The following is a 59,507-nucleotide window of genomic DNA, read 5'->3' on the forward strand; positions in this document are numbered from 1 at the left end:
TGGTGGTGGTGATGATGGTGATGATGGTGGTGGTGGTGGTGGTGGTGGTGGTGGTGGTGATGGTGGTGGTGGTGGTGGGGGTGGTGGTGGTGGTGGGGGTGGGGGTGGTGGTGGTGGTGGTGGTGGTGGTGGTGGTGGTGGTGGTGGTGGTGGTGGTGGTGGTGGTGGTGGTGGTGGTGGTGGTGGTGGTGATGGTGGTGGTGGTGGTGGTGATGGTGATGGTGGTGGTGGTGATGGTGGTGGTGGTGATGGTGGTGATGGTGATGGTGGTGGTGGTGGTGGTGGTGGTGGTGGTGGTGATGGTGGTGGTGGTGGTGGTGGTGGTGATGGTGGTGGTGGTGGTGGGGGTGGTGGTGGTGGTGGTGGTGGTGGTGGTGGTGGTGGTGGTGGTGGTGATGGTGGTGGTGGTGGTGGTGATGATGGTGATGATGGTGGTGGTGGTGGTGGTGGTGATGATGGTGATGATGGTGGTGGTGGTGGTGATGATGGTGATGATGGTGATGGTGGTGGTGGTGGTGGTGGTGGTGGTGATGGTGGTGGTGATGGTGGTGGTGATGGTGATGGATTAGTAGCAGTAGCCGTTGCTGTTTTCTTCCACAGACCTCTGAAACGTCATGGATTCTGGCACAATGGCCTGCCCACACTTGAAAGGTCAAAGGAACTGGTGGAAAAAAACGTCCCAAATATGAGAGGAGGGAAGAGGGTCAAAAGGAGACAGCTCCATTATAGGCAGTTGTGGAAGAAGCAAGCTCACTAAGATAGCTTGCAGAGGCTCCCTGCTGCCAAGACTTCCACCTTGTCCTTTTGGGTGGCCTGGGAGGCCCCAGCATAAATTTCCATCCTCACCCTTCGAGGCTACTTGGCCTTGGTTTTCCTATCTGCCAAATGGGGATAGCACCCCCTTCCCTTCCTCTTCCTGACAGGTGGCGATGGAGACAGAGCGGCCGTGTGGAAGGTCCTCCACAGCCTAAGGATCCTGAGACATCGAGGATTCTGGGTTGTCATAGCAGTGTTGTTATGTGTGTCCAGCCTGCTTCCCTGAGCAAGATGAACACTGAGAGCCCCTGCCCACCGCCCTGGCATCCAACATAAGAGTAGCATTCAGAAAGGGGGTCTTCTGTCTTCGACGAGGGCACCCCAAAGAAAATTTTTACCCATCTTGTCCTCACATTGTCCCTGCTTCCTCAGGACTGTACTTCCTGCCAGCCCAAGTCCTCCAGGTGTGGGAACGCTGGGTGGCTGGTCTTTATGGCACAAAATACGATGGGACAGGGCTTCAGAAGCCGGTGTGGCCCTTATCTTCTGCTCAGCTCCGTGAGCCCGTAGTCCTCTCTGCCAACACCTCCCATTCATGCCCAGGGCACTGTAGGCACCACAGCTTGCAGTTGCCATACAAGACCTCCAGGAGGCCAGAGACTCCAGACTTTGTGGCTCAGTGGCCAGGAGCTGCCAACTGGAGAAGGAGGGCAGGGCTTACCAGTGCAAGGGAGGGGGAGGGGATATTGCATGTGTGTTGTCTGTCTTGCCACCTCTCTTTTCCCACGGATGGCCAAGATTCGGCCATACAGGCCTTTGGGGTCCTGCAGGCCTTCACCTTACTTCCCAGTGCCTGATAGTCCAAAGCCCTCCAGCTTCTTTCTTCCCTTTTCTGTCGCCTTCCCACTCCCCTTCCCATCCTCCCCTTGAGAGTCTCAGCAGCTTTGTTCTGGAGCCAGCGTGGCTGTGGTTATTCATCGAGGGGCCCCTGCCCTGCTCCCAGGACATTCTCCTTACATCACGGGCCCTGCTTCCGCTTCTCTCCCCAGACTCAAACAGTTCCACGGTGAGGTTGAATGAGGCCATCCAGTGTCTTCCTGTTAACACTCTCTACCTCATTCCTTTGAGGCAGGGTCTCCCCCTGACACTGCTGCTTGTGTTTCTCTAGGCTGGAAGCCAACAAGTCTCATTGCTCTTCTTCTACCCTGCCGGGGTTACTGGCACACACTCAAACTATGCGCGGCTCTTCCGAGGGTGCTGGGACCCAGTCCTAGGTCCTCCTGGTTGTACGGTAAGCATTCTAAACTAGCCATCTCGTCGACCCCGGGAGCACGTTGTTACATTGTCCTTTTCACTAATACTCTGGGGCATTTCTGCAGGTCCGTAGACACTGTCCCTCCTGTCTCCTCCAGCCTTCGCCATGCTCTCAGGGGATCTTCCTTGAGCACAGACTTCACCCAGTCATCACCTTTCACATGTGCACGCACACGCACGCACGCACGCACGCACCTGCTAAGGTCACCTGTGCCCCATTCACTCTCACAGTCTGGTCCCAGCTAGCTGGCTTCCAGGTAGCTGGATCTGGGTAAGATTTCCCATCGTGTTATGAGAAGACCAGCTTTCTGTGCCCGAGCTCTCTGTTCAAACACTGTGCTTTGCAGACAGACTGCCCTCCCATCGGTTGGGAGCTTTGGTGTGTGAGGCAGAGGGTGCCCGCGTGACCAGGCCTCGGTTCAAACCCAAGGCTCTCAGTCAGCAGCTGGGCTGTCACCGCTGGTTTCTGGAGGAGCCGTGTGTGGGCTGGGTGACTGCCCTAGAGAAGATGCCTGGATGCTGTGCCTGGGTCTCACAGGCCTGTGCTAACTGTGCTCTCACTATACAGCATCACTTCTGTCAGCGTTACTTTACCATGAGTCCTGACAATACCTGCGGTTATCTTGTTAGAAAGGTCCTGTTTTCTAGTTACTGGGGGGGGGGGGTCATTGTTCTAATCATCTAGAAACAGGCTAAGTGACCAGGAAGTTATGTTAATGGAACTCACCTGTCTCTGTCCCACTCCTCCCACCCCCAACAGAGGACCAACAAGGACTTTTCCTGGGTGCAGTGGTTTTCTCAGCCCTGCTAGCCAGGCTTCATAAGCAAGGTTCAGGGTGTGAGGTCATACATGGAGAATCCCCCAAATTTGTGTGTTAATCATAAGGGCCTTGTCAAGCCTCCTCCTATCTCAGAGGATGAGAGACTTTGAAGAGTTAATATGAAGGTTAGATGCACTGACCTTTATTTAAAAAAAAAAAATATATATATATATACACACATATATATGCATGTATATGTATGTATACATATATATAAGCAGAGTCTTTGTATAGCCCTGACTTGTCTAAAATATTTGTTATGTCGATCAGGCTGGCTTCAAACTCACAGAGATATACCTGCCTCTGCCTTCCAAGTGCTGAGATTAAAGGTGTGTGCCATCACAACCTGCCTTTCAAATACTTTTAAAAACCACTAAAATAAAGTGAACAGACTTGCAAACCCCTGCTACACATCTTCAATGGCTTTGGGCTGCGTTTTCCTGGGGATGTTCAGGAGACCATGGCCTGAGGGTATTCAGGTGTGAGGAGGCAACAGCCTTAATTCCTCACTGCCCCACAAAACACCTCAGGGCGAGCCTAGATGCCAGCTAGGCTGCTGAGATGTCCAGGCAGGTCTGAGCACCCCTTGCTCGGGACTCGGAGGCCCAGGGAGCAGACTGCCCACACTTCCTCTGAGAGCTAAGCAAGGATGTTCATCCATCCTCCCCACTTCAGCTGTTCTTCAGGCTCCCTGGACAAAACAAGGCCTTACTGGGAGTGTGGTGGTGCCCGCCTTTAATCCCAGCACTTGGGAGGCAGAGGCAGGTGGATCTTTGAGAGTTCAAGGCCAGCCTGGTCTACACAGTGAGTTCTAGGACAGTCAGGGCTACACAGAGAAACCTCGTCTCAAAACAATAATAAAGAACCACCCCAAAACCAAAAAAAAAACCAAACCACCCAAACAAACAAGCAAAAACTAACTGATACGGTCACTTCCTAGGCAAATTGTAGATTTGGGGGGCCTGCTCTGAAGGTGACACCCCAGCCACAAAATGGAGAAAAACCCAAGGCGTCTCTCTGGCCTTTTAGGAGGACTAGGAGTCAGGAGATGGTCCTCCCTGATTCCCCTAGCCAAGGTACACCCATGTGGCCTGTGGGGTTGGCGGAAGCAGCATTTACTCTGACAGCCCAGGACAGCCCCATTCCAGGAAAAGGCACGCAAAGAACACAGTGACCCTGAGAGTGGGCCCTTGTATCTAAAATAGAGGCTGTGGGGCATGGCTGTCCTACAGTTCCCAGGAGGCTGGGGGCCAACCTGGGTGGCCTGAGCCTTGGTAGCTATGCGGGCAGAGCACGGAGGAAGCGCTCGATAAATGTTTATGAATGAAGAGCGGAAGCCTGTTTCTGGCTGACTCAAAACCTCTCTCTCTGCTCTCTTCTCTCTTTTGGCCTGATGAGCCTGAAGAGGTGGCCAGTGGCTGTCACCCCATCCCTCCCAGGTGGCTCCAAGCAGGCACTGATAGCCATGTTGTGCCCACAAACGGCCACAAGAGGTCACCCTGCACCACCAGGAGCAGAGAGCTGAGTGGCGGTGGCTGGTGCAGGGCTGAAGATTTTACCTAAGGAGGTCAGGGCCCCTGAGGGAGGCAGGGTAGGTCTGCTCTTCCGTGACATCGTGAGCTTTTCTTCTGTCACGGCGGGCCCAGATGGATCATGTGAAGGTGGAACGAGGTGGTACCGATGTCCCAGAGCAGAGGCTTGATACGGCTCATGCCCTGCAAATCCTGGGGTGCCAGGCCTTAGAGCTAGGGTTAGTGCCAGGAACCTTGGTCCTGGAGAGAGGTGGTGTGTGCCAAGCTATGCTGGGTCTTGCAAGCCAGGGTGGGGAGCTGCTGTTATCCAGGGCAATGGAGGGACTTTGGGTCTGGGGGCTATACCGAGGTCAGCAGTCTCAGGGTAAAGTGAGAACTTGAACTGTTCTCCTGTGCCTGTGGCATGGCTTGCAGCCCAGCTCTATTTTTGGCTAGCAGGGCTGGTTCTTAATGGGCTGGCTCTCTTGCTTTTCCTCCCTGACCCTCAAAGTTGGGAGAAGAAACCCGAGTTCTCAATCCCTAATTGGTGGCCCTGCTGCCTTGCAAGACTCATTGCCCACCTCTCCAGGCTCCCTCCTCCTGCTCCTGTGAGTTTCACACAGCACATCATGGTCTGCCCGCTCCATACTCGTAGAATCTCTGACTGGAAAGCTGGGACCCAGGCGCACACCTGTAATCCCAGCACTCAGGGAGGCGGATCTCTGTAGTTCGAGGCCAGCCTGGTCTACAAAGAGAGCCCGGGACAGCCAGGGCTCCACGAAGAAACCCTGTCTCGAAAAGCCAAAAGAAAAAAAAAAAAAAAGAAAGAAAAAGAAAGAAAGAAAATAAAATCTGGGGCTCTCTTCACCTCCCCAGGGCCTTCTAAACCTCCCCTCCCCAATTAAATGATCCATGTATATGGCCACTGAGGCCAGTGGTTCCTTGGTGGACACTCTCTTCCATGCTCCCGGCACCCCAGACATGCAGCTTACTGTTCATGTCAGCTGGGTCTGTAGTTAGGGCTCTGGCTACTTCATGATAGGAAGGCCCTTTGCCAGCCATTCCAGCACCCAGCAGCACGTGTGGCTTTTAGCAGCGTGTGACGGAGGAAGAAGAAAGAGGGCATGTGGCATAGAGGGACCACAGGAGCTCCAGAGAGCCTGGGGTAGCAGCTGTGGTCCTAGTCTGAGCCCTGGATTCACTCAGGCAGGAGGCAGAGGTCCTGGTCTCCGGCCAGGCACACAGGATCACCGCAGCCTGCATGCTGGGCTGTGTCTGCATGGCAGCTGGACTCCGCCGCCAGGAATCCTGGTCAACCTCACAGATGCTGAGCCATCAGACCTGTGGCAGGCACGACAGGCTGGGCATCCTTTCCTGTGAAGGGACAACCCTGGGTGTTTAACATTCCAGGTTCCTCCAGTGTCCATCTGTGTGTTCAAGGACTTCTGTGCCTACAACCAGCAGTGCGCTGAACAACAGCTGTGGCACAACCTTAAGCTTGGTAAGGGATCTGGGCACAACAGAAGGCTCCTCTGCCTCTACCAGTATTCCGGAACCGAAGTCCTCAAAGCCAGAAGACTCTGGTCAGGGAAGACTCCTGAAGTTTCACACAGGGCTCCTGCTGGGAATGTGAGCCCACACTTCCGCCCAGCGCCCCTAGCTCTGCCAGCCCTCCTACAGGAGTACCCTTCAGGAGTCCATGTACCAGACCACCCACCCACCTATACCTCCATCTCGTCATCCCTTTATCCCCATCCCTCCATCCACTCATATCTGGCAGAAGAAGACAAGGAACAGGGGACACAGACTTACTGGGCAGGCATCAACGCTGCAGGGGGGAGGTAGGATGGGGGCCCCGTAGCACCCTTGCTGTATTCCTGAGCTTCTAGCACACAGTGAGAACCTCACCCCAAGCCTGCTTCACTCTGGTGAGACCCAAGATGTCTGTGAGTTATTTCCTCCATGAGGCTAAGGTTCTCATGCCTCCTCATCTCTCTGGCCTCCTTCGCTAGGTCGTCTCGAGGCTGGATGGACACAGAGCAGGGGTGTTACCTGGTCAGTAGCGAAGCCCCCTGCCCTTCCTGCCCCATGGATGCTGTGGGAATCTGTCTTAGCTTGAGATGAAAGGTCAGGGTCTGGTCCCAGCTGCATTCGGTCTCTGTCACTGGTCAGGGGTGTGCATTGGTCACCCTGCCTTTCCTGATCTAGCTTTGTAGAGCTTAAGTAGTAAAAGAGGAATGGCGATAGCGGCCATCTTGCCTCACTCAGCCCAGCTCTCCAGATCCCTCCAAGCTTTGTGTCAGAAATGGAACCTGAGGCTCCACACCAGCCCTGACCCGAATCCATGAGCCCCAGCAATGCAGATGTCCCTGAACATTCACCACCGCCTCTTCCTGGACCCCACAGTCCGCCTGGAGCAGGAGGGTGATCCTTATTCTGCAGATGAGGACACGGAGGTGGGCGGAGCTTGTTCCAGCTGGCAGCAGCCTTCTGAGCTGGGCTCTAGGGTCACGGGCTGCCTGCTTGAATCCTGCTCTGCCTTGCAACCACTGGGCCTAACTCTTCCCCTGTGAGAGGGATGCAGGAAGCAGCATCCCAGAATGGGAAGAAGAGCCAAACCAGACCCAGCATACAGAGTGCTCAGCACGGAGCCCAGCACATCAGTGCACCCAAGAGTCTAGAAGCCTTATTAATAATGATACAAACCGTCTGCCTCCGTGGCTTGCTCTCTCCCCACCCCCACCGTCTTTCTAAGGATTGGAGAGGCAGCTGGCAGTGGGAGGTGGTTGCCTTAAATATAAGATGAGGAGAACAAAGGGAAAATAGAACAGGGGAGGGGGTGGTGTGTGGCTACACCCACCCTCCCCCTCCAAACTTGGGGGGGAAAGATCTAGGGTCCCAAGCCACCAACCAACCAGCACCAGTCTCTTGAAGGGTATGAAGCATATGTCCCCAAGGCTCTTGAGGAAGTGAGCCTTGCTGTGCAGTCAGGCTTGCCTGCTGGGATAGGACAATGCCGGTTTGGATCAGGACTCCACCACCAGGGTAGGTACTTCCTGCCTGGCTGTAAGGTTGGCCTCAGAGAAGCAGGAAGTAGGTTGAGGTCCTAGGGTTTCTCTGCCCACTTCCAAGACAACATGAAATATTTACTAGAGAGTCTCTGTAGGCTCCATGAACTTCAAAAGGCTGTGCCCCTCCAGCTGCTCACCCTCCTTGGTTGCCATGGAGCCCGTGACCAAGTCCGTGCCCTCCACCTCATTGATCCAGCACTGTCCTTCGTGTCCTCCACTCTCCTCAGAGCCTGTGGTTCTTAGTCTTTGCCATTCTCTAAGCTGGCTAACACCACTCACTTCTCTTCCAGGGAAAGTACTGGCACTGGGCTTCCAACTGTGTGTGACAAGGCTAGCCACTTCCCCCTTGAAGTTTCAGACTCATGCTGGAGGGCAGGAGGAGGGGACCAAGGTGTCCTCCGTACCAGCAGAGAGCCACAACACAGGTGCGCCTCATGCCGTCTCTGAGGGCGGAAGCAGCTCAGCAATAGGTGAGCCAAGGCCAGGCCCAGAATGTGGAGCGCCCTCTTTCCCCCCAGCAGGGCAGAGGTGAATAGAAGGGCTGAAAATTCAGCAGGTACCAGGAGGACCATGGGCCTGGCGGCATGGGCCTGGCTGGAGTGTTGTTTCCTGGCTAGATCTTGGGTTAACTAGTCATTCTTTGAACCTAACTTCTCAACTTGTAAATGAGACCTTCCCTGCCTCAAAGGTCTGCTAAGGCTTCGTGAAGTGACGTGTCACCAGGGAGGAAGCCCAGGGGCTATCAAGCGGGGTGGGGGACTTTCACAGAGGAAGAACCTTCCCCCAGAAAACGCCATTGTGCTTCCCTCAGCCATGACTTGCTCAGTGTGCCGCCCTCAGCTGCCATGTCTATGCCCCACTTGCCTGGCCACTGGCTCTTTGTGGTTGTGCCCCTCTCTTCTTCAGCTGTGGGACACCCAAAGGGGAAGTCCTGGGTGACCATGGCTGGGCTGAACCTCGGTACGCAGAGCTTCTGGGGTCAAGAAAAGAAACCCCTGGAGATCCATGACACAGGCCTTTAGTAGAGGTGGTCTCGGCCAGCTGGCCAAAACAGGCCTTTAAGGAATAGACCTGGGCAGCGGCAGCACATGCCTTTAATCCCAGCACTTAGGAGGCAGAGACTGTGTGAATTCAGTCTGGTCTATAGAGGCCAGTCTGGTCTATAGAGTGAACTCCAGGAGAGCCAGAACTACACAGAAAAACCCTGTCTCAAAAACAAAACAAACAAACAAACAAAACAAAACAAAAAGGGAGATGTCTCAGTAATTAAAAGCATTTGCTGCTCTTGCAGAGGACCTGAGTTTGCTTTCCGGCATCCACATCCGGCAGCTCAGAACTGTCTGCAATTCCAACTGCAGGAGCCGCTGCCCTCTTCTGGACCTTGCTGGCACCTGCACTCACAGGTGGGGATGGCCACACCCACACACACGTGGACATTTGCACAGCTATCTAGCATCTGTCTTTGTGAGCCAGAACGTGTGTGCGCGCACACGCCACGTTAGCTGCTAGGTGAACCGTCCGTAAGAAGGCCCAACAAGACACCTGGCGGTGCAGGCACCCGTGAGCGGATGCAGCGTCCTTACCCACACCATGCTCCTTCTGGAAAAGCTAGTGGCAGACACAGCTGGGCCATCTTACACAGATATGAACATAGAGGTTTGACACTCAACAGTCTTCAGATTTGGGCCTCTGACTTCTCATGCAATGGTTCCTTTCCCAAATGCATTTAACGTGACACAGTCCTAGGAGCCTGGAGGGCTTTGTTGGCTGTTGACGTCGTACAGAAGTGCTCAGAGGAAAGTAAACACCCCAGTCGCAATGACCACGTACAGCTGTCAAGAAACGGATCTCTTGAGTGGTTCATCTCCACTCCGTCCCTACTGGTCATTGCTCTTGTGTTGAGGTGGACGGAGGTATCTGACTGAGGCATGGACATGACCGTGGTGTCCTCCACAGGCGTTTCTCTTTTTAGAAAGAAGAATTTATTTATACCATGAAGGTGGCGGGCTGTGCAGTAACTAGAGGACCATCATGCAGTGTGTGTGTGTGTGTGTGTGTGTGTGTGTGTGTGTGTGTGTGTGTGAATGAGCCTGAGGTTGACATTGGGTGTCTTCCTCAACTGCTCTCCACCTTATTACAGTTTTGCTTATGTATTCTGAGTGCATGCTGCCGCACCTGGCCCTTTGCACAGGTTCTGGGGCTCAGTGTTTGGAGTCATGTGTTACATGTTAGCAGAGACATGGGAGTAATTATGATAAATATTTCTTAGGTGTGCAGAAGTAAATATTTTTCATGCTTGCCTTGTACTGAAGAAAAGCTGAAGTTGGAGGTGTCCTAGTTTCCTTTCTGTTGCCATAATAAAATATCCTGAAAATTTTCGGAGGGAGAAAGGGTTTTCTTTAGATCTGAATCCCAGGTTGCAGTCACTGTGGGGAGGTCACAGTGGGCTTGAATCAGACAGTCACATCACATCTGCAGTCAAGAGCAGACATGCTCACTTGCTTGCGCTTTGCTGTTTCTCCGCTCTCACAGGTTCAGGACCCCCTGCTTAGGAATGGTGCCGCCCACAGTGGGCTAAGGCTTCCCACATCACTGAAGACAACCTCACACAGACTGGCCACAGGCCACTCCACTATAGACAGTCCCTCACTGAGACTCTCTTCCCAGGTGACTCCAGGTGTGTCCACAACTCAAGCCAACTGCCAGCGGTGTCATTAGGCAGTTAACTATGGCTTTATGTGGGGCCAACAGGGAGAGGGGCACTTGATGTCTAGCTGTAACAGTGTCCTTTTCTACCTTTTATCCTTAAACTATAATTATGTTTTCACATACTGTTGAGGAGGAGGAGGGGAATGGGATGGGAGAGAAAGGTGGAAGGGAGAAGGTGGGGAGGAGTGGGGGAGGAAGAGGAGGAGCCTGCCCAGGGCTGCTGTGGTGCCCTATCACCTATCTGCCTGACAGTGGCCACACAGCCGCGCTCCCTGGGAGCAGGCGGGGTCCACAGTGCCCGTGCTGACACAGGCTGGGGCTGCCTGTGGGCCTGTGGCACTGTATGGCCTGAACCCTATACCAGCCCCAGCCTGCTGAGTTTCCCAGCCCAGGTGGGCCAGTGCACACCACTTGGGTGTCAGCTGAGCAAACCCTCCAGCAACCTCTGGAGGCCAGTGTCACACCCACTCTACAGGCAAAGCTGCTGAGACCTAGAACACAACAAAGGGATCAGATCTGGGGACCTTGGGGCCCATAATCCCAGCCACCACTCCACCTTGGCTGCTGGCTAAAGCAGCCTCACTTGCCAGCACCCACGTGTGGCAGATTAAGGCAAGAACAGATGCAAGGCAGGCGCTGATCAGCCGCAACTATTCCAGGCTGGTGCCCCTCACCGCCTCCTGCACCACCCCACCTGGGCACCACCTCCAGTCTCAGGCACAGGGCTGCCCACCTCTCTAGCAGCAATGGAGCCAAGGAGCTGCCTCCCTCCTGGTCCAGAAGGGCCGATTCCTACCCCTCACATCTGCCCAGATGGCTATGCTGACACTTCTGACCTGTGCAGAGGCTTGCACGCAGGCACATACGTGCACTCGAGCGCACACAGGCACAGACACTCACTCGCCCCTCCCCAGGGGCACTGCACTGGTCTTTTTGCATCGTTGTCCAGAGGATCTGATGGAAATCTGCTACAACTGGGCGCACACACAGGCGGATTCGGGCTGAACAGAGCCCTTGTTCTGGGGAACCTCAATACACCATAGACTAAGTTTAGTTTTTGGTCATTTAATTGTAAAAACCAAGACATTTATATAAATAAGACCACTGTGTAAAATATGATTCACCCTTCTACTAAAACCCTTCTTCCCACACTCAAAAAGAATCTAGAAAAGCCAGCAAGGTAAGAAGTACAAATAGCATGCGGTCCCTGATGAAGTCCCTGGCAGGCCAGGTTTCCCTGCTAACGGGGCCTCACGGTGAGAGCACTCCTGGCCCAGGCATCTCACCGGAGCTCAGCAACCCCTGGAGAACTCATTCTGCACCAGGCCCTGGCTCTCAGCCATGCCGCCGGTCTGGTGGAGGTGCTGTGAAAGGTTCCTGTGGCCTGGGCTGGGAGAAGGGGACAGGAAGACTGTGATGCCAAAGCCAGGACTGTGAACTGCTGCTGGTCCGGTAGGATGCGGTGGTCTGGTCGGCCCTGGGTCAGGCTGGGGGAGGGGAGAGGGAGCCCCTTCCCCAATGACAAGGACAGAAGGGCCCTGTGTCTCCTCAGAGGAGACAGGAGAGGAGTCTCTTCTTAGGCTGCTTCCACATAGCCACTAATGACAAGGGAGGGAGATACTTCCCAACAGTCCCTGGGGGCAGAAGGGTTTTGGGGCTCCTAGGATGAAAAAGTGGGACCAGTCCATTCTAAGGAGGAAATCCCATGACCTCACCCCTTCACCTGTCATATAATCCCACCCCTCATACACACAGAGATGTCTGTCCACAGCTCAGGACTCAGGGGAAGACAACGGAGAACCTGGGAGTGGAGATGTCACTCTAGGTGTGGCTCAGGAAACCGGGCACAAAGACAAAAGAAAAAGACTGTCAACTCTCCTTGCAAGAGCCTAGGCGGCTCCCCAGCCCAGCGAGGCAGGATTGCTGCAGGGATGATGTCAGGAGCACTTCCACACACACACGGCCAGGGTCCCCCCGAAGTACAGGTAGAGCAGATTCTTCACCTCATGGGTGATCTCGAACCCAAAGCCCTCGCCGATCACCACATGCCAGGAGGAGCCGAACTTCTTGTCCATTGTCTCTTTGATCATCTTTGCAGCACTCTGGAAGGGAGAGGGTCCCAATCAGGGGCAGTGACAGGCACAAGCCAGTTCCTGCACCAGGAAGGAGAAGCGTGGTGCTGAGCTCTGGACAGAAACAGGCTGCTGCCTCGGCCTGACATCAGTCTGCCCTTGAGACCACCGCAGCCGTTTCTACACAGCAGCCCCCCGCAGGGCTATGACAGGGGAACAGCACCGGGACACCTCGTCAGTCAGTCAGGAACTGGTAGAGGTGGGGAGGCACAGAGGCTTGAGGAAGCCTGAGCGGAGGGCTGGCTGTTACTCTGGGCTCCGGAGCAGCACCAACACCCCCAGCTGTGCACCAGAAAACAGGGACACGAACATAGGCTGTTGCAGAGACGAGAGGAAATAACACCGAGCACTGTGTGCCCATCGCCTCTGTCTGAGGAAAGAGGTGCCATCACCCCTAGCCTACAGATCGGGCTCTGGGGTGAGAGCTGAGAACTAGTTTGTACTGAGAACAGTCACAGAGGGCTGTGGATGGGATGTGGCCACATCCACCCTTCCTCACCACAGCCTCATGAATGGCACCGCTGGCTGGTACCTGTGGCCACATTTCTAGGACCGAGCCCAATACCTGTAGCGGAGCTGGGACTCTACTCTTTCTGAATGGATGGATGAATTCATGGATGAATGCCTGGCAGGCCTCTGTTCATGGCTGGGATGAGCCCAGGAAGATGCCCTAGCCAAACAGCCCTCTTGAGGGCAGAGGTGCTGTGGAGACCCTGTTGGCTTCCCTCCCTCTGGGGCTCAGTGTGGCCCTTGGTTCCCTGGCTAGAACCAACCTCTCCTCTCACTGGCCTTCCAGAACAGTGACCACCTCCAAGCAAGGCTCTGGCCTTGTCCCGGCAGGTCTGTAGAGCTGGCTACGTGGCTCTGGAGCCACCCTACCACACAGGGTCACAGAGGCACAGGGGCCGCCTGCACTGATGGCAATACCTCGTTGTTGTTGGAGAATTTCTCACAGGCTGTGACACAAAGCTCCATGGTCTCCACTCGCATCTCCTCTGGCATGTCCGAGTGCTAGAGACAGGGCAGGGTGACAAACAGAGAGAGGCTTAGCCGTGACCTGGCCTTCCTGGCCAGCCTCTCAGTCTTAAGCTTAAGGAATGAACACTAGGTGGCTTCCCTGGCTCATCCCTGGGCAAGTGATTTATCCATGGCTGGGGCCTACAGCTAGGGCAGAACAGGTAGATGGAGCTGAACTACAGACTCTGGGGCCCATGGCCCTCTGCGAGGAACATGTGTAGGAGGGAGCCCCACCTTCACTTTCTTCCCCGGGCACCCAGACCCCACCCATAGTGAGCACCTTGGCCAGGGCCAACCTCACATCTCCACTACAGGCCTGACTACTACATCTCATGTCAGCCTTAACATGGTCCTCTGAATCCACTCTCCTAAGTACAACGAGAGCGACTAACGAAAACAACATGAGTCAATGCCACCCTACGTCTGTCCCCTCACTGCTCCTGGGACCTCAGGACAGACTCCATATTCCTCACCATGTTCCTCGAGTGGCTACCATCCAGGCCTGCACAGGCCGACACCACCATCACTCTGCCCCTCAGACCTGCCACTCTTCAGGGGCTCAAGCCAGACATGACTATCCCAAACTTGTCCCACTCAGTCTCCGAGGGGAGGATCCTTCCTCACGTCCCTGTAGGGCCTGCCGCCTAACTTGATGACACTCACTGATCTGACTTCTTCCAGGCATTGGCCCCTATACCATTCAGTTTTTCTTTCTAGTACTTACTGCCTGCCACTGTGTGCTTTCATGGCGGTGAGACCATCACCTGCCTTGTTGGCCACCATCTCCGCCTGTGACATACAGCAGGTGGCCTGGGCACAATTTGGTGAATGAATGAATGAATGAAAGAATGAGTTGCTGTGACTGTAGATGTTTGGGCTGGAGCCAGCAGAGCCCTGGTCTCCTCACTGCAAGCTCCACCCACCTGCAGGCCATGGGCGTGGTGGCAACTTTCCTCCCTCCTGAAGCTTACCCTGACCAGGGGGAAGGTCTGCAGCCGCTTATAGTCAGCATCCTCTTTCTTGCCTTCTGCCTCTCCCATGATCTTCCCAGTGTGCCCTCAGGAGAGTGGGGCTTTCAGGAGGCACCGGGCCCAGCAGTCACAGCGCCCGCCGGGCTCGGCAAGCAGGCCTTGCCAACTTGGCGGGAGCAGAAAATGTCTTTCCCCAAGGGGTGCTGCAGAAAACAGGAAAAGCAGGAGGGAAGAGTTGGCTTCAAAACCACACATCACAAATTAGAAATGTCTCGGTGACAATCTGACACCTCCCCATCTCAACGCCTCTGCCTCCTTTCCCAAATGGCCAGCAAGTCTGCAGACGGAGGGTGAGTCAACCCGAGATGCTGCAAGAACACACTGTCATTGTCAAGACAGATACTGACTGTGGGCCAGACCCAGGGTGGAGAGGAGAGCTACCAGTTAGCAAGGACAGTTTCTGAGGGCTGATGACAGCCTGTCTGGTAGGAAGGAGGCCAAATGCACAGGTGACCACTGGCAATCTGGGCTGTCCCCAAGGGAGGGGCCCTTCTGCAGGACCCTGCTCTGCAGAGTGCTGCGCTACTGTGCTGTGTGGTGGCTTTCTTGGCTTACTAAGTGCCTTGATGGTCCCTGCTTACTCTACCCAGGGCCGCTAGGTCCCAGGAGCTGGAAGGCCCAGGCACTGGTATCAGTTCAGCCAATGACCAGCAGCACAGCCTGGGGCAAATGAGTTCTCATCAGTGACTGGGGCCACACCCTGGGAAGTCAATGAGAGAAGGCCTGTAAAGCAGGCAACTGGGTGTCACTTGGTCAGTGTCTGTTCCCTTCCTCTGGCTCCCAGGGGACTTAATAGCAGTTTTAGACTCTTTTTCTCCCCTCTATCCCCAAGACAGGGTTTCTACAGTTTTTTCTAGTCACAAGCCCCTCCCCATCATATCTGGGCATCTAACGACAGGTGGGGCTTTTTATAAACAGATGCACTGCTGCTTAAATGACTGCCAGCTCTGCAGAAGTCAGGACGCTTCTTCATCATCCTGGAATAAAATCAAAGCGCTTCCTCTCAAGGAGGTACTGAAATGTATGAATGCAAACCACTGTGACGGTGAACCTTCCTTAGCAATCTACAGTAGACACCTCAGGTCATCATGGCGGCATTTGTGTTTTGTTTTGTTGAGACAGGGTTTCTTTGTGTAGTACTGGCTGACCGGGAACTCACTCTGTAGACCAGGCTGGCCTCGAACTCAGAGATCCACCTGCCTCTGCCTCCCAACTGCTAAGATTAAAGGCGTGTGCTACCATCACCTGACACAGAGACATTTCTTAAATCTATGTCTAAATTAAATTTCTCTGCATAGCCACTGAACGCCAAGATGCCCAGCATATTAACCAAGTGGTACGTATACAGATACATATTTTGAGACAGTGGTTGTTCAGGCTGGCTTGAAACTTCTGGACTCAAGTGATCCTTCTGCCTCAGTCTGAAGCAGCTGGGAATGCAGGCATAGGCCACTGTGCCTGGCCAGCAGGTGGTAAGAGCAGGTAATGTGGATTACTGTTACTCACTAGCCCCCATTCCCAGCACTCCATGAGGATGGCCGCAGAAGCTAGAGCCTGGGAGTGGAGGCCGGAGAGCTGCCACGTCTGGCCTGAGGTCACTCAGCTCAGGAAAGTGGCAAGCTATTGGCTACAGCACTGCCCTGGAGCAGATACCTCACTTCATGCTGACACGTGGGCCCTTGCTGCACCCCTGAGCACAAGTGCGGCTCAGATGGCCTGGCAGTAATGTGAGTGCTCCCCCTCCCCTCCCAGTGTGTGCAGTCCTGGGGTGACTGTGGTCTGGCCTGGCTGAGCACGGAGACTTCTGGGTACTCTTTCCCCCTGCACTACATTGTTAACTGACACCTCTCTGATGCTGCGGCCAGCCTCAGCGCCACCCTGTTGCTGGCCACCCTCGAGCAAGGCTCAGTGCTTGGCATGGACTCCACCATTCCACAACACTGGTGTTTTCTGATTTCCCAGAGGACAGATGGCTCCCCTTATCTTCTAACTCTGGGCATCTGTGCAGCTTGGCTTTTAGCAGGTTTTGTTTGTCTCTACATATGAGCTGGCTGTTAACCAGGCACAATCCCACTGCACTTTCTGGTCAGGTTTCTTATTCCACAAAAATCCGATGGGCCATTCATCTCTGCTCACTGGGTTAAAGCCTGTCTGCCAACCCAGCCTGCACCCCCAGCTGTAGTAATGCCACTTCACCAGCTCCTCGGCCACCTTCACAAGGCGGTACTGGCAGGGGTGCCAGGGCTCTCTGCTTTGTTTACCTCTGAGAATCCCAAGTGGGAACAACTTAAAGTGTGGAAGCAGCTGCTCTAGCATCTTCCACTTAAGTGTTTCAACTCAAGTAGATTGACTCTCAGAGCTAAGAAAGGCTGCCAGGCAGGGAACACAGAACTCAGGGTGTACGTCTACAGAATCTGTGGAAGCACACAGGACTTCAGGGGTGCTACCAGAGTCCCCTCTTCAGGAAAGACCCCAGGATAGTTCTAGGGAGCAGTGGTGTGGAGGGGAGGATGCCAAGTCAGAACATTTATGTGTAGGGGCTGCAGGTGTGCTAAATGGAAAAGCACTTGCTTGGCCGGTCAAAGGCCCTGAGTTCTGTCCCTGAAGCTGCAAAAATAGATATACAAGTCAACAAACCGATGAAATATTGAGTCTAGGTTCTGGTTCTTTAAAAGAATGGAATTCTGCCTACTTCCTTGGCTTTGGAGCCCTGAACAAGGGGCTGCAGCCAGGCCTGGGCTTTGTCTTTGAGATGCTGTTCTCATTCTTGGCAGGCTGACATGAGCTTCCTGAGAGTGGTGTGAAGTACTGGTCCTCTGTGGTTCTTGCTGCTCTGCTCTCTGGGGCTATCAATCTTCCATACAGAACTCAAACAACATCATTCAACCGAATATGCTATGACCATGACTCATGAACACGAACAGCTTTTCCTAATCACTGCATATACTCCTGGCAATCCAAAACGGTAAGACTCACGGAGGAAGGGGACTTGTTACAGATGACGTGCTTCCACAGAGAGGGAAGAGGGATTTTTATGACCTGTATCATTCTGGTACAGCTCCAGTCGTTCAGCCACGATTAGCACTCCCTGCTGAACGGATGCTACCCAAAATAGCACAACTGGGGTTTTAATAACCTTATCAATCTCCCATGCGAATGAGCTCATGTCTGGGAGAGGCTGCATCAGACCAGGCCACACTTTTTAATAATGTAAGTGTGCCACAGTCGGGCCACCAAAAGCTCAACACCACCATCTGGCCCATGGTGGCACCTGCTCTCCCCCAGGACTCCGTTAGTGCTCTGTGGAACCTCGCCCAGGAGGCTCACACAGGGATCCCCACTGCCTTGTCAAAGCCAGTGCGCCTGTCTGGAAGGCCTTTGTTCTTTGTGACGGTGACCTTAAGTCACTGTTCGTTACTTTGCTTCTGAAGTATTTGAGGAGAATCTTTAAGAGGGTAAGAGTTGTGTGGGAGATAGGAGAAAAATTCACGGTCTCTGAGAAATGAGGCCAAAAAATATCTGCCAGCTGTGCGTGCATCTACATGTGTGTGCTCATCTGCATATATGCTGACACTTAATGCCTGGAACGTTCTTGGTCCTTAAGCTTATAACCAGTACATAAACGAGAGACCACAGGCCCCTTCTGGAGTGTGTCACGGTGTTTCCCAAAGACAGGTTCTGCAGGTGAGTCTGGACACACATCTGTTCTGACCCTGACGGGCGCTCCTCCCCTAAGCCTCATCACGCACGGGGGCTGAGCAGGCTCTACTTCACAGGAGGATCAACACCTTTGGTGGGTGGCAGTAAGGAGCCTTTCCCTCTTTCCCCACAGGAGGCAACCGTACACTGGACCCAGCACGTGCCCACTACCCCCAGGCCCGCTGTGGGAAGGACTCTGCTTTAGCACTGAGAAGAGAGAGTCACGAGGACACCAGTGGAGCCTGAGTTGGACCAATGGCGGCATGGCTACAGTCTACCTTCATCTTCACGTTTGTTGCTGCAACTCTACAAGAGCTCCCCAGTGAACTGGCTTCCAAATCTTAGGGGAAGAGGGACAAAAGGCACCCAATGGTTGGGGAGGTTTGATCTCGGGCCCAAGAGCCAACATTTATAGAGCCGGGATCTGAGCCCAGATCCATACTCCTGGCTTCACCTTCCATGTTTTTTTCCTTACAAGAAATAACTTAAATATTCGCACCTTCCAGGTCAGCCACCTATCTGTGCCTGCCTCCCGCCTCTACCCACTGGAGAGGTGGTATGGGGGCGTGTCTCTGGGACCACCGTAGCCAGCAGAGTAACAAACTGCGGGAGGCAAGAAGGTAGTTCAGTTTAATACGACGAAGTAGCCTATGTTGGTTCTAGACTCTGACCTGGAGCAGTTTATTGTAGACACATTTAACAATAGCGCAATCTGATGAAAAGTCTCCTGGTGATAATGAAATCAATCCCATGTACACAATAAAGCTTAAGACATGACCACATCAAAGCCCTTTGTAGAGTACATGGGATATCTTCCATCAAGACAGGTTCTGTAGACTGACAAGCTCACGATGGGAGTCTTGGGAAGATCCAGTGTGATCTCAGACACACAGATAGTACAAAGGTCCCCAGGCTGTGAACCATGTCAGCTCCCAGCCTTCCGGGTTACACATCCCCTCCTTTGAAGAAACAACCTTGTGTGTTTAACGTTCCAGGTTCCTCTTGTGCTTATCTGTGACCACAAGGACCTCTGTGCCTCCCACATTTCCCCCATTTTTATTTTTTAAGGAGAAAATTGTGGCTGTAATAGAGGCCAAGGCTGAATGCATTGCCAGCATAGCTAGTCTATTATAGGCAAGCATAGGAGAATGACAAGAATAGCTAACTGAGGACAAAGGAAAGGGGAAGCCGTCTTAACCATGATGGCCATTCAAAGATCACTTGAGAGAGTTTGTTTATCTCTTTTATGCAGAACATTAATTTGACCATTGATAGTATAAAAAATATAATATGTTAAAGCAACACATGCTTTAAATAAATCTTGGCAACTGAGATGATGCTTGAGCAATAGATAACCCACAGTAGCTCTATCTTCTCACGCTGTGGTTCCTCTGTGCCTCCCACTTACCCACACAGGGGCATGCACCGGGCACCTTGGTCATCCCATCGCTGCTTTTTCTGCCATTCCATACCCTACTTCCACAAACAAATGACAGCAAAGCTGACATGGTGAGGAGAAAAAGGATTCAGGCACACCAACACGGAGGTCAGGTGATGAGCGGATCCCCAAAGGCCTGGGCTACCCAGGTTGGGACAGAGTGAGGAGCAAACCCAGGGCTGCCGGGCTGCCGGTCTCCAGTTTCACTGTAAGGGCATCAAAAGCCCATCAGCTAGCTGGGTGTTGTGGCATCATGCATGCAATCCCAGCACTCAGAAGCCAACCTGGCCTACATAATGGGTTTCAGACCAAACAAGGCAACAGACAACCTTGTCCCCCCAATCCCACCCACCTTGGTTTTCCTGATTCAGGCTTTCTCTGAGAAGCCCTGAGCAAATACCGCCGCCCGGCATAAGACCATGTGTTAAGAAACTTTTCTTAAAGAAAAAAGAAGGAAAGGAGGGAGGGAAGGAGGAGGGCAAGCTGGAAGGGAAAATGGAAGGAAGTCTAGCTTCATCTGTTGTAAACAAGAGATAGGTTGACAATAGGGAGGGGATAACTCCAGTCCCTTAAAAAAAAAAAAAAAGTTACCAGGCCAGGCATAGTGGTGCACACCTGTAATCCTAGCACTCTGGAGGCAGAGACAGGTGGATCTCTGTAAATTCAAGGCCAGCCTGGTCTACAAAGCGAGTCCAGGACAGCCAGGGCTCTGTTACACAGAAAATCCCTGTCTTGAAAACAAACAGAAAAACAAAACAAATTACTTTTCTATGTTTCAAAAGCTATCTCATCTGGTTGTAAAAGGTCTTTATTTTTTTTCTCAATTTTACTGAGACCCAATATAAACTTCTTCGTGTTTTGATCACGGAGAGGGAGGAGGAAGAGAAGGGGAAGAAGGGGTGGGAGAGGTGGGGTTAGAAAAGACATCTGTTGACTGGCTGAGCTAGGCGACTCAACGTTTTCTTTGTCCAACACGGCGGCATGCTAAACGACAGTGACTCACACAGTACACCCCCATGGACACAACCACATTTGGATGAGATTCCAAACATTTTCCTTAAGAGACAGCGTAATAAAAAGTCAGAACCATGGCAGCCATGGGCTCTGCATGAGAGCAGCTGCCAGCGGCACGGGTTACCCAGCCTCCCTCACTTCTTCCTCACCCAACAGAACAGATTTGAACGTAAGAAATTAAGAGTGACATTATCACAGGATCAAATTGCACTTGGCACTGACTTCTTTCCTGGGAAACAAATGATGACTGCTAATCATCAGTCACATCTTACAAGTGATCACGATTTCGCCGTGGGTCGTGAGTCCAGACAATCCCCCGGCGCTCAGGGACTGCAGCCTCGTTCACTATCCCAGAATGAGCAGTCCAGTGGCAGACACATGGCAGGAGTCCAAAAGATATCCAAAGTGTAATTACATTATATCTCAATGGCCTCCTGGGAGGGGAGAGGTCCATTCAAAGCCATCCAATAATACTTACTGAACACTGGAGCTGGGATGGCTCAGCTTGGTTTGCCGCACAAGCCTGAGGACTTGAGTTCAGATCCCCAGCACCCACACGACAAGCTGGGTGTAGAGCTGGAAAGACAGCTCCATGGGTAAAAGTGCTTGTTGTTTAAGCCTGACAACCTGAGTTCAAACCCATGTGGAAGGAGAGACGGAGACACACGTGCATGCTCGCATCCTCTCCTTCCCTCATACGTAAGTCACCCCCCAGAGGTGGCTGAGTACTGTGCTCCGTGCTGCAACCCCAGTGCTGGGGAGACAGGGACGGGAGGACTCTGGAGCTTGCTGGCCACCCAATATAGTCAATACGTGAAGAGAGACTCTGTCTTTAAAAAAAAAAAAAAAAAAAGTGCAGAGTGGCTGAGAAAAATACTGGTCATCCGTCTCTGGCCTCCAAACACACGCACAGGCTCTCTTACACGTGAACATGTATATACACACACAATTTTCAAAACATATATATTTACTTAACACTGATCTTTAGCCAGAGACCAGTAGAGAAATTCTACACACAGGTTCTCAAAAATTCACTACCCCCAACAAATTGCCAGACAGGCACTATTCTCCCTGTTACTGATGAGCACATTGGCTGAGCAAAGCAAAGTGACTCTCTGTCCAGCTGAGACATGGAGGGCCAGATCCCACTCCAAGTACACATGAGTTCAAGACCAAGCTTTTGACAACTGACAACTCCACTGTAACCATGCAGGGGGCAGCACCGCTGTCATGGTGTTTCCAGCATAGGTGAAACCTGACCCAGGAGTTACGGTTCAAGGCGGAAAGAAAAGAAAGAGAATGAAGAGAACTGGGAGGGGGTGGGAGGACAGCGAGAGAAGCCCAGAGTTAAGGGCAGCCAGGGGTCAGTCCTGGTGAGTGAGAGTCCTGCCAAGCAGGCATAACAGGAGACTGCACACGGGAGCAATGCAGTGGTTGCAAGAGAAAGTTCAAGGCTTCCTGGGACTGAGAGACAGAAGGGGGGCGGGGGGAGGCTGAGGATGGGTTGTGGAAGTGCAGGAGCCCCTAAAACCTTGGCAAAAAAAGTGCAGATTTTGTGTTTTGAGATAGGCTCTCATATAACACAGGGTGGCCTTGAATACACTGAGCAACTGAGGACAAGCTTGAACTCCTGATACTGCTGCTACCACCTCAGAAGCACTTGGGTTGCAAGCTGGCAGCACCGTGGCCGGTGAGTTGGATTGACAGGGACTGCAGTTAGGAAGCTGCAGCAACAGCCCAAGTGACAGGCATTGGAAGGCCTGCACCAGAACGGCAGCCTAGGGAATGGAAAGGATGTGATATCCCCACGGAGTCAGCACCATGATAACTTGATAACTTCCTCAGTGACCAGGAAGAACAGATGGGCAGGTAGAGAAGCGGGCCAGCTTGATTTTGGCAGGCCAGCTGGAGAAAGGCAAATGGAGACGTCTGATCAGGAGCACAAGATGACAGGACGGCTGGGAGAGGGAAGCTAGGGGGTCTTGCTCTCACGTCACCATATCAACCTCTTCCAGTTTCCTCACCCCATCTGCACCCCGAGAATCCCTAACTGGAGAGTACAGGGGAAAGAGCAAGGCCAGAGGGCAGGTCTGAGACCTATCTGCAGATGGTGGACAGTAAGCGACACCAGCTCCACAGGAAATCTCTGGGTTCCTCCTAGGAGGGAAAGTGTGAGGGAGGAAGAGACAAAGAAAGGAAATTAGGGGGCTGGGGAAAATGGGTCAGTTTATAAAGTGCTTGCTCCACAAGCATTAAGATCCGAGTGTAGCAGCCACGACTGTGACCCCAGCAGTGGAGAGGCAGCTGGAAGGATCCTTGGCCATCTAGGCTGATGGTGAGCGCCTAGCATCAATGAGAGACCCCACCTCATAAAATAAGGTGGAGAGTGATTGTGTGAAGACACCAAATGACTTCTGGCCTCCACATGGACCTGCACACACAAGAACACATACACACACAGGAAAAAAAAACAGCAAGTTACCAAGCCCTAAATCTGCACTGGACTGGGTGGGCCCTTTGTACTTCAATTGCCAAAGGAGAATATTGGCTTTATAGATGCACTGACTGATGTCCAGTGAGATCTCAGGTAATTTGCCAGGATTCTTACAACTGAGAAAATCCAACTTAGGTTTGACAAGTTCTGCGCATTACATAAAAGGAGGGAAGAACACATCCTCCCAGGAGCTGACAGTGGAGTCCAAGAACAGCATCCTAGGACGTCAGAGTCCAAAAGGCCTTTGCGACCGTTCAACCCAATTTCGTCTTTATAGATGGGGAGACTGAGTCCTCCCCAACGGAGGAGAATCCCAGGACGTCGCCAAATCTGCAAATCAAGCGGTCTGGGACGAGGCGATTGAGCTCACCAGCCAGCAGCAGCGAGGCGGCGAGGGGACAAAGTGCTGCGCGAGTCAGAAGAGGGCGAATGCGAGGGCACGGAGCTAAACGGGACCCAGGGTGGGTGAGGAGGAGCAGCCTGCAGAGTAGTGGTGGTGGTAGTGGGGCGCAATGTCATTGCCGAGCTCCACCGTCCCCTACGTGGGGCGGGGAGGGGGGTCCTGGCCGGGAACCGTGGTCTGGGGACCTAGGTGGGGCCTCGTCCTGGGACAGGCCTTGTCCGCCCCGCGCGTCCTACCGCCCTCCCTTAGGGCCGGCCCGCCCCACCGCGCTGCCCGCCGCACTCGGCGGCCTCACCTGCTCCCGCGGGGGCCGGAGCCGAGGCCGCTGCCAGCGCACCCCCGCCAGGGTTGTCAAGGAGCGGGTAAGAGTGTCTTAGCAACCAGTACGGAAGTCCCGCCCCCGCGCCGGACGTTGACAGCAGTTTCACTTATTATTGGTCTAGAAAGGTGCCAATTGGTTCCGAAGGGCCTAGGAGGTCGGCGCTTACGCGAGGGGCGTGGCTTAGAGACTGGGGAGGCGGGGCTTCGCTCATAGTCGTCTTAAATATGCCGGAGCAGCCGGCCAGAGGCTGAAGTTGTCTTTGGAGAGAGACAAACTTCGTGAAGGTGTATTGCCCTGGGAGTTTTCTTCACTGAAAAATGACAGATGCAGTTTGTTGGTGTCGTGACGCTGATCTGCTATTTTACAAGGCCCTCAAGAGCCTGATAACCAGAGTTTATGTAGTGTTTTAGTGCTTTACAGTGACAGTCTCATTGATTCTCAGCATAGTACTTTCAGGTAACAGCGTCGGTAATCCCGTCTGAACCGATGTGAAGAATTTGAGAGACTGAAAGAGAGAATCAAGGAATAATCCGGGAGAAGGAACTCAATTCTTCTTGCCCTTGCATGCACCAGAGTCGCCTTGCCCTAGGAGCTGGGAGACCCCTGTACCATTAGAGGCAGTTCTCTGGAACCTGCTTCTGATTCTTCTCGGGAGGAAATGACCAAAGAGTGTTAGTGCGGCTTGGTGAGGGGAAGGTGAAGAGTGGATCAAAGGGTTAGTGGGATACCCCATAATTTAAACAATTACTCTATGCTCAACGTGTGATCATTAGAGAAGCCACACTAGCCGGTTTTCTGGCATCTACAGGTGGCTCAGCCTTGGCCACTCTGGTGATTCCGGGGAAGGTACCTATAGTCCAGCAGGAAGAGAGCCACCAGAAGACATGGATCATTTATTCCTCACGTTTCTATAGCAGAGGTTGGCAGGGTACTGGCTCTTCTAAGTGTGGTACCTAAATGGGCAGAACCCAAGATGACCAGAAGGCCAATGAGAGTGGGATACAAGTTGCCTGGGGAACGGCAGTGGCTCCAGGAGGCCTGGATGCAGGGCCAATGCAGTGTAGGTCGGAGTGAAGACACAGAAGGAAGTAGGGTACTAGATGGAGGGGTTTAAAACATAAATGGCCCCTGCTGTGAGGTGAGAATGGAGAACTTGCTGGAGAGCTTCAGGGAGGCCAGTAACAAGGTCTGATCTGGGACACTGGATTAACACTAACCTGAGTGTTACTAATCTGAGTAGACTGAGAGCACACACACCCGGTTTGGTTGGAGGCTTGGCAGCATGAACTCAGCTAGGCACGTGCCAGCTCCCAGCTTGTCTCCCTGGAAAGTTCTGAGGGTCTGTGGCAATTCTTATTCAGCCTCCAAATTTCCTTAATCACCTTTCCCACTTTCTCCAGGAGACGGAGGACAGCATTTGAGGGGGATGATGCTCTTAGCTTTTGTCTCTCATAACAACGTCTCCTAAAAGGGGTCCGTGTTTGCCATCTTCCCTTTCTCGCCTCCCATTCATTCTTCCGCCCGCTGCAATCTGGCTTCCACTCCCACAATGCCACTGAAATTCCCTCTCTCACAGTTACTAGCGACCTTGTGGGAAGTAGAAATTGATAGACCTTCTTAGTCTTTATTTCACAGGGACCCATTTCTTCTTGTGGTTGGCAGCACCAACCACAAGAATCTTGATGCAGTTCTCCATCACAGAGGTGGTACCTATAGACCTCTTGGCAATGCAGATTCCAGGGTCTTCTGCAGTGGAACGGGGAGAGAGAGGAGTGTGGGTTTTAATTGGCTGCCTTGTGCCCGCTAACAGTGAGAGCCACTAGGTAATAGGGTCCCTCACTCCACCCCCAGATCTCGAATTCATTTTTGGCTCCCGTCTTGGGCTCTTGCTTTGCTCCTTAACCTGAATGTGTTTTTTTTTTGTTTTGTTTTGTTTTGTTTTTTCCTGACAGATCGCTATGGTTTGGATGCGAAATGTCACCCACGGACTTGTGTTTCGCACACTTGATCTCCAGCTGGTCGCACTGTTTGGGCAGGTTGTAGAATCTTTGGGACATCAGACCGACCTGACAGGCAGCTGGGGAGCAGGCCTTCCTTGTGGGTTACAGCCCTGCCCGGTCCTACCCTACTTCTAGTCTTCCTCTCTGCACCAAAATTTAAAGGAGCCATGTCCTGGTCGCCATGCTTTCCACTTTTTATCCCTATTGTAATGGACTATACTTCTGGATAAAAACCAGAAGAAACGCTTTCTCCATATGTATATATATGACAGGTTTTCTCTGTGTTTACCCTAGCTGCTGTCCTGGAACTCACTCTGCAGACCAGGCTAGTCTCGAACTCAAGAGACCCACCTCCCTCTACCTCCTGAGTGCTGGGATTAAAGGTGTACACCACAATACCTGGCTACATCTCCGTGCCTATATTGCTCCTGCCAGGCATTTTGGCACACTGACAAGAGCAATAGCACTTCAGTGCTCTCCATTTGCTTGCTTCCTCGTCAAGTCGAGTTTCCCGTACTTGCTGGAGTTGTAGGTGGGATGTGTGCCCCGGAAACATCCCGTTCACCCAGGGAGCAATGCTCTCGATGTGAGCCTTGTTAAGAAGTGCTGTTTTAGGACTGTCCCTTGGGGCTCTTCTGCCCACAGTTCCCTTTATCCTTTTCCTTTTAGATCAGCCTGTGGGTAGTGGTCCCTTTGGGGGTTGAAGGACCCTTTTACAGGTTCACCCAAGTCTATCGGAAAGCACATTACAATTCATAACAGTGATAGGGGAGGTCCTCCTCCCCTCCCATCTGACCCTAGCTTATCAGGTCTCTTCAGGACTGGCTACAATGTCCTCCTCTGTGGCCTAGCAAGGCTGCTCCTCCCTGGGAGGTGGGGGGAGGTCAAAGAACCAGCCATTGAGTTCATGTCAGATCAGTGGACTTGGAAAGGGGCAGGGAGGAGATGAGGGAGGGAAGGTGGAATTGGGAGGGAATGAGAGAGGGGGCTATGGCTGGGATACAGAGTGAATAACCTGTGATTAATATAAAAAATAAAAATTATAAAAAAGCAATTCATAACAGTAGCAAAATTACAGTTATGATGCAGCAACAAAAATAATTTTATGGTTGGGTATCATAATAACATGAGGAGCTTTATTAAAGGGCCGAAGCTTTAGGAAGGCTGGCCTTCTGATTGCTCTTATATTTTACTTTCCAGACTCAGCCTCTCTCAAGCACTTGGCCCAGATGTCCAACAGAATCCTAGCTGTTTCTACCAGAATGGCCCACAAACTTTTTAAAGTAGCACGTCCCAAGTTGGATGGATCCTCCAGCTTGTTCTCCTCATCTTCCTCATCTGGGCAAATGGCTGCACTGGCCTCTGTCAGACACCGAGGTGTCACCTTTAAGCTTTCCCAGCCCTAGCCTACCTCCAGCCAGCGACTGGTCTGCTAGTCTTGAGTCCTGTCTCCTCACACACGCCTGTCCCAGCACAGCAATGCAGCTGTAACAGCTGTAGCAGCTGTAGCAGCTGTAGCAGCTACTTCCTTCCCAGGCTGCCACCTGTTCCCTGCTCTTCCCTAACCCCCCATTCCAGTCAGTGTGGTCCTTCCCAAACACAAGTCACATCCCTGCTTATCAGCTCCTTCCTCACCCCGCAGTGACCCAGTGTCCCAAATTGGCAGTCAAGGCTCACCTTCACCTTCCTCCTGTTTCTTTTCCTTTTTCCCAATCAGCTGAATAATAATAATAGTAATAATAAAACATAGACATGAACTGGGGACTTGGCTCAGTGATTAAGAGTACTTGCTGCTCTTCCAAAGGACCCAAATTCAGTTCCCAGTGGCCACTTGGTGGTTCACAACTGCCTGCAACTTCAACTCCAGGAAATACAGTGCATTCATGTTTCCCTCCACATCTCTCCACACCCCCAAGGACACATAAATTAAAAAAAAAAAATGAAAAGAACAGAGTAATGCCATATGCCCTTTACCAGTGTCCCCAACAACAACATCCTGCAAGAAGAAAGGGCAGGTCACCAGCACGAAGGCAGTTTCCCTTATTTTGTTCTTGTGCATATGTGTGCACAGATGTGTGAATTCGTGTGCACTGGCTGGTTTTGTCAACTTGACACAAGACGTAGTCACCAGAGAGGAAGGAGCCGCAGCTGAGGAAATGCCTCCACGAGATCCAGCTGTAAGTCATTTTTCTCAATTAGTCATCAATATGGAAGAGCCCAAGCCATGGTGTGTGGTGCCATCCCTGGGCTGGTGGTCCTGGGTTCTATAAGAAAGGAGGCTGAGCAAGCCATGTGCTTTGGAAGTGTAAGCCGAATAAACCCTCGCCCCTCCTCACACTTGCTTTTTGGTCATGGTGTTTTGTTGCAGCAACAGAAACCCTAACTAAGGCATTTGTGCATATATATTTGCATGTGTGATTATACATATAGATGTGCAATATATATATTTCTGTGTGTGATTATGTACTTTTGTAAGCACGTATGTGAATGTGTGGATGTGTGCGTGTGTGAGTGTTGTGTGTATGTGTTTATTTGTGTGTATTTTTTGTGTATGTGTGTTTAGTTTAATGCAGTTTTATGGAATTTGTATATCGATTAGACTTTAGATTCCCCTCCTCCCTCTGGGTCATCCTCTTTGAAGGCATATCTGACCGCTGTCTTTGGAATGCAGAACAATATATATATATATATAACAAAAATCAGGCGTGAGGGTTGGGTGTGGTTTCACTCCTCCAGGAAGGGCTGACTCTTGCATCTAGCAAGCCATTGTCGAAGGGGCTGGCATTTCACTTTAACAAGTGAGAGGACTGAGAGCAGGTCTTCCTTTGTGGGAGAACTGGACTATTTCCCACGCACTGGTTTTCAAGAGTGTAGCTTGTTGGAGCGGGAGGGGGCGGTCCTGAAAGCCTTCCCAGAGCGCCTCATCCTGACCTCCTGCTTCTAACAGGAAGCTCTCACCTATTTGTCCTCTAGTTTCTTGTGCAAATGAACCTGCTGCTCACCTAGGGCACCTCTCCTAAGCAGCTGCAGCCCCGTTGCCAGGCTCACCCCTCTGAGATACTCTTCTCCCTGGGACCTTTGTCTCTCAACTCTAGGCTGGTGCCTTACCGGGTGGTACAAGTGTTTGATGTCTCTGGGTTTTCTCAGCGAGAGGGTCTAGTCTGCAAAAGAAGCCCCCACCTCAGCCTTTGTTTCTTTGGTATGTGTTCTGATGTCCTTGAAGGGACAAAGGGAGCCTTAAAGTCACCACACACACACACACACACACACACACACACACACACACACACTGTCTCATGCAGTGTTCGTATGTGTAGAAGCTGAATGCCTCCCAATGGCCCACTTGTTTAAGGTGTGGTTCCCAGCTTGATATAATTGGAAGGACTTGGAACTTTTGGTTGATGGGGTCTTGGTAGGAGGCCTTTAGGTCATCGGTGACATGCCTTTAAAGGGAACTGTGGGACCTGTCCTCCTCCTCCTCCTTCCTGATCTTGAGGTGAGTGGTTTTATTCATCACACACTCCTGCTGTTATACGTTGCCCTGGGTCGTCATATGTCAAAAACACTGCCCTTTTCCATAAAGGAGTGTTGGGTGGTCATGAAGGAGGGAGGAGAAACTGCGGTTGAGATGCAAATAAATAAATAAATAAATAAATAAATAAATAAATAAGCAAGCAAACAAACAAACAAACAAAAGAAACAAACAGCTGAGCCAACGAACAGCGAAGTCAGGCCACAGACCAGAACTTCCATGAGACAAAAGACACCCATTCTCTGTGTGAATGGATCATTCCAGGTGGCCAGTTAAAGCGGCAGAAGCAGGCTAACGCAGCTGTGTTTCCTCTGGAACGTGGCTCCATAAACATTCTGGTGGTGTCATTTCCCAGCATTGTGATCCTGGCAAAGTCTCTTTTCGGGGGTCCCAGGTCTCTTCTGTTACTCCCCTTGCTGGGCTGAATAAGCTAATATATGCCAAAGGATGAGAGCAGGGAGTGCCTGGCACATAGGAAGCACTCGGTGGGTATCAGTCACTAGTATCAAGTGTGTGTGTGTGTGTGTGTGTGTGTGTGGTGTGGTGTGTATATAGTGGTGAAAAGGGTACACTTGGCTCCTCTGCCATGGAGGGGATGTCCATTCTGTAGGCACTCTGTTTTTGTTTTGTTTTGTTTCTGTTTTTTTGAGACAGAGTTTCTCTGTGCAGCCTTGGCTGTCCTGGACTCACTTTGTAGATCAGGCTGGCCTTGAACTCACAGAGCTCTGCCTGCCTCTGCCTCCCGAGTGCTGGGATTAAAGGCGTGTGCCACCATTCCCGGCTCTGTAGGCACTCTGGGTGGCCCACAATAAAAGTAAACAAGGTGTTTACAAAGAGAGGTGAATGCTGCGGCCCCACCAGAAGAGAGGACATCTCCCCCGCCCCTCCAGCGGGTGCATATTTTGGTCCAGGCTGAGTGGAAAGGGCTCAGTCCCCAGATCTGGGGTACATGAAAAAGGTAGGGCAAATGACAGAATGACCAGGCAGCCAACTAGTCCAGGTGGCCAGTGTGATGGTTTGAATAGGAATGGCTCCCATAGACTGGTGTGTTTGACTGCTTGGCCCATAGGGAGTGGCCTTGTTGGCAGAAGTGCATCACTGTGGTGGCAGGCTTTGAGGTCTTATAAGCTCAAGTCTAGCCAGTGTGGCATGGTCTCCTGCTGCTGCCCATGGATCCAGATGTAGAACGCTCAGCTCCTTCTCTAGCACCGAGCCTGCCATGTCTCTAGCAACATGCCGCCATGTTTCCCGCCATGATGATGACGAACTAACCCTCCGAAACTGTAAACTAGACCCAATTAAAAGGTTTCTTTTATAAGAGATGCCATGGTCACGGTGCCTCTCTTCACAGCGACAAAACCCTGACTCAGGCGGTCAGCAACATTTCTGTGAGTGCTGTGTTTAAAAAAAAAAAAAAAAAAAAAAAAAAGCAAGCACAAGCTAGTCTGCTGGGAACAAGGAGAAGGAGAAGTCCAGGTGCCCGTTGCCTCTGTCTGGCACACGTCGGGGAACAGCAGGACGGCCAGCGTGTCCAGAGTTTGGTAAACAGAGGGGAAGAGTGGCTGAGTGAGGGCTGAGAAGTGGCCGGGCTGGGATGACAGGAGAGACCTGGATCACACACCAAATATACTGGGGGACCTGGGGTGATGGCACGTGCCTTTCACCACAGCAAGTTCCAGCCAGAATTAAACAGTGAAACCAAGTCCAAAAAAGAAACACATTCTGGGTTCAGCGTGGCTCATGCCTTTAATCCTGGAAGGCAGAGGCAGGCGGATCTCTGAGTTTGGGGCTAGCCTGTTCTACATAGTGAGTTCCAGGACAGCCAGGGCTATGTACAAGGTAGAGAGATCCTGTCTAAAACAAACCAAAACAACAACCCTCCCTACACAGAGAGAGTGGTCCAGCCTGTGCTGGAGATGGAGCTGAGACAAACACCTCTAAACCCTCTAAACCCTCCATATCTCCAGCTCTGCTTCTGCCCCTTTCCTGCAGCATGGCAGGTGTTCTCTCTGATGGGTGGGGAAATGGGAGCTCAGAGGTTAAGTTCCTGGTCCCCGGCTTCTCAGAAGAGGCCTGCCCCAGCCTGGCAGCACTGCCTGAGGGTCAGCTGAGCTGGCCGAACCAGTCCTGTTGAGCAGGATGCAGATGGTGAGAACCAGTGCCCACCCAACACCGGCTGTGTACCTGGGTCCCACAGATGAGGAGAGCAGAACTGAGGCCAGCTCCCATCTCCTCCAGAGCCCGCAGACCCGCTACCATCCTTGGTTTATGCTGGGGGTGGGGAACCTTTCTAAGTGCCAGGCAGGCAGTCTATGGAAGTGAGCTACCAGCCTGACACCCCTGCTTCCCCAGGGAGTCTTGAAACAAAGGGAACAAAGACAAGAGGGATGGTCAAGAGAGGGTCTCAACTCAAGGCTATGGGTGGTCGCTATCGGGTCATGATGCGAGAGGTGATTGGCCCAGAGGGCACTGACTCCACCATTTACTACACTTCGGAGCAGCATGGGCTAGTAGGAGGTGGGGCCTGTCTGGAGAAATTGGTCACTGAGACATGCTTTTTTTTTTTTTTTTTTTTTTGAATGATGTATCAGCCCCGCCTCCCCACCCTCTTCCTGGCCACCAATGGACAGCAGCTTTGTTCCCTCACACCCTTCTACCATGATGCTCTGCTTCAACTACCACCCGGAAATGAGCCCGCTGACTGTGGATTTGAAACCTCAGCAACTATAAGCCCAAACAAGGCCCGTTTAAGGGAGGAGACACTTGGACACAGGCTCACGGGAGCCACAGTGCAGACAAGGAGGAGTTGGGGATTGAGGGGACGGGTTCTTGAAAGGGAAGGATGCCCTCCAGTATGCAGGGCTGGGGCAGAGGGTTGTGGACTGAGGACTGGGAAGATGTGATGTCGCTATTTGGGAGAGCAAGACGGATGGCTGTTCCCTTGCCCTTTCTGCCTGTGGGCGTTAATGCTGATGGGGCTCCAGGCCTGCCTGCTGTGTGCACCTGCGCAGGTGTGGAGCAGGTGGAAGGACATTTCCCTGGGTGGTGGGACAGTGCCAGCTCGGTGGGACAAAGGGGGAGAGGGCCTTTGCAGGAAGAGTGGGATGAAGTGTTGGCCAGCAGCTCGGTGTTGCGGGTGTCTCTGCCTGCAGATCCCCGGGATTGTATTTTAAAACAAACCTGGAAGGCACCAGCGCCCAGAGGTTGCAGCGGATTCCACTGTGCTTCTCCTGTATGCTGTCTCCTCCAGGGCTAAATCCACTCCTGGGAGTTTAGGAAGCTCTGTCCTGCTGGTATGCACAACCCCAAACCCTGCCCTGCTACCCTGACTTTCCAAAGGTCACCACTTGAGATGAAGTCCAGCAGGGAACAGCGACAGTGCTGGTAAGTGCCCTTTGAAACGCTGTGGACTCTAGTTCTTGCCTGAGAGGTCGGAGGCACCTGAGGAGCCTGGACAAAACTTGGGGAGAGAAGGGAAGAGGAAAGCGGGAAGCAGAGAGGCTGTTACCATAGTCTTTCCCTTCCTGGACGACCTCCTAAGGCCCCCACCACAGGAGATGCAGCTCTCTGGGGGTCTGGGCGTGTGACTCAGGAAGACTGGGTCCTAAGCAACGGGCAGGGATCCTGGAACTGGGGCACAGGTGGGGAAGGGGTGTTGGGAATGAGGCCAAAGCCGAGTTAGAACTGGGGCGCTTTCCACGTGGGACTTGCTTCTCTGCAGCCTTTCTCGGAAATCCTTGGAAATTCTATGTCTGAGCCTAGCTCGGTGGAACTGGTCTGGCCAGGTAGGGGGCTATATATATGGTTGGGTGAGGCTTTGGGGGAGGCTAGGGGCAGATGTTGCTCTGTGGAGGTGGGGCAAGTGGCTCCCACCCCCAACCTCCCACATTAAAGAAGAGCCTCCTCCGAGTAAACCACGTGTTTATTTTGAACATTCAAGTTTACAAAAACAAAAATGGTAACAAAAAACCCATGACACAGATCACACACACACTCACACATATACAAAGCATCTCATGTCACTTATATACAAAATAGAGCAAAGTGCGGAGGGAGGGCAGTGGAGGGCACTCATTTCACAGTGTCCCACAACTTCACATGCTCACTGCTGGCTGCTCAGCCTGCGAAGGCGCCCCGTTCTCCACCCAACAGGGACGGGGGGTAGGGTTGGGGGTAGGATCTTGGTGGCAGGCAGCTGGAGCTAAGGGGTGAGGACAGTAGTCCCTCATCTGGGAGGAGACCTTTCTTCGGGTTTTCTTAGGCCAAAGGTGCTGGGACTTGTAGGTGAGACCCAGTTTTGGGGGGAAGGGAGGGGTCACTGTGTGTTCTGGAGAAGCCTCAAGGGTCATTTGCACTCCCCAGCCAGGCCTCAGCTTCCTCATCTACAAGGATTGAGTTCCCTCGCACAGATTCTCCTGCCTCAGTCTGTGGTCCCCATTCACGAGTATACATGGTGAGATGGTCCCTTGGGACTTGGGAGAAGTCACTACATGTTCAAAGGTGGGGAATCTGGCAGCAAACAGCTTAGTGCACCTGACATAGGCCTTGCCCAGAACAGGGGGAGGAAGCATCACTTCCGCCCTGCCTTCCTGACCAGACTCCAGAGATCCTCTTTTCTTGCCCTGAAAACTACAGCTCAGCTTGAGCTTGGGCGGAGGTGAGAGACCCCTCAATGGCCTTGAGCCCCACACTACGCCTCTGCTCCTTCTGCACCGTGAAGGAGGTGGCACAGTCCTTTGTAACTGTAACCTGTCTCCAAATAGAAATCCGCACTGTTGCCAGTTGGCCAAATGATGCTTTACCTTTCTGAGGCGCATCCTCGCCTCCTGCATCACAAGGCTAAGAACAGTCCCACTTTGTAACTGTGCTTCGAGAATAAAGCAGATGGTGCGGATACAGCGCTCTGTGCAGCCGCAGTGTGTAAGGCTGTCTAACAAGCCTCGTTCTATCTTCATCAGGGGCAGCTGGGGGTCACAGCTATCTTGTTGGCTGTGCTTGGGAGCTGCAGGTAGGGGCTTTGGAAATAGAGAGCCAGCCCCTTCCCCAGTGAGCCATACTCAGAGCCCTGCCCCAGGCTTCCATTTCCCCCCTCCCCCGCCTCCTGGGCTATGGGGTTGGTGTTTAACCAGGGCCTTTCTGGCTGTGGATGTTTGAGTGTTAATGCTTAGGAAGCCCCAGGCTTATCTGCTGTCTTCACCTGTGCAGGTGTGGAGCAGGTAGAAGGGGGTTTTCCTGGGTACTGGGACACTGCCAGCTCAGTGGGACAAAGTGACCAGACAGAGATGTGGCTGAGGTGTCATTTCTCATCACCACCTTGACAGAGCAGAGAGGATTGGGGTGGTATGTCTGGTGGGCTCAAATGACCAGGCAGTTTCTGCTACATCCTTCCTAAGACTGTCTTCCCAAGGCCTCCTCTAAAGCTGCCTCTTTTAGAACAACAGCAAGAGCCTGGTGAGGCTCAGAGTCCCCGAGGTCTAAGTTCCGAATCCAGCTGTCACCCAGCAACAACCTTCGTCAAGACAGATACTTGACCCAGCACTGGGGCTGTTGTCATTGGCTGTTACTGGGCAACCGGGATCTCAGCAAGTCTGGGTAAAGTCTCTGCAACTATCTTCAGGGGATGGGGATGGAGGTGCTGAGCCGCATGGCTGCTCTCAAAATGGAAACACAGATCTGCAGGCCAGAGGCAAGTCTTGGACATGCTTCCCTCCCTGGCACGGGCTGCAGCCTCCCCCACTCCTGCGTCATGTCTCGGGCTGAGTGGCCATGGAGAGCACAGACAGGGACAAGAATGGGGGGTGGGGCAGGAGGCACCAGTACCCACTGGTTCAGCCAGCATCCACTACCACACTTGGGAGAGGATCAGCAGGACCCTGCATCCTCAGCTGTCTCTCTGTCCGGGCTCTTTTCCTTACCTCCCGAGGCTGCCGATGTGTTTGGGTGTGCCATAAAGACTGTTCCGATGCCCTGTGAGAAAGCATGTATCCCCTCAAACGTCTCCCTGCGCACTTACAGGCTGGGCTCAAAGACGCTCAAGGACAGACACCATGGCACACAGGGGAGGGCACTGAAAAGACTCAGAAGCCCTGGGCCCACCGTGTTGTGCTGTTTGATCCTGGATAAGTTAAATGCCCTCTCTTAGCTCATTCCCATCTTCCACAAGCAAAGCTTACAATAGATGGTCTCTCTCAGCTCTGGCATTCTTTGGGGCTCCTGGGGGAGCTGGCAAGGACTCACAGGCAGGGACGAGGAAGCCATCAGCTCATACACTCTCAGAAGGGCAAGGGCAATGGATCCAACGGGAGCTGATGATTATGTGTGTCTGTTCTGCCTTGAACCTCATCCTTGATCCTGACCCTCTGAGCCAGCTGTGAGCCTAACCCCTGCCTAGCCTGATCCCATCTGCTATCCAGTTCCAGAACCTTCTGGGCTAAGTCACTGGGCCTTCAGGTTGTCTTCTCTGTCCACCAGATGTCACGGCCCATCTCGTGTCCCAAAAGCAGCATTCTCAGAAGTAACCAACACTACGGCCTCAGCTCAGAAAGGAGGAAAGCCAGGCCAGAGAGGGTTGGTTCTTACAGAAGGCCACACAGCAAGTTGCAGGAACTAAGAGGTCCTCTCCCTTACTCGGTGTCCCACTCTCCCCCTTAGCATCTTTCATCCTTTCCAGGGCCATGCAGGAGCTGTTCCGGTGGCTAACCCACCAGGCTTTGCTGGGGCAGTGTCTCCTTGGTCATAGTAGCTCTGCTTTGGATGCTCTCAGGCGAGGCTAGAGCGACCCAGGTCCTGTCTTGGGCACAGAGGGGGCAGACAACCATGCTGATGGGCAAAGTTGCCAATGGGCACAGGGGGTGATTACAGCCCTTTGGCCTCCGAGGTCTTGGTCCCTAGCTGTTAGGGTAAGAGCTGGGAAGGGAACTCCTGGCAGCTGAGGTGGAGCCTGAACTGACATTGAACCGACATTCAAACCACAACACACAATGAAACTGTTGAGGGGAGGGAGGGGGAAAGAGGGCATGATGACCCTGCAGCCCCTGTGGGCAACTGAGGAAGACAGAGGACCTCATACATCTCTGGCATCCCTTCAAGCCTGATGTAGGCCTATGTTGAAGCATAGGGGATGAGAGGGTCAAAGGCCGCCTCTACCCACAACTCCTCAGGGGATGTTGTTGGGATTAGTGAGACCCGACATGACTGGTGGGACAGCATGTGAGGGGAGAGGCCAAATCAATATATTGCCATGAGGTGGGACTGTCTCTCCTCCCCTAGGTTGGACCAATTGACTTGAGATACTGGTCCCTATCCAGGTGGCTGGGGGGACATCCATCCAGGGCAGGACATTCTGGAGGTGTGGGTGCCCCTAAGGGGAGGTGGGGGGTACAGCTGGGGGTCAGGGGGTTGGAGGGGGAGGCCAGCACATGGACAGGCTGAGGAGGGAAGTGCCCCTTCAAGGTCCCCGAGGTGACACGCAAGGGAGGGGCCCTGGACGAGGTGGCCCCTCATGCCTTAGCCCTCCCCTTGCAGACATCAAAGGCGGCCTTCTTTGCACCTCCAAAGGCCTCCACCAGCTTATCTTCCCAGGGGAGGACATTGCCCATCAGTGGCCCAGTGCAGTTGGCCATGCCCAGCACCTGGCCAGGTGTCAGGGTATGGTCCCACAGGTTGAACTGTGCAATGTCACCAACGAAGGCCTGGGTGGCGTCAAATCGGCCCCCCAGGGTATCCTGAGCAGAGAGAGCGACAAAGAAAGGAGAGAGAGATGGACTGAGGGGACAAGGGCAGAGACAATCGAACCAGGCACTGTCTCTTTCAAAGCCTGGTACCCAAGGCTCCAGCCCCACCCAAGGCACTAGCCTCACCTTCAAGGTTCATGTCCTACTCTAGCAAGGCCTCATCCCATGTTCCGGCCCCACCCACCACTTTAGCTCTCAGCTGCCCATCTGCAAACTGGCGGCTCAGACAGGATGCTCACTGCTATTTCCCTTGTCAGGGACCCCGTAGCGGGTGCAGTAATGACCTGATGTGCTCTCCCTGAGCCTTACCTGTTCTTGGCCCAGGATAAGGATGCCATGTGGCTTGACGGGGTGCCAGGCTGCCAGGTTCTCCCCAGAGCCCCGCAGTTCTCCGTCCTGGTATGCAGACCACAGTCCATCCCTCGTAGTCCAGGCGATGCAGATATGGTGCCAATTGCTGTCCTTCAGGCTCAGGGGAAGCTGGGCCACCTGGACACAGGACCCAAAGCCGTGTGAGAGGCCCAAGGCTGGAGGAGTGGGGTAGCTTAACTAGGCAGCCAGCCTTATGGCTTTCTTTCCTCCATGGATGGAATCCAAGGCCTGACTTGAATGCCAACCATTGTCTCCCTCATCCCAAAGGACCCCCACCAAGCAGCTCCCCTCAGGTCACTAGGGCTGTCTTTTCTGTTTTCAGGGCTTGATAGGGAGAGTGTCCACAAACCCATTTCCCTTGCACACCTAAAACAGTATCCAGCACATAGTGGGGCTCATTCACTAGTGTGGACAGAATGAGCCTTGGACTCAGAGTTTGGGTGGGTCCCAGAGTCTGCCATCAGCCTGCTATCTGACTTTGGGGAGGGAGTTCTTTCCTTTCAGGGCCTCCTCTGTAAAGTAGGAGAGAGAATACACAGTCGCTGCCTCTTCCTGGACCCAAGGGGCAGACATGGCTAATCAATCATGAGCCTAAACTGGAGCTGGAACCCTGCTCGTAGTGCTCTGGAGGGCGCTGGTGATGGCTGGGCACTGGTCTGTGAGGTGAAGCTGCTTGTCTGTGGCTTTAAAAGGCTCCTTTATCTGACAAATGCTCTGAGATCACAACTTCATGCGGTCTTCTCTGATGCCTACCGGGTGTCAGGCTCCATTCCAAACCCATTACCATGTGGATCTGGGCATGGCCTTGAACAAGTTATGCCCGCTTGGGGGAGCAAGGCTTTAGGGACAACATTGTCTGTGCCTGTTTATCTCCACCGTCAGCCTGACTGGATTTGGAGTCACACAGGAGACATGCGTTACCACTCCTGAGGGGGTCTCTAGAGAGATCCAGCTGAGGAAAGGCCTACCCCAAATGTGGCTGATGGGCTGGAGCTCCAGACAGACTCAAAACAAGACATCAGCCGAGAGCCCACATTCGCCTCACTCTGCCTCCTGACTGTGGTTGCAATGTGCCCAGCCTCCTCACACTCCGGCCCTGACAGCTGCAGCTGCCTTTGCTGCCCCGCCTTTCCAAGATGTGCACCAGGACAAACACTTCCTTACCCTGCTTTGGTCAAGTATTTTGTCAGAGCTCTGAGACAGCCATCAGAAAAAAAAAAAAAAAAAGTCTGGGAGCTGCAGGGGAGACCCAGGGGGAGGGGAATGTGGCGACAAAAGCCAGCCTGGAAGAACGTAGAAACCGCTGTGGGTGGCAAACCTGGTGCTTCCAGTAGAGCGAAGGCGCACAGGCAGGAAAAAGGCTGGCGGAGCGGCGCCCTGTCCAGGGTGCTGAAATCTCCAACTAGCGAGCCTAGTGCTACCCTCTGCCAGACAGGGATGAGGGGGGCAGGACAGCCCTCTCCACACGGAGCACGGTCACCACGGTGACCTTGGGAACCTCAGGGCAACACATTGACCCCCTGGGCCACTGTCTCCTGGACACTCAGCGGGGGCCCCAGCTGCATAGCTTGTGGGCTGGTCCCGGATGAATGTGACCCGTGGTATTTGCATTTCCAGGGGATCTCAAAAAACCTCCGCATCCCCTAGGCTGAAAAAAAAAAAATGGCAGGCAGGAGGCAGCTTTGGGAAGCCTACATTAATCTTGGACAGACAGCGGGCGACTTAGGGGCAGAACAGTAAAAGTAAAAAAGAAAATTCTGGAGCCCGTGACAGATGGGGAAACAGAGGCACAGGCTGGTAAATGAGATCACCCAGTGGACACCTTAAACAGCCACGACTCAAGCACTACCCTCAGAATGGAGTCTGATACACAGGGCTCGGAGTACCTATGCCTGAAGACTGGCCTCTAGCTGGACGACCTGGTACTGACACCTTTCTCTGTTCCCCTTTCTTTAGCCAGCCCTGCGTCTGGCTTGTCTGTATTCCCAGAACCAAACGTGGCACACAGTAGGTGTTTAATGTGTGCTGAGTACGGCGAACGGGAGGGTGAAAGTGTCAGTCCACGTTTAGCAACTAGGTTGCCCAGGGCACTGTGCTTTGGGAACCGGAGCCCAGCCGTCCCCTGCCCCTCATCCCTAAGCTCCGCCCACCTTGTCGTTGATCAGCAGCTCCATTGGCTCAAGGCCGGCCTCCAGCAGCACGATCTCATTGGCCTGCCCGGGCACGGAGTAGGAGAAGGGGGTGCCCTGCCCGGAGCCACCTGACCTGGAGCGCAGCCACATGCAGGCGGTGAAGGCGTACAGCTCCGGCAGCGCCTTGCGCACGCGAGCGTACATGTAGTTGTTGCGAATGGGGATGCTGAGCTTGAAGGCATCCGGGGGACTGTAGGCCGAGGACCCTGGAAGGGACAGGGCGGGGTCAGTGGACACAGCACGAGGAGGGCTGGTGGCTGCAGGCCACCCGCGGGGCGGGGGTGTGTACCAAGGGCCTTCTTTTGCCCCCCGGGCTGAGAGGTGTGACTCAGATAGGCCCAGGGGCTCTCAAATTCAGATGCCGAGTTCAGATCTCACCATCACTCCTTTCTGACCTGTGACGCAACCTCCTGGCGCCTCCATTTCTTCAGTAAAATGGGCGAATGAAACATTCTCCATTCCACACCGCGAGGGTTGGGAGGCCTATAGGTCGGACACTAGCTGCAATCGTGACTATTGGCAGCTGTTCACCTACTTAAGAAGTGTTGGGTGGTCGCTGTGGGCGGCAGGCCGGCGCCTCGCATGCGAACGAGGCAGCCACTGTTATGGTCCTCGCTTCCTGGGTGTATGCCTTGGCACGCAGAGGTTATTTTCTCAAGGTCACACAAAAGTAAGCGGCAGGGCTGAGATTTGAACAAAGAGTCAAAGACTCAGCTCCGTTTAGAGACAGGAACGGAGCCCCGGGATGGAAGGTGATGAGCGTGGGGACCCCACCATGATTGTCCACCTCTGTCCTGCAGTCAGCTAGGAGAGGAGGCACTTCCGCTGGTTCTGGGGAGGGAGTGCTGGTGTGCAGGGGCAGGAGCCAGACTGAGTGGGGATGGAAGCCGCTGCCACAGTTCCTGGCGCCTCCCTGGAGGGCCCCAGGCCCCCTGCTTCCTTACAGCTGAACCCAGCATGGTCCCTTGGCTCCCACCAGTACTTTCTGCTTCTGCTCCCCAAAGCTGGCTCAAGACCCCCTCCTCCAGGAAGTCACCTGAGTTTCTCCTGAATTTCTGTCCCACATCTAAGCCATGTCCCAGCTTCCCCTGTTTAGGGCCCATGAGAGCTCATAAATCTCTAATCCCGCCCCTCCATCTCTCAGGTGAAGACAGCGAGGCCTTTCGAGGTAGTAGAGCAAGCCCGGGACAGACTCGGAACCCAGGGGGTCCTGATACTTACACCTACACGCTGTCCTTTACGATTCTCTGACCCCTGGCAGTCGCCAGGCTGAAGGTTAAACACACGGCGGAAGGCCGACAGATCTCTCTCTCAAAGCCCTAATTGTAGACGGCTAATTGCATGGCGTGGAGTCTAAGGGATCTGGTCACACGTCTAGACTATCCAATTACCAGCTGTGTGACCTTTGACAAATCACTTGACCTCTCTCAAACTCACTGTCTTCACCTGTGAAAAGCCCTGCAGTTAGCAAAGATTAAATCAGCCAGTGTGTCATTACACAGCCAGCGCCCGGGCCCAGCAGAGCCAGAAATGACAATTGTCAGCGGTAACTTTGAAAGTGACAGAGATTCCCCAGCAGGCTGTCCGGCTCACATTCCACAGCCTCTCTCTGGAAGATGCAGCCAGATAACAGGGCCTGGCAGCTCAGCCATCTACATCCTGGTACCTACCGTGCTCCAGCTCAGCCACACGCCCCTGCAAGGCATCCAGCTCCTTCTCCACTTCCTGCCGCTGCTGGTGGCTGCCATGACTGAGGGCAGCACGCTCCTTCTCCAGCGCCAGCACCTTCGCCAGCAGCTGGCCTTCTAGCTCATCCATCTTGGAGTGCAGGGCAGTGGGCACGGCTGGGGCTGGCGCTGAGGAGAGGTTCCCACGGGCTGGGAGTTCCTGCTGCTCCAGAGGGAAAAGGAAGGGCGGTGATGTCACACGGAGGTGCCACTGACCCGCCCGCCATCATAGGTGAGCCTAGCTTCTGGTAGCGATGGCAGGCAGCCTACACAGACAGAGCCTGCACGCTGTGAGGACTCGCACAAACACAGCCTGGCAGTGGGAAAGGACCACACTGGGAGCTTCAACAGCCCTCTGTGGCTGGGCCCTGGGGCACAAGTTGGGACATAGTTGAGAGCAGGGCCTGCTATGGCCATTTGTGGCCTCCCAGGACACACCCAAGGCTGAGGCCTGGTTGTCCGGATGGGACTCTAGTAGCGTCATCTTGGGATTGTGGGAACAATCCCAGACTCAAGTGATAGCCAAGGACTCCAGCCCAGCTTGGGAACCAACCTGCTGTACGATGCTAGGAAAGCCTGTAGACTATTCCGAATTTATTTCCTCTTGAAACAACTACACTAATCATCTTGGAACCGTTCTGACGTGGATTATGTGGCAAACACCAGTAAACAGAGCCTGCTGGCTGCCAGTGTCTTTCGAATTCAGGGTGTCCTAAGGCAGGCTGACACCCTCTCTCCAGCCCAGGATGAGGCCCATGGTCAGAGTCCTCTTTGTCCTGTCTTAAACTGGGCGGAACTGAGTCAGGCAGGCAAGGCCACAGGCTCAGACTGGTGAGCCCATCACAGAAGCGTCAGCAGAGCTTTGAAGAGCCAAACTGGATGTCACAATTCCTCTAGCTTCCTTCATCCCCTGCAGTCCCCCCAACTTCTTCAGGGCTCAATGCTTCCACACTCCTCAGGGGTCCAGGCAGCGAGTGATACCTGGGCTCCTGGCTTAGGCCCCAAGAATGGAAGCTCAGTAGTATCTTCAGTGCTTGGGACACACAGTAGGACCACAGAACATAGTAGATGCTTGCGGCACACAGTAGGTGTTTATTCGTGTCAATGAACAAATCGGGAAGATTCTCTGAGCAGAGGTGAGAGGCAGTTTTGAAGTTGCCCAAGACCCCAGTCCTTTGAGGCACCCTCACACCTTATGTGGGAGCCACTCAGCAGAGCTGGGGGCAGATGGGACACGGAAGGTGCAGGGCTCCCGGGGAGGGGGGGGGTAAGCTTCATGGCAGATTCTGAGAGGAGCCCGTGGCTGGTGGGAGTGAGCAGGATGAACTGTCTGACCCCTCCAGTGTTCCCCGTGACTTCCCCTGAGCCTCCCTGCTATGACAGGTCCAAAGGGTGGCTAGGGCTTGTGTCCCACTGGTGTCTTTCAACACAAGCCATTCCCTTGAAACACTGTGGCTGACGAACCCCCCAGCCAGGCTGTGGGCCTCTCTCCCTGTGCCTGACACAGCCCTGACCACGTGGGGTGTTGCAGAGCCCCGGCTTATAGGCAGAATGATGGTGCCAGACCATCCCCCTGCTCATGAGGGACAGGAGCAAGGCTGAGGGTGAACCCTGCACCTCTTCAGCCTGAGGCCACAGCACTGATCACCACAGCAGCTCCTGTGCCCCAGGTCACATTGATACAAGGGGCACAATTGTCCCCTCGTCACAAGAAGAGTTAAGAGACATGCCCAGTGTCACCAAGCAAATGACCAGCAAGGCCAGGGCTGGGTCACTGAGGCTGAAACAGTCTGACTTGACCAGGGGTGGGGCTTGTGCCCGGAGGCTTGGGGTACTTAGGAAATGCTGACGGACACTGTCCTGTCTCTAGCTTGGTGTCCTCCCCTCCCTTCCTGGAGTGACCAGGACAGAACTGTTTACACTGTAGGAGTCTGGCTGCTTCCTTCAAGGGGACACACAGGTGGCTGGGGGAGGGGAGCGGACAAGCTGTCCTCTGTCAAAGCTCCTGTTTGGTGGCACCGGGAGGCCAGGGAGGAGGGGGTCCGGGGGCCAGGCAGCAGCCTCCCCCCACCCCAGCATGTGAATCAGAGAAACACGACGCCCCCATCCCATCCCGCTTCCATCTGCCACAGCGCAGGCTGTGTGGCGTGGGCTCCGGGCCTCATGCCAGGTGGGCCCTAGCCTGAGACGGCAGGGGGACAGCGGAGATGATGTCACACTATCCCCCACTCAGTGCCTGATAGGGCAGGAAGTGGGGGTGGGCTGGACTCCAGGTGCGTTGATGAGAGTCCGTGGTGGAGTTTATCATATGCGGGCCTACAGCCAAAGCCCAGGGTTCTAGGCCCAGCTCAGCCGCTCATGAGCTAATGGGAGGGGGGGAGGGGGGGAAGGACTCCTTAGCACTCAACAGGAGCCACCAGGAGCAACAGCATTGCTGACATGGAGCAAATTTCTCAGATGCTTTCCCTTCCTGAGGACTGAGTCAGAGACCGGGATGTTGCAGCTCAGAGAGGGTGTCCTATGCCCACTCCTCAAACCAACCCTCACAGCCTGAGTGTCAGTTCGTTCTTCTGCCAAGTGGGTATGTAATATTGCCCTGGCTGCTACGAGGCTTAAAGGGACGGTCTCAGCGGCCATGAGAAAGGCAGGCTGTGACCCCATAGGAGGGTCCTGCTAGTGCGACATGGCCGAGGTGCAGAAAGAAGTGGGAAAGCCACCTGCCTTGGCCTCGTACAAGCGACGGGGTAAGAGGAAGGGCCGGACTTCTGGGTCCACGCACAGGTCACTGCCCCCATGCCCTGTCCCCTCCCCCACCTGTTCAGCTCAGGTTCTGGGGACAGCAGGGTAGGCCTCTTCACTCCACTGTGCACATACTCCGAGAGTCCTACCAGCTTGCCCCCTGCCTTTACCAGCTGAGTGGTTTGTTATGGAAAGATGCCTGCCTCAGTTTCCCTGAGGCACAAGAGCAATATTATCTCGGAGCCCACAGGGGGCCTGGGACATGTCTTAAGGGGACTGTAGACGACGCTGGGTCGGCAGACGGCCCCGGCCCTGCACAAGCTGTGTGTGATCCCTCAGGAGGTGGAGTCAGGCAGGTCAGAAGTTTAAGGTCATCCTTGGCTACATACCTAGTTCAAGGCCAGCCTGGGTTACATGAGATCCCGGCTCAAAAAGTAAATAAATAAACAAATAAATACCGCCTTGAAAGGACTCACCTTTCTCTGCGTGCAGCCCTGAAACCATTCGTCAGGCTGCATTGAGAGAAAAGCGAGGCGGGGTGGTCAGCACTACCAGACATCAGGTGACGCCAGCAGAAGGCGGGGGTGAGGTGGCTGACTCCAAACAAGGTGCCCGTGCCCCCAGCACCCCAGTGCCCTCTCGCCCTGAGGCCCCAGCACATGGCGTTCCTCCTGCCAGGAATATTCTTCCTGTCCCACCCCATCCTTGGCCGAGGGAGAGCCTGCTCTCTCAGATGGCAGCTTCCCCTGCCGCCCGGGCCAAGATGCTCCAGGAAGGGAACGGGGTTCCAAGCTTCCGAGCCCTCATTCCCTCGCTCATCCAGTGGTGTGGTGTCGGCGTGACGGTCACCGACCCTCCGCTGACTGGTCGGTCGGTCTGCACAGCTGCTGCATTTCTCACCTTGAGCAAGCTCCTCAGCCCTCCGACCCTCACGGTCGGCCATCTGTGAAAGTCAGGCTGTGTTGTCCCACATTTGGGGCGCAAGTGATGAGATGCAGGGCGGGACCCAAGTCCGGCGTATCACAAGCGGCTCTCGGGCAGTCGTTACTATTAAGGTTATCTTTACTGAGGAGAAAGAGGGGTGGGGTTGGAGCTGGATGGCTGGATCCAAAAGCCAGCTGAGCCACGTGTGCGCACTCCCTGATGATGAGGCTGAGCCTCCCCTGGTGTCCTCAGCAAATATGGGACCCGCTGTCCCAACCCCAATACAAGTAAGTCCCTGGGTCTCTCTGATCCTAGTCTCCCTGGGTCGAGCCACGGAGGACACATAAGCTCAACGGTTGTCCTCAGGGTTCAATGGGGATAAGACGCTCAAGCCATCTTGGGGATGCCCTGTTAAGTTCACTCCTTGGTGAGCAGCCCAACCTTTGACCTTATCCCACCACAGACGAAGACCTCCAGGGTGGAACAGTGCCTGACATCGTGGATTAGCCGAACCATACGCGTTTAAACCATCAGAGTCCTGAGTCCCTGACACCCACCAGCTCGGGGAAGCTTGCAGATGACCAGGCCTGGTGGGCGAGGCTCGCTCTTGGGTGGGTGTGGAGACTCTCACAGCCACTTTGGGAAAATGTGTCACAGTACCTACCGATGCTAAATTTATGTCCCTGCTGGCACCCGGGCGTCCCACTGCTGGGGGCAGGGCCAGCAGAAACGAGGGCTGGTGGCCACCCAAGGAGACCACACAGTGTTCACAGCGGCTTCTCGCTGGTGTCAGAGAGAACCCGAGGGTCCGTCCTCAGATAAGCAGATGACAGTGCCCCCGCACAGGGAGCAGTGGCAGCTGCCGCAGACACCTGACCTGTGGCTCACGAACAGAACCGCTCAAGGTTCCAATACAAGCAAAACCACCAGCGGTGACTACGGCCAGAATGAGGGGACCTCAGTGACTTTGGGGGCCTGAGAAGGTTCTAGCTGTCACCCTAGGAGTGCTTTCCCTGGGTGCCCACATATCTCTGTCCAGACCCTGTCCACTGGAGATTCGTGTCCTTTATAAGGGAGACATGTGAACCCTTACAGTTCTCGGATATACGGTAGACCTCAGAAATAAGGAGTGTGTTTCTGACAGCAGGAAGGGCCTCTCTTTCTTGGAGGGCTTTCTAAAAGGACATTAACTGAGGATCAGACACAAGAAGGCTTGTTAGGTCACAGCATGGCGGTGGCAGGTCCTAGATTTACAAAGCCAGGCTTCTTGTTAGGATAAGGGCCTGCAATTACAGGCTCGGGTTAGGGGCCTTTCCTAGTCCAGCTCACCCACCTTACAGACATGTAAACTGAGGTCTGGAAAGGGAGTGTTCCAAGCAATAAGTGAGCCCAGTGCAGCTGCCCCCACCCAGGGGAGGGGTGCATATAGAGCTGGCAAGGTATCTAGGAAATATCTGGTCTGCTGTGGGTTTGTCATTTTTTTTTTTTTTTTTTTTTTGAGATGGAGTTTCGTGTAGCCCAGGCTGGCCTTGAACTTATTATACAGCTGAGGATGACTTTAGAACCCTGGGAACCCTGACAGAGGCAAGGGGCAGAGCTCTGCCTGTATTGCATCCCTCAGACTCTGAGCTTTCAGGTCTCCTCTTCCCGAGGCAGAAACGTGCCTGGCCTATTTCACGTGGCAGAAGGAAGGGGCTAATGTATAATACATACCTAAGAAGGGCCAGCTGCTCCCGGCAGCCCCAGGAGAGCCTCCACACCAGCTGGCCAGCCTCCGAGGCCTGCCCAGCACCAAGCTCCCACTTAGTACCCAAAGATGGAGGTGGGCACTGCCCTCCTCTGTGTCCTCACTGTCTTGGAAGTGGGAAATGTCTGACCCCTGCAGAACGCAGAGTCAACGTGAAGAACCTGGCAGGACCCTGGAGGGAGACACCGATAGGTCAAATCCAGGCTCTGATGCTGGGTGACCCGGAGTCAGTGTTTTAACCTCTCTGAGTCTGGTTTATCTGCAGGAAAGAAATGGTTTTTTTTCCTCCACAGAGTGAAGGGAGGATTAAATGAGATGCTGTCAAGTTCCCTGATGCACGGTAAGTGCTTAGTAATCCGGACCATCACTATTAGAACATCAGTAAGTGTGGCTTCCCTGAACCCAGCATCCGCTGGGATTCCCATCAGGGTGCTCTCCGCCCTGGCTCTGCTCCAGGACGGGGGCGGGGCGGCGGCAGAGGACAGGGTTGATGTCAAGGAAAATCTTTACCCTACACATATATTAACACACACAAAAAAGGCAACCCTGAGACACGCCAGCATGGCCAGATGCCACGTAAGTGGACCGGCTGCCTTGGAAAGTGGTTCCTGGCCATAGTCAAGAGAAGCCAACATCCTCTGACCTGGGAATGGCTCTCCTGGGACTTCAGCTAAGGGCTCGCTTCAACAGACGAAAGAAGAAACAAACAACTTTGCCACAGCCCACAGAAGAGAAGAATCAGAGGCAACCTGTACCCAGCCCCAGCCACAGAGCCAAGTGGTGGCAGATGGATGATGGGGGGGTGTGGAATGGGGATTCTGCCCTGGCCTGTGCCTGCAGGTGGGCTGGTATCAGGGGGCTGCAAAAGGGGAGGGGGAAATAGTGGGGGGTTAACTGAGAAGTTTCTCCCCAAACTTGTTGACTTTTTCCAGTGAACAATAAAAATAAATACATTTTAAAAAATGTTTTGTTTTTTTTCCCTGAAGTCCTCAAACATGGTTATGAGGAAAAGGCCAGCCTGACTTCTCCACTTGTTGAAATCAGGTCTGGTTGGAAGGAACAGGGGTAACCCAGAGGTACATGATGGGTGGTGGGGGAGGGGGAGGTGCACAAATGGGTGGTGGTGGCGGTGGGGTCCTGGTATGGTCAGGGAAGGTCTCTGGGAGGACAGAATCTTAGAGAAGGTGTTAATGTGTGGAGGGACCTGGAGATGGGGGGGCTGTGGCAGGGGGAAAGGGGCCAGCAAGGCAAAGACTGGAAAACCCCTTCAGTTTATCACCTCTGGGGACACTGGCAAGAGTGAATTCAGGAGACTGCAAGGGCGACGGCAGACCCTGCAGATCTGAGCTTTTACCCATCCTGGATGAGAAGAGAGGAGAGAAACCAGCCAGTGGCCTAGATGTGCACGAGTCCCCAACGAGAGTGCAGAGTGACCGGAGGTCTGGCTGCCTCCAGGCTCCAAAATCAGAGCTGGTAGCAGCTGCGTGTCCGCCGCCCTCAGCAAACACGAGAAGGTGAATGTGGGGAAGCCAGGGCTCCCCGAGCCTGGGAAGCTGAGCCGCTGCCAAGTCCCAGCCACCAGGATCTCTCAGGCTCGGGCTGGCCCACTGTAGGGAAGCCCACCCTGCCAAGAGCCAGGTGCCAGGGATCAGGGCCAGGGTCAACCCTGCCCTGTGAGGTACAGACGTGGGAGGAGCCACCTGTGCCATCTGTGGTGCCAGGGCTAGCGCAGCGAGGGAAAGTTGAGGGGAAAATCAAATGGTTTTCGTGTTAGTACAGTCTTCTTAAAGGCAGAGTTTGCTCCGTTTATGTACTTTCTATCTTTGCAGCTGGAGCAGCCGGTGAGACATACATTATCACCGTCCTACAGGTGAGGAGACTAAAGCTTTTGTCTGGTCCTTGGCTTTAGGAACCTCACCCCTGGGCAGGGAAGAGGGGTGCTGGCCTGGCTGGCCTCCCTCTCTACCACTCAGCTCAGGAGGTCTGAGTTGGATTTTCTCATCTCCATGAGGGGAGTGAACGCCCTAGGGGTGGTGCGGGGAGACTGTGGCCTGATGCCTGAAGGTGGGGATGTGAGCAGCTCCTGGGGTGCGGCCTATAACCTTCCCACCTGCACCCTCAGATTGAACTTGGAGCCATATGCATGCGCCCCCCCCCCCCCCCCACCATTTAGCTCGCCGTAGCGTCTGCCCTGTCTCTCCCCTCCTTCACAGAATACCCAGTGTCTGGAAATCAGTTCCTGCCTGGGGATGGCCAAGGCTTCCTTGCTGTTTACCCTGCCCAATCTGTTTGTCTCACTCATACTTCTCCAGACCGGGAATTTGTAGCAGGGAGGGAGGGAACCATAGGTGTGATCAATCCAAGGGCTTAGCCCCACACACAACCCAAAGTAGGGTCCCTACTGCCCCTGCATCTGCCCCGGAAAGGGAGGAGGAGGGAGCTGAATGGATCCCTGGAGGGAAGTCATCCGCAGACTCCCAAGAGCCCAGAGCTTCAGGTATAAAAAGCTGGGCGTGGCCGGAGAGTGGGAAGCGGCGCTCAGGTTGGCGCTAACGGGACAGACACTCTTGGGCTTGAGAGGAGTAGGAGACTATGGCGCGGGTGCCGCTCTGTGTTCCGGTAAAAGGCCATCTGGAGATCCCCACCTCTAAGCATCAGCATCCCCACGCCTGCCTCCCAGGCAATTCCCACCGCGAGCGGACGCCGTTCTCCCACTCGCGTGCCTCGGTCACCCGTGATTCAGACCAGGATGCTCCCACGGTACCTGCCAGGAACGGGCTACGGGGGACCCGACGGCAGCCCCCAGGGACCCGGGACCCGCGCGCGCCGGCCCCACCCCGCGCCCCACCCCCTCCGACGGCGCGCGGCTCACCTCGATGCGCTCGATGCGGTCCCGCAGCGCGCGCACCGCGTCCTCCAGCTCCAGGAGCAGCGCGGGCGAGTCCCAGGCGCCGTCGGCCATGGTGTCACGGCGCGGCCCGGCGTCCTGGAGGCCGCGCGGCAGGCCGCTCTCGCAGCGGCCCAGCTTGCCCGTGAGCTCGCGGATGGTGTCCCGGTCGGCGCGGATGCGCGCCTCCTGCTGCAGCGCCGTCTGGCGCAGTTGCTCCGCCGTGCTCTGCAGCAGCAGCAGCTCGGCGCGCTCGCCCGCCGCGTCCCCCTGCTCGGCCCCCGACGGGCAGGCGGCGGCCAGCGGCGTGCAGAGGAAGCGGCTGAGCAGCGGCCCGGCCGGCGGAGGAGGCGGGAAGACGCTGGCTGCCGGCTCCCCCGGGAACACCGAGGGCCCGGCCGAGCCCCCCGCGCCGTGCAGGGCGCTCAGGCTACGCTGCGGGCCCGGGGCGCCGGCGGCCGAGGCGTTGTCGGGGCCGCCGGGCAGCGCGCGCGCGGGGCTGGCCGCCAGGGGCACGCTGGCGATGATGCAGATGACGGCACCGAGGAACGCCAGCATGCCCGCGGCCAGCAGCACGGCCAGGAACTGCAGCGTGAGGCTCGGAGGGGGCGCGCGAGGCCCCCCGGCAGGCTCGGCGGCGGGGTCGGGGCGCGGGGCCCGGGGGTGGGGCGGGGGGGACGCAGGAGCCGGAGCGGGAGCCGCCGGAGCTGTCGCCGCGGCCGCTGCTGCCGCCGCTCTGAGCCCGCGCGGCGGGAGGAGGAGGAGGAGGCGGGCGCGGCGGCCCCGCCCCACTTGCTCCCCCGGGGGCCGGCCGAAGCCCAGCCCCGCACCCTTTCCTTGCCAGGAGCCCAGGCTCCTGCGCCACGCCCAGGAGGGCGGTGCCTGGATGCCTAGGCCGAGGCTGGGTTCGGGGCTCTGGTCCTCTCCAGGTCCCCGGAAGGCAGACAGACAGCTGCGTCCCTGCTGTGTCCCTGCCTGGCCTCAGCGTGCTGCAGTTAACACTACAAAGGAGGAAACTGAGGGCTCCGGGCTCAGCACGATGGAGGCTGGCTCGGTGGAAGTTAAGCTTTGGCTGGAACGTGCTCTTGTTTCAAGGAGGAAACTGGGCCCCGTGGGGGCCACGTGGCAGTCCAAGGTCGAACAGCTAGCTTGCGTGAGAAGCAGCATTTGAGGTAAACCGAGTCTGGGAAGAGTGGAGACGGCAGTCGCGTGGGCGACTCGGCCTGATCTGTCTCTGCTGTGGTCACCTGCCACCTCCTAGAGGAGTGGGGTTGACCCCTTTCCGACTCCTGGGATGGCAGGGACTAGCACAAGCACCCCCATCTGAACCCTGGGCCTGCGGGGATCGAGGGTCCACCCCAGCTCTCTGCAGCCTCCATCAGAGTGGCAGGCGGGAAGCAAGCTGGTGGGCGCTGGGACCAGGCAGGAGTGGGCTGTGTGTGTGGGCTCTACTTTATCGTGTCTAAAATGTCTCTATATATATTCTGTTGAAAATTAACTTCGCGATAAAAAAAAAAAAATTAAAAAATGTTCCCACCCTTTCTGATGCAGCCTCAGCCCGTCTGCAAGCTGTCTCTGCCTGGGGTGGATTTCTGAGTCGGAAGAGCTCCGGGAGGCTGTGAAGGTTCCTGCTGCAGCCTGGGGCTCCTGTGAATTGCTCTCTAAGACCCCAGCCTGCAAACCTTGACCTGAAGAGTCGCTGACCCCCACAGCTGCCACTGCGGACGTGACTGGGATGGGGACCAGGACATTCCTAAGCAGGCAGCAGCTCCCCCAGAAACCTGGGGGGAACCTACCTGGCCACTGACACCCCATCGGTGGTCCATGGGTGTGTGTTTCAACTCCCCCCACTGCGCACTCGTTGAGGACTATTTTCCCCTTGCTCACCCAACTCCTAGAGTCAGGAATTGTCCAGATCTGTGTAGTAAATGGCACAGGAGCCCAGCAAATGCAAGCTCATCATGAAGAGCCAGGGCCTGTTATGAATGGCTGGGAGTCACTAATCTGAAAGCCCAGCCTAGACAGCGTGGAAGCTGTCACAACTGGGAGAGCTAGCCTCAGATCTTTGGAGGCAAGAACAGGCTGAGGGCCCCCTGAAGCCTTAAGAGTGTGGAAGGCCTCAGCTCCCCAGCTGACTCTAATGTGCCCATGAAGGTGGACACATAGACACTATCCCCAGGGGGAAAATGTCCTTTGAGATCCAGCAAGGCCAGGAGAGGTCAAGAGGTCAGAGCAGTCAACTGTGGTTTGAGCGTCATCAGCTGCCCCGAGTTCGGAGACAGCCAGATAGATGAGTGCAGGAGTTGAGCCTTATTTAAACTGGTCCATTAGCTGCTTAGCATGAATATTAAGCCAGCGGTATGAATAAGTCGCCCCTCTGCTTGAACATCTGCCGGTGACACCTCATCTCTTGTCCAGGACTATCTTTCCGGGGCCATCTATATGGTAAACATCCTTAAACAGGGCGAGTGTTGCCCTCTGACCAGTACAGTTCACCATTCCGTGGCCATGGTGGGGAGCGTCAGCTGATAGCCCATCAAAAGAAGACAGAGGCTGTCTTAGCTACAGTGTGCTGGCTGTACGGCAGACCTGTTATGTGTATCCGTCTAGGGTGCCTGTGTTGCTCCATGAAGGCTCAGGAGGCTGTTGCCTACATACAGGAAATGCTGCCTGCTTAGACGTGAGTGATGAAGTCTCTCTGCCGTCCCCCCACCCCCCATAGGAGACTCTTGACTCTCCCCAGCATCTGTGAAACCTGATGACTTGCTGGGTTGGTTGTTTTTGAGACAAGGCCTTTCTACGTAGCCCTTGATGACTTGGAACTCTCTATGTAGACTATGTGGGCTTCAAACTCATAAGAGATCCCCCTGCCTCTGCCTCTGGCCTCAGAAAGCTGGGATTAAAGGTGTGCGCTGTCACCCCTGGCCCTAACTTGACAGTGTTTGCAGGTGAGGTGAATCTCAGGCCTTTCACACCTCTTGACACCCTCTGGGTCTCCCTGAAGAGCATGAGGACTGATGAGGGTATACAAACAAACAGCTGCAGAGTGCTCCGTTGGCAGAGCACTTGGCTAACAGCATGACGCCTCCATGCCACGTAAAGCCAGAGTATGGTACACGGCTGTAATCGCAGCATTTGGGAGGTAGAGACGGGAAGGTTAGGAGTTCTGGGTCGAAGCCAGGTGTGGTGGCACACGCCTGTAACCCCAGCACTCAGGGAGGCAGAGGCAGGCAGATTGCTGGTGAGTTCCAGATTGCTGGGCTTCCTGAGACCCTACGGAGACAGAGACAGACAGATGGGGGAGGGGGGGTAGCCTGAGCACAATTTGATTTTCCGTCCCTGTGCCAGCTACTCGCAGCAATCTCAAACTGTGAGTGGCCCAGACACCGGATTACCTCCCATGTCTGCATAGGCCCGTGGAAGCCCAGCCTGCAGCGTCACTGCCTCCATTCCCCTCCAGTACTCAGATCAACCTCCTTCCCTGACCTCCAGTGGTTTCCTGGAGAATACCTGCCGAAGCAGCTTCCCTGCAGCGCCACCGCTCTGGGAGCAGCACCGAGGGTGGGCCGGGCCTCTCCTGGGATTGCGTCTCCTTTATCCAAACAGCCTCCTACAGGGCTGATCAGAGCGGTGTCCTCCCTTGTTTCCACATCACAAGTCTCACATCTCTTTGTTTTCTTTTCTAGTGCCTGGGTACAGAATCCAGGGCCCGGGAATGTTATGCAAGTGCTCTATCCTGGATACACCCCCAGAATTCCTGTTTTGTTTTTTTCTTCATTTTCAGTTCATTCTTAGGATGAGGGATTTCTTTTTAAAAATAAATAACACATATATTTATTAGGATTTTTTTTTTGGGGGGGGGCTCGGTGTGGTGGTGCACTCCTTTGATCCTAGCACTTGGGAAGCAGAGGCAGGGGAATTTCTGTGAGTGCCAGACCAACCTGGTCTATGCTGTGAGTTTCAGGCCAGCTGGAGCTACACATTAAGACCCTGTGTAACAACCACAACAGAATCTAGGTTTGGTGGTACAAGTCTGTAAGTGTGATGGGTTCTGGGCAGCTAGATTGGTCCCAAGGGCTTTCTGGCTAACATAGCCAAAATGGCGAGTTCAGTGAGAGATACTGCCTCAAAAAATAAGATGGAGAGCAAATGAGGAAGACATCAATGCTAAGCTATGGCCCCTACATATATGTGCAAGCACACACATGTACCTCACATACATGAACACATATGCACACGTATACCACAAATAAAGTAAATAAGTAGACAAATGAAAGTTCCGATCAGTTAGTGTTTATCACGCTGTGGCTAATTTAAAAGGAACAGGCAGGAAAAGAGCGGAATGGGTGCAAGAATTATGATTACATCACTTCTAAAAACATAGGCTGTGGGTCAGTGGGCTGGCATAGCAGGTCAAGGCACTCGCTGGCATCCTGAGTTCAATCCCTGGGACCCGCATGATAAAAGGAGAAAACTGACGGCTGCAAGTCGTCCTCTTATCTTCACACAAGTGCTGCAGCATGCACATGCCCCCCCCCCCCATAAATTTATGAATGTAATAAAAATTTTAAGCTGCTGGATAGGTTATGGCAGTCTTGAAAGCCGGCCTGGAGCAGAGCCGGGGTCTGAATGTGAGCTTGGGACCACCACCACACCAGATGACCTGGGATTTTTTCTCAGTTTTAGGGGCGTGTGTCCTGCACCCCAGGGAACCTCTCAGCCCTGGATGAGCCACAGATCTGGCCCCACCGCCTGGGTCCCCAAAGCCCAGTCACTCTGCCGCACGCCCTCCATGTTGCCAGGGACTGAATTGCCACCACACACCCTTCTCTCCCTTCAGCCCTCCCTTGCAGCACCTTCTGGTGTAGACGGGCTGGGACCAGCTTTCACAGCCCCAGCTCCTGCTGGATGGCGTGACTGGAGACAGTGGCCCCCTTTTGAGGGTGCGCCTGTGAGCAAAGCAACCCCTTCCTCTCAGGGGATGGGGAAGGAGGCCACCTCTCCATATTAAGGACCAGCTAGTCTCCAGGAGGGCTGGTCTCTGGCAGGAGCTGTCTTATCTCATCTGCCCACGGAGTCAGTGACACCTGCTTGACAGGATGTAATGAGAAGTGAGGAGGGACATTGCGTAGACCTCTCACCCCAGGGGTCAGGTTCAGGCACCATATCTTTTCTTTTTACTGTTTTATTTTATCTATCTGTCTGCCTGTCTAGTATGTCATGCATGTACGGAGCTCAGAGGACAATTTCAGGGGTTGTTTCTCTTTTCCTTCTATCATGTGGCTCCTGAGTAGCAAGCAAACTCAGGCCAGGATTGGCAGCAAAGTGCCTCTAACCACTGGGCCACCTTTTGGGCCCCAGGCTCCATTTCTTACCACATGGCTTTGTATTTCCAGAGCACAGAAGAGTGTTTGCCATTCAGAAGGTGACTAATAAATGCTACCTGGTTCCTTCTGTGTTTCTGAGCATGGACTGGGTGCTTTCCAGTGTGACTTTCCTCTCTTCACGCCCTCCTGCCTCCTTTACGGCTGCAGTCCTGAGCTCATTTATAAAATTTGGCTCAACACACTCCAGCCTCTCTGGAGGGAACCAGGGCCCTACCAGGACCCAAATATGTTTGCGAATTTGTAGTAGATGCTGAGACAAGCGCTCCTGACCAATAGGGAGGAGGATGGAAGCCAGTAGGATGACAGCATGCCTCCCGAGGAAGCCAAGAGATTTCCACCCAGACTCTCTGCTTCCTGGAAGCAGCTAGAGAGCCAACCCAGCCACAGGCTTGGGCAGAAAGGGGACATCTGTTCCTGCAGGCTCTGGAGGGGCCCCAAAGCAGGAAGAAGAGTGCAACGTATTCTCCCGGCGGGGGCACTAGAGTTGTGTAGAGCCCACGCCAGGCCCAGCGAAGAAAGGCCATGGGAACAGGCCCAGCAAGGCTGCCGTATGCTGTCATGAGGAAGAGGCTAGGTTCCCAGCAGCCCCCAGACACTGGCCCTTCCTCCTCCTGAGTCTTGTCTTGTGGGGTCTCACGGCCAGACTGCAGCCGTATGCTACCCAGATTTTAGTCCACACCTGGGGAAGCTGAACTCAGGCTCGGTGTTTGTCCTGGGGACCCATAGCCAGCAGGTGCCCAAGCTAGCATTTGAGTTCAGCAGTTGTCAGTCAACAGCTCCCGTTACTGCCCGTCACCTCTGTCCTGCGTGGATGTCCTGAGAAACAGCTCCTTCCTGCACAGTCCCCCGAGCCCTGTTGGCCGCGTGGCCCCTCCCTTCCTGCCTAGTGACCCCACGCCTGTGTCTCTCCCACTAACCTATGGCCTGTGTGGACATTTAATTTTTTTGCATTTATTTTGGGGTGAGGGGGGACAGATGTATGTACACATGCAGGGGTCAGAGAATAACTTACAGGAGCCATTTCTCATCGTGTGGGTCACAGGAATGGAATTCAGGCCAATACTCTTCCCGGCCGGCCCCTTTAACCCACTGAGCCCAGCATGCACTTTTGAGGCCAGGAGCCGGTTTCCCACGTGTGGGTCTCTGGTCTCTGGTGAGGTCCAAGTGTATCTGCTTCCTGCACAAAGACAGTTTGTGGTCCAGGAAAGGGAGTTTTGGAGGGACCCTGGGGTTCCTCATGCTATCTTTGGAGCCTAGGGCTTTGGGAGACTTCCCTTCTTGTCTGTGAAATGGGTCTGAGCAGCCCTGATTTGGCTTTAGCGAGGCAGGGCCCCGGGACCTTGCCTGGGTGGCCCTTCCTATATGCCTGGCAGCAACTCCCGATGCCATCTGGTTCCTCCTGTACCCAGCCAGGTCAGGAAAGCTCTCTGGCTGGGAAACTGGACGACAGGGGTTCAGGGCAGGTGGGAAGCCCTGTGAGCTGGGCCTTTCTTGCGTCTGTCCCCGAGCTGCTCTGTCAGCCTCAGGTGACTCCTGCCTTAGGTCTCTGCTGTCTAAAGTCTACCCACCACCGGGGCATTACAGGAGGCACAGAGGGAGGTGTCCCCTGCAGGATCAGCAGGAGGAGGCAGGTGGCAGGGAGGGAGGCTCTCCTGAGATGGCCCTGTCACACTAAGCACAGCTGTGAAGCTCTTCCTAAAGCTTCACAGAATCCTGAGGAAACCCTGGGCCACGGCCACCGACCCTGGGCTGCGGACAGTGATACGAAGCAAAAGGAGGTTAAGCAAGTGGCTTCAGGTCGCTCAGAGGCTAATGTGAAGAGCTGATGTCCAAACTCACACGCTGAAACTCATGCTACCGGGATACACTAGTCTCTAGTCAGAGGCCCAGGCACCACTTTCATCTGCCAGGCCTCAGTCCAGTGCCTGGAGCAGGGTCTGAGGACGCAGCTGAAGAAATATCTACAGAGCTGGGTGGTGGCAGCACACACTTTTAATCCCAGCACTTGGGAGGCAGAGGCAGGCAAATCTCTGCGAGTTCGAGGCCAGCCTAGTTTACAGAATGAGTTCCAGGACATCCTGAGCTCCATTAATGAGAATTTATCTCCACAAAAGAAGAGTGTCCCTAGACAGCCAGGAAGAGCTGTGCTGGGCTGGTGCAGGCAGCAATGACTTCATGCCTGCCCAGTGGATGCCTCTTCAAGCCCGTTAATTCACTCACCCTTCTCCATTCTGAGGCAATCTCAGTGTGTACTGTGACCTCTGGGTTTTATTAGATTTGTGGGGGTGGGGGGGGTGGGTGCCTGTCTACAGACATGTATTGACATCATCGAGGTAAGAGGTCAATGACAGGTGTCTTCCTCTATCGACCTTCTTCTGAGACAAGGGTTCTCACTGACTGTGCACCTCACAGACTTGGCTAGGCTTGTTGGCCAGTGAGCTTCAAGGATCTGTCTGTCTGCCCCAGCCTCCCTCCACCCCCCAACACTGGAACTACGTGACAAGTGCCACCGCGCCTGGGTTTTTACATGGATGCTGGTGATGCCAAGTCAGGCCTTCAGGCTTGGGTGGCATTTTACCAACTGGGCCATCTCTTCAGCCTCCTCTACCAGAATCTTCAGATACTAAAGCAGTGGTTCAACAGTTCATTCGATAGAGTGCTTTCCTAGCACGCCCGAGGACCTGGGTTTGCTCTCTGGCATGGAATAAGCTGGGCGTGGTGGTAAGTGGCTATAAGCCACTTGGGAGTTTGAGGCAGGAGTATCAGGCTGGGCTTGAGAGAGAAAGAGAGAGAGAGAGAGCGCTTGGGGGAGGGGGAAGCTAGCTGGAGAATCCTACCTGGCTTGGTCCTTCAGAGATGTCTAGATGTCCTGGGAGGTGTCAGAAGCTTTCTTCTCATTACGGGTGCTTCCGCAGCCTTCAGAGAGGCCGTTGGCAGCATTTCCCACTGGGCAAAACATCCTGTGGCTGGCTGCCTGCTTACAGTAAGTTCCCACCCCAACTTGTCTGCAGCGTGAGTGTGTGTGTGTGTGTGCATCTAACTTAAGCTCTGCTAGGAACCTGTACCCCTTCCCTGGTCCCGCCAGTCCTCTGGAGCAGCCAGGTCTGATCATACCTCAAACCGGGTTTGATCACCGGGGAGGTGGCTCTGCAGGTACAAGCGCTTGCCATGCAAGCCTGCCGCCCTGAGTTCAGTCCCCAGAACTCATAGTGGAAGGGAGAACTGACTCCACAGAGTTCTCTGACCTCCACGTGCAAGCCGTGACATGGGCAAACCTTCAGTGGCTCACACATAAACGCATGGCACAGGCACAGAGTAATAATAAACAAAGGGAAAAGTTTTAAATTTTTGCCGGGCAGTGCTGGCGCACACCTTTAACCCTGGCACTCGGGAGGCAGAGGCAGGAGGAATCTCTGTGGGATCAAGGCCAGCCTGGTCTATGGAGTGAGTTCCAGGAGTAAGAAGGTTTGGGAAACAGTGGCATTAGCTGTCCCTAAGCAGGCCCTACCCTCTAGCCTCTCACCTTTGTGGCCACCTCTTACTTATCTCACCTCCGGAAGATTAGAGTACATGTCAGGGGATGATGGGAATTCGGAAGTGAGGAAACTGGAGACAGAGTTCAGGGTTTGGGGGTCAGTCAGGAACATGTTTTTTCAGGCCCCAGCATGAACCTTGGAGGATGTGGCTGGTTTGAGGCTGGAGAGATGGCCTAGCGGTTGAGCTCTGTTGCTCTTGCAGAGAACCTGGGTTCAGGTTCTAGCACCCACATTGTGGTTCACGATGGACTATTCCTCCCATTCCAGAGGATCCGATACCCGCTTCTGGTCCCAAGGACACTGTAGGCATGCAGTGCTCATGAGTTCATACAGGCACACACGTAGACATTAATTTAAAATTAAACACTTTTGGTTTTGTCGAGACAGGGTTTCACTGTGTAGCCCTGGCTGTCCTGGAACTCACTCCATAGACCAGGCTGGGGTGGAGGGGATGAAAAATAAGCACATTTTTCCCTGCCCTCATATGAGTCCATGCTTTGGAGCGGGCACAAGGTAGCTACTGAAGGTCTGGACTGGAAAGGGATAGCAGGTTGCAGAGGAAGTGATAGATCAGAGTGGCATTTCCACACAGGGGTCACTTAGTCACAGACCCTGGAAAGGAATGAGTCACAGGCAGGAATAGAGTTTGGGCTTCCTAGGGAAAGGGGCTGAGTCAGACAGCCTCGGGGTGGGGGGAACCACATGGGGTCCGGAGCTAGATTCTGAATGTGGGGCCTAAGGGGCTTGCACTGAGGTAGAACGGGGATGTTTGAGAGCGAGCGCTCTGAAGAAAGCCTTCTGGCTTCAGTCCCAGCTGTCCCAGTTACTAACGCTGTCGCTGTTGCTGTCGGAGCAGGGGGCTCAGCCTCTCTGCAGCTTCAAGGGCTGCCCCATGGGGAGTACGGAAGACTCAAACTCGGAGCCAGAGTCTGGCTCCCAGCAGCCCCGTGAAGAAGGGGACCTTTTGGCCCTTTCTCATTTTGTTTTGTGTGGGGGGGG

At 54.2% G+C, this 59,507-nt stretch overlaps 2 protein-coding genes and 1 long non-coding RNA gene across 3 annotated transcripts; 1 reads left to right on the forward strand and 2 right to left on the reverse strand.

Annotated features, from left to right (window-relative positions):
* Window positions 1-11,240: 11,240 nt before the first annotated feature.
* On the reverse strand, window positions 11,241-23,779 carry Dnal4 (dynein axonemal light chain 4). Its single transcript, XM_055603030.1, has 4 exons — window positions 23,706-23,779; window positions 14,303-14,505; window positions 13,242-13,325; window positions 11,241-12,284 (listed from the first exon to the last, which is right to left on the reverse strand). Exons 2-4 carry the CDS (start codon window positions 14,369-14,371, stop codon window positions 12,120-12,122), a joined length of 318 nt encoding a protein of 105 aa, XP_055459005.1. The 5' UTR covers window positions 14,372-14,505; window positions 23,706-23,779; the 3' UTR covers window positions 11,241-12,119.
* LOC129673292 (uncharacterized) lies at window positions 23,238-27,788 on the forward strand. Its single transcript, XR_008719639.1, has 3 exons — window positions 23,238-23,468; window positions 25,685-25,768; window positions 26,933-27,788. It is a non-coding gene; the product is annotated as an uncharacterized LOC129673292 (long non-coding RNA).
* Window positions 27,789-33,168: 5,380 nt separating this feature from the next.
* Nptxr (neuronal pentraxin receptor) lies at window positions 33,169-50,248 on the reverse strand (the record flags this gene model as incomplete). Its single annotated transcript, XM_055602967.1, has 5 exons — window positions 33,169-36,988; window positions 37,307-37,486; window positions 39,520-39,767; window positions 41,232-41,451; window positions 49,571-50,248. Coding segments are annotated over 5 exons (1,551 nt in total), but the record flags the coding sequence as incomplete, so codon positions are not given.
* Window positions 50,249-59,507: the final 9,259 nt, after the last annotated feature.

This window comes from Psammomys obesus, unplaced genomic scaffold (genome assembly GCF_907164565.1).
Source record: "Psammomys obesus unplaced genomic scaffold, mPsaObe1.curated_primary_1811, whole genome shotgun sequence".
NCBI lineage: Eukaryota > Metazoa > Chordata > Mammalia > Rodentia > Muridae > Psammomys > Psammomys obesus.

Excerpts from the sequence above, each read along its gene's own strand:
- Dnal4 (XM_055603030.1), bottom strand. The coding sequence starts at position 14,371 with ATGGGAGAGGCAGAAGGCAAGAAAGAGGATGCTGACTATAAGCGGCTG. Across the intron at positions 13,326-14,302 it reads AGACCTTCCCCCTGGTCAGG|CACTCGGACATGCCAGAGGA; the intron begins GTAAGCTTCAGG and ends CCCTGTCTCTAG. Across the intron at positions 12,285-13,241 it reads AATTCTCCAACAACAACGAG|AGTGCTGCAAAGATGATCAA; the intron begins GTATTGCCATCA and ends TCTCCCTTCCAG.